Here is a 72,089-nt window from a genome sequence, read left to right on the forward strand (position 1 = left end):
AACCGTCTCTGTGGCGCTTGATCTCGTGATTGAGCTCCTCGCATTCCTGCTCAAGCTAGAGTCATGCTTCCTCGAGCTCTTGGTGTCGGGCCTTCAGCTGCTCCACCTATAGGTAGGGTGGGGCTCCTGCATACCCCTCAACCTCATTGTTGAGGTCATTCATTGGGGTAGCCTCCTCCTCATGGATGCTTTTGATGTGTCCCTTAGGGGTACGTGTCATGAAGCATTCATGAGAGGGGTGATGGCTCCCCCTATTAGAGTCAAAGCCAGAGTGCGACTCTAGCTCCTCTACAAGGAGGTCATGGAAAGACTCCATGACATGTTCTAACACCCCCACAAACTTATCGTTCATGAGGGATGGAATCATGTGTTGCCCCACAAGGTGGCCAACGGTCTCTACGGCATTATGGAGACCGAACAGGACCACTATCGGGGTGCTCCGGATGAGGTATTCTGGGGATAGTGGCTCTCCTCTAGTGAGCTGTGCCATGACCTTAGCAAATGAGAAGGTGAGGTGGCATAGGCCCTCCTAGGATGGTTGGGGTCCAAGGACGATGCCGAGCTGACGCTCCAACCTCCCATAGTCAAAGTTGAGGAGCTGGCCACTCCTAGAGATGCGGGCCTCCGGTGTGTGCAGCCGTAGCTCCTCAAACACCTCGGTGATCACATCAAGGGCGGTGAAGTGGAGGGGTTGAATGATGATAGGCACCCGCGCTAGCTCTCCCTCTGTCGTGATGATGAAATCTAGGTCACCAAAGCGCACGTGCGCACCTGGGACCCAGGTGATGTCGTGACTAGCCATCTGAGGCCTGGTGTTGATGTTGAAACATGCAAAAGGCCCCTACCTGGTGTGTCAACTGTTGGTGTTTTGAGTAAACACCAACGAGTAAATTTGTATATTGCGCGTTTGGCTCATATGGTGTGCTAAGAAGACCATATGTCCCTACGTCTAGTTCATTGTTGTTGCTCATGTTAGTAGCACGGGAAAGTTTGTAGTAGAGGTTACAAACAGGCGAGAGAGGGACTGGTCCCAAGTCCCTGGTGATGTGTTGTTCATGATGAGGTGCGGTGAACCGAGGCTCTTTGATGCACTTGTTCGATGTCCTTTTGTAGGACGCCCTGCTTTCCCTTTTATAGTCCAAGGGAAAGCAGGGGTTATAGCCCAAGGAAAGAGGAAAAAAGAAAGAGAAATAAGGCTCCCGAAGGTGTGTCGTGCTCCTCTTCGCATGGGTCCCACTGACCCTATAGATCATGCTGGTAGCGGCGCCGCACCAGGGTCCTATTGGCCGCTACAGCATACGTGTGGGAGTCGTCCACTGTTCTTGTCTTCCGTCCATCCAAGCGGATGAAATGGTCAAAGGGTCCCCTGATAGAGGCCATAAGGGGGGTTGGCGGTAAAGTGCTAGTCAACTAATGTTGGTTGACTGACGTTGGACGGTGGTCAAGCAGGGAGTTGGCTAGCACAATGCCAGCCTATTGACGCGGTGGGCGACATGAGTCTCCTAGCATGGCCTGATGCGACCGCTAGTCGCATTAGGATGCATCCGAGACATCCTCCTGGGCGTGCACCTCCATGCCATAGTGTTGAAGCGGTTTGGGTCCCACCCTAGGGCCACTGCTTTTATCCGATAGCAAATTTGACCCCTAGGGAATGGATGAGGTGGAAATCTCGCCTTGGGGCCGGGCGAGATGGAATCTGACCCTCAGGGGTCAGATGAGGCGAAGCCCTCCCCATGGGACTGAATGAGTCAGAGCCCATGCCTTGGGGTTGGATGAGGCAGAAACCTTGTCCTCGGAGTTTGGATGAGGCGTGGCCTGGCCCCTAGGGGTTGGACAAGGCAGAAACCTCATCCTTGGAGTTGGACAAGGCATGGCCTAGCCCCTAGGGTCGGACAAGGTGGAAACCTCATCCTCAGAGTTGGATGAGGCGTGGGCTGTCTCCTGGGGGTCGGACAAGGTGGAAACCTCATCCTTGGAGTCAGACAATGTCATAGTTGCATCCTTAACCATTAATGAGCCAACGTGACGCTCATTAATCCTTTGACTCAGATACCTAGGTATAGATATCCGACAGGGTATGTTAAGCCTCAGATCTAATGGTTTCCGAATGAAGAAGACCCCCCGATCGACCCCACTAGGATCGCCCGAGGGCTCAGGGGCTATACCCATCAGGTACACATGCACGCACCCTCTAGCGAAGAAGCCTAGCCGAGCCTAACTCCACCATGACTTCTGCTTGGAGCTCAGGGGCTTGCCTAAGCCCTAAGGCTCCCGATCTATGATAACGCATTAGCCTAGCCCTCGGCTCCTATCCTGCCAATGACGCCAGCCAAGGCCTGGGCACAAGAAGACAAGCCCTGAGCTACCGACGCTTGGGGGCTCCCCTGACGCTACCACTTGGGCACAGCATTGCCGGCCACTTTCCCAACAAGGTCATGCATGGGGCATGACACAAGAAGACAAAACATCCCAGCGGCTTCCAAAGGCTTGGAGGCTCCTAGGCCCACATGTCAGCCCCTGGAGTCGACCTCCTTCACCGCTAAGAAGACTCCAGAAGGTACACCTAGGGGAGGCTGGTCCAAGCCGACACAGCCAGACATGTAGAGTGTCATAACAGAGCAGCCAGACGACACCCAAGGCTTCTTCGGCTCCACGACACTACCATGGTCCATAGCGCATCGCTATAAGGCCCTCCTAGACTTCGGCGCATGGAGACCATAGATTAGTTCCCCCCAAACAGCCATGTACCCGAGCTATCTCATTATATAAGGGATAAGGTCGAACCTAGGTGGAGGACAAGAGGACAATCATTAGAAGACATATCATTCCATTCCATTCCATTCCTTGGCCTCTGCATAGCACTGAGAGCAAGGCAACCCATGGAGGGGCACGCAGAGCTCCTCCACCACACCCCGTCGTCTTCCACCTCTCCGATGAGGGAAAGGCACCACTGGTAGTGAGGCAACCTTAGGATTAGCACCGATCTAACCCCCTATGAAATCTCTATACAACCCTGTTGTAACCCTCTGATTTTGGGTGCTTTTCAGTATAAGGATCATCAGCTGCTGGACGTAGGGCACCGATTGGCCCGAACTAGGATAAACCATTGCGTCCTCTCTATGATTCTCATGTTCTTGAGTCCACCCAAGCCATTGGAGACCCATACTCTAACACTGACTCGAATAACAATGATGGCCATGGTTCTGACCCTGTGATAGCTGGCACGCTATGTAGGGGGCAGCGTCAAGTGCGATTCTAGCTCTATGGTGGCTGGAGCCACCTGACTCATCGCCGGAGCAAGCGGCATCGCCCTAGACGATGGTGTTTGCTTCCCTAGTGAGTTCTCTATCATGGCCGATGCCTTCGCTCTGGGCTAGGTCCTCAACTCTAGGAGCCTGGCCTACGTCATCGACTGCTATGGTGAGCTTTGTCCACTCCATGGGGCTACACTAGCGGGCAGCAAGCCCCCGACACCACCCACTCCACCAGGACTTTTGGAAGCAGATCTCAAGGTCCTGGCCCGATAGATCCCACGTAGTTTGGCCCCAAACCCCACTGTGTCAGACCACCACTAGATGTTTTACATGATGGCCAATGTCCACTACCAGATCTCCACCGGTGAGGTGCTCCCACCACCTGACCACTTCTGGTACTACCTCCTAGACCTGCCTTTTGGGATCTAGAACATGGCGGCATCCTTCTAGATGGAGCTATAGCACCTCATTAGTCGCGAGGCACCGTGACATGCCATCCTCTCTGACGCAGTGGGGACTGACATCCCGTCGTTGCCCACCTTCCTTGAGATCCTTTTGGGGAATGACTTGGAGTATGACTCTAACAACATTGACTACAATGCCCCTCCATCCATTTGTTACCACATCGATGATGAGGTTCTGCCTAAGGTGGCTCCCGGGCTCACATCGCCGGACCAGAGTCCCCACAGTCACGTGGCCTACCTTCAAGAAAAGGCGGACCGCTTATGAGCTCGATAGGTGGACTCTGAGGCCGTTAAGGCATAGCTCAAGTGCCAAAGGTAGGACTTTGCGTTGCAACAAGCCACGCACCCTCTTGGGGGTGATGACAACACCCGCATGGGGGCTCCCAGCAGCATCTCCTTCCCTCACGCGGTGTACAACATGGCAGCCGCCACCTATCACCTGGAAGACATCTCTTACATGCCGGACCCAAAGTCCAATGAGTGGCTGAACGAGGCGAAGCAGCTCCTCCACATCGCCCTCGAGTAGCAGGCTAAGAGCTCAGCATCTCGACGCTATGCCACGCTCTCCTGGCCATCCTAGATGATGACTACTCCCAACGGGGACCACTTCGACACTCATGCTCCATAGGCAGGAGGGAGCAGCGGCGACACCTCTGGAAATAGCTCTGACCGGCCATGGACTCAAGCCACAAAGCCCCGGTAGGAGTGAAGGCATGACCTTTCTCCTCGGTGTCCCCCCGTGCGCCACCGGATCAGTGATGACTATGACATCCATGACACCATCGAGGACACACGCCATGCTCAGGCATAGTCCCGTACTCCTAAGTGGCATGGCAGGGGCATCGCCCCAGATCAATTCAGCCCCCTAGCATTCGGGGCAGTGATCTAGGTGGCTCCCTACCCTAGGCATTTTTGGCCCCCGGCGCACATCACCAAGTACGACGGTGAGACCAACCTAGATCACTGGCTAGAGGATTACTACCTCACCATTAAGGCTAGGGGTTAGATGATGACTTCACCATTTAGTACCTTCCTCTGCTTCTGTCAAGTCTGACCTGAGCTTGGCTCGAGCAGCTCGAGCTTGGCAGCATCCACTGCTGGGGCGATCTTTGTTCGGTCTTCATCGGCCACTTCCAAGGTACGTACACTTGGCCCGAGAACTCTTGGGACCTTCGCAACTATAGGTAGAGGCCTGACAAGACCCTCCAAGAGTACATCCAGTGTTTCTCCAAGAAGCACAACGAGCTCCCCAACATCACCAAAGCCAATGTCATCAACGCATTCATCTATGGCATGACCTACGAGGTGCTCATCCACGTGCTCGACCGTGAGACCCCGCACATGACATGGGAGCTACTGGATGTCACCACCTAGTGTGCCACTAATGAGGAGGCAGTCCAGGCCAACTTCAACGGCAAAGCCAAAGTCATCGGTCAACTCAGCGGAGGCGATGGCGATGGCGGCGATGACCCCACCTCATCCCAGCGTCACCACGACAGGAGGAACAAGGACTGAAAGCGCCACAGGGAGAAGATGGTGGCTGTAGCCGACCACACTACCGGACCTCACCCCCGTAGGCAAGGTGCATGCCCAGAACACTTCAAGAAGGCACTCGAGGCCCCTTGCCCATTCCATGGGGACAAGCAAAGCATCCCCTCAAGGACTACGCTACCATGAAGGGCTACATTTGTGGCACCCTCAGCCAATAGGGCAAGGCCTAGAAGCCTACCCTAAAGGTCGGTGACTCGGTGGGAGGTGCCTAGGAGGAAGACAATGAGTTCCCAGAGGCCGAGCATTGCCTCATGATCTTCGGGGGCTCCTAGGCCTACGAATCCCGCCAGCAGCACAGCATCACCGAGCAAGAGGTGAATGACGTTCACACCCTTACCGCTCTAATGCTACTTTGATGGTCCTAGACGGCCATCACCTTTGACCAGGAAGACCACCCTAATAGTGTCCCTCATCTAGGGCGCTACCCGCTCGTGGTCAGCCCAATCATGGGCACCACGCACCTCACCAAGGTGCTAATGGACGGGGGCAGTGGCCTCAACATACTCTACGCTAGCACACTCGACAAGATGGGCATCCCCTGCAACAACCTGTGCCCCAGTAAGGCACCATTCTATGAGATCATGTTGGGGAAGGAAGCCATGCCCCTTAGGCACATATGGCTCAACGTCACCTTTGGCCAGCCAGACAACTTCCCTAAGGAGCCACTCACCTTTGACGTGTTTGACTTTCCTGATGTCTACCATGCCCTCCTTAGTCGACCATGCTTCGCTAAGTTCATGGCCATCCCCAACTATAGCTACCTAAAGCTCAAGATGCCCAGCCCGAAGGGGATCATCACTGTCGAGGGTAGCTTTGAGCAAGCTTACTACTACGAGCAAGACTGTGTCACCCAAGCAACCACACTCATCACCCCCTGTTATCCTGATGGCTTTGGCCACGATGCAGGAAGGGCGCTAGTGGAGGAAGCAGTTAAGGCAGCAGCAGCGCTTGATCGACTGAGCATTGATGAGATAGACAAGGTTACTGGCGGCAATGGTGGCTCAGGTTGCCCCTCCATCTAGGCGCTCGGCCCCCTAGAAGGGGTTGACCCGATCAAGGTGACTTCCGACCTTTCCCCATGAGGGAAGGCCAATGCCGAGCCATCTGCCCAGAAGCACCATCTCTTGAGCCATGACCCGCCTACCGACCTCCTTCACCGGCCTACCTCTCTAACAACAAAAACCAAGATAAGTCTCATCCTCTTGACCCTCTTGCTCCACTTATCTCTACAATTGTCTCCTTTATCCTGAGACACTCTAGCGATGGCTTAGCTGCACCAGAGGATCAACTGAGTTAACCATCTGCGGACCTTTTTGAAGGAGAACTACCGCAGAAGGCCACCGAGCGAGGCGAGGATAGGACGGACGGAGCGAGAGGATCGGGCGAGGGATCGGCAAGGTGCTAATAGAATGGCCCCGACTGCTGCATTAGCAGCTATGTCATCTTTCCCTTCTCTTGTGTTCACTCCATTTTCTTTGTAGGTACATGCCTATCTCCCGATCCTTCATTAGATCAGGCCACCCCACCGCACGATGGTCTAGGGGCCCCTAGAAGGGGAATCACTGAGGGTTCTAAGGCTAGCCCACCAGGCTTCAAGGCCACCTGAAGCACCTAAAGTATGAGGGACGTTTGGTAGATGAGCCCACGTGGCTATAGCCAGGGTGCCCAGAACCGTCCCGACCGTCTAGATGAACGATGTCTGAGTACTGACTCAAAGCCGCTTGTGGTGACCCAACGAGGGAGGCAGTGAGCCCCCCAAGCATCGACAAATGGGCTTGAGAACTATATGAGTGGCTCGGTCAAGAAGCCAAGGATCTCCCCTCTGGGGGACATGACCAGGGTACAGAACGACCATAAACCTACGGTCCTCATGGACTTAACCGCTAGTAGCATGGGCGCAACAATCTTGGCCACCGAGGCCATCATCGTAATAGCCCATCCCAACAAGGGGCAAAGCCTCTGAGCATGACTCAAGAGCAAATGGGATTACAAACAAAAGTAATTTCATTTCATTAATTGGGAATGACCTGATTACAATATATGATGGCAAAAACCGCTACTGACCCATCGCCACGGCGATAAGATCCATGGTCCTTCAGTCAGAGCTCTCGATAGAGATTCTGTGGCACACTGATAGGCACAGTGAAGGCAGGGCCAACCCTGCCTTACCTATGCTCAGGAGCTTGTCGGGGAGGAAGATGTCTTCCCACCCACTGGTCTCCATCTAGAGCCAGTAGCACCGGACCAGGCTTCACCAATGTAGAGGCCCGGTGAACCCCTGAACCACTGGCTCTTCTGTTGATAAAGCGGAAGGACCCCGGTGACTCAAATCGTTGGGATCCTTCCCCTATCCAAGGAGGGACAATAGGATAGGGGATCGACGGACCTCGGCGCAGGGAAAGTGTTGATGCTGGTGGCATGTGAAGGGGATCTATGGTCGCTTGGGCCGCCGGCTGCATTGGAGGCACCAGACTCCCACCCAGTGTTGTGGTTTTGCATCCCCCTCCATGTTGCACCGTCAACTTCCCCTCACTAGGGTCCTTCCACCCTCGAAGAAGCAATCGCTCAGCGCACTAAGAATAGGCTCACCTAGAGGGAAGCATCGCACTTCATCATCACCATCGCCGATGAAGAAGATAGATCTAAGAAGAAGAAGAGAATGGGCCGGAGGAAGGGATTGAAGATGCCACGTCCCTAGGGCTCCCCTTTATAGCCTAGACGATGCGCTGTGAATGTCTCTAGGCCTTCCAATCAGCCATCGATGGCCTAAAGGGGCCTTGGGGAACTGGCCAGGCATCTCCTCAATCCCCATAGCTCTCCCCTAGGTGGTTGCGTAATGATGGCCATGTAGTAAAGGTGGAGTCAGGGATCCACTAACAATGAGTCAAGTCCCCACTCCACTTTCCACCACGTGCGCCGCCCACTCCATGCACACCTCCTTAGGGGACTTGAGGGGATTTGACTCCCCTCGGGCCCATCGACTACCATTGATGGCCTGGATTTGCACACACCAAGTGTCGTGGCTCCTCCTCCACCGGATCTGCTCCATGTGGCCCCAATGTCCTATCTCCCAGACAAAGTGGGATGGCATGGGGGTGCATGCCTTAAATCCTCCACCAGGCATGATGGCCTAGATGCCATCAACCACCTATGCAAGACATTAGCGGAAGGGACGTGCCCAGAAGCCACCACTCCCACTAGCAGGGAGGCCCCACAATGGCGTCGAGCATTGCGCCAGCTCCCTAGATGGAGCAACCTGACCCCCCCGATCAACGGGTGCTCAAGTGGAGCATCCCCTAAAACCAACCAACTCCCGGGAGTTGGGGTGAGAGCCGCTGAGTAGTGGGCCCAATGAGGGCTCCCGTCCAAGCCTTAATGAGCTCCCCGCACCCTGAGCTATGATCATTGAAGGTCAGCCCTAGAAGGCTGGCTCAAGAGGATCGAGACCTACTACCACAGCCCTTAGAAGGGCGTGGTGTTCTGGATGATCAGTTGGCCTTGAGCTAGAGCCCAGACGCTCTCGATCACCCGACCCATGGCAGGCTCTGATCAAAAAGGAGGGCGCCCTCAAGCCTAAGGTCGGCAACTCCTAGATGAGTTCACCGAGCCCTCACTCAAGTCAAAGACCTACGCAACATAGGCTCACAAAGGGATTAGCACTATCATCACTCAGGCTCGATAGCCGAGCAGCACCCATCACATTAGAGAAGAAGGCCCCAAGCAGGGCACAGCACCCTTATTAGTGGAAGCCATCCCCACCAAAGAGGGTTCGGTCACTAGAAGATCAAATTCAGCCCTTGGTCGCCATCATGCCAAGTGAGGCCATGAAGGGCTTAGGGGCTCCTGATGAGATCCTAACATATGAGTATGTTAAGCCTTGGGTCCAATGGTTCTTGAATGAAGAAGACCCCCAACTAACCCCTCTAGGATTGCCCGGGGGCTTGAGGGCTATACCCATTGGGTACGCTCGCGCGCACCCTCTGGAGAAGAAGCCCAGCAGAGCCTGACTCCACCACGACTTTCGCTTGGGGCTTGGGGGCTTGCCCGAGCCCCAAGGCTCCTAATCTACGACAACACATCAGCCAGGCCCTTGGCTCCTGCCTTGCCAACAACGCCAGCCAAGGCCCAGGCACAAGAAGACAAACCTCGAGCTACCGAGGCTTAGGGGCTCCCTCAATGCTGCCCCTTGGGCACGGCATTGCTAGCCACTTTCCCGATAAGGTCACGCATGGGGCATGACACAAGAAGACAAAACTTCCTAGGATCCTCTAGAGGCTCGAAGGCTCCTGGGCCTAGGCGTCAACCCCTAGAGCCGACCTCCTTCACCACCAAGAAAACTCTAGAAGGGCCACCTAGGGGAGGTCGGTCCAAGCCAACATAGCCTGACATGCAAAGTGTCATAACAGAGCAGCTGAATGATGCCCAAGGCTTCTTTGGCTCCATGATACCACCACGGTCCATAGCACGTTGTTGCTAGGGCCTCCTAGACTCTGGAGCATGTAGACCATAGACTAGTTCCCCCAAACCACCGTGTACCTAACCTATCTCATTATATAAGGGATAAGGTCGGACCTAGGGGGGAGGACAATAGGATGATCATTAGAAGATAGATATTCCATTCCATTCCTTGGCCTCTACTCAGCACCGAGAGCAAGGCAACCCATGGAGGGGCATTGAGGCCTCCTCCACCGCATCCCGTCATCTTCCTCCTCTCCGACGAGGGGAAGGCAACACCAGCAACAAGGCAACCTTAGGATTAGCATTGAGCTAACCCCCTACCAAATCTCTCTACAACCCTATTGTAACCCTCCAATTTTGGGTGCTTTTGAGTATAAGGATCATTAGTTGTTGGATGTAGGGCACCGATTGGCCCAAACCAGGATAAACCGTTGCGTCCTCTCTTTGATTCTTGTGTTCTTGAGTCCACCCGAGCCACCGGAGACCCATACTCTGACACCGACTTGAACAACAATTCTTGTCGTGGTTTTGACCCCACGATAGTCACGTATATCGACCTCGTGTGGGCCTGTTTGTGCCTTAGCTTATTAACCGAGGCGGCCTCCAAAAATGAAGGCATTTTTGGAGGTGGGTCGCTCGGTTAATAGATTTTAGAAGGCTATTATTTTTAACCGCCTCCATAAATCAAATTTTTAAGGCGGTTGATTGTGACCATCTCGGTTAATAAAAATGACCGCCTCGGTTAATCCTAGGAATTAACCGAGGCAGTTCAAATGTTCGCCCGCCTTGGAGGCCCTTTGTCAAATGCCTCGGTTAAGTTTTATTGTAGTAGTGAGAGTAGATGTTTGCTCATTATGTTTTTTTTAATTATAGTACAAATGCAAGACGCTCATATACATGTACACACTGATCTTTATGAAAAACGTGCACACACCACTACTATAAAAACACTTTTAGAAGACTGAGGATTTAATTCACATATGGGTATATTGACCACTGCCTCTAGAAACCATCAAAATAAAGGTCAACTAGACAAAGCCTGTCTCTAAAAATTTACAAAGACAAGCCAAAACCATCTAATAAATAATTAAAGGTCAAAGAGACAAAGCCTGCCTCTAAAAATTTACAAAGACAAGCCTATGAATAGGGATATCTCTAAAAATAAGGGATATGTTTAGCCTTAGAAAATAAGCCCAACACGTCATAATAAGAACCTTAAGACCCCCCCAATCCCCATCCGGCAAGTGTTCCCTACAATCCAAGGTCTATCTTTCAGTCTCTTTGCTCTATCTATATCTCTAGCATTGCCCCTTCTCCCCCACATAGACTCCTCCACGCGACTCCTCATGCCCTACCACCCTTCTCCAGCATCGCCGCCCCCTCACCAAAGTGAATGCTCCTGTCTGCTGTTAGCACATCCCTTCCCGAGCCTTGACCCATTCATCTATAACCATTGAGTAGATCCATAGTGGAGAAAGTACAGAGATGCTTGCGTGGGTGCTCATCAAGGTATCCTTTAGAAGAGTTTCTACTTGGGCTAAAGTGTTAGAGGGATTGATGGCAGACCATAGATACAAATTTATATGGCAAACAATTATGAAAAAACAATAATGTAATTCTAACATAAGTTATGGTATTGATTTGCTATCACCCTACAAAATTTGAACTTGAAACTTAACATATACACATTGAGAATCAAAAATGAAAAAAAGCTTATTAAGAGGTATATATGGACCACAGGAAGATTCGGAGGGGTAAGTTAAACACAAACTTAGTTTAGGGGGTCATCTAGATAACTTTCATATGCGTGGGCTTCTTTTCCTATTTTTAACATTATATAATATGCTTCTAGCAACTAGTGTTGTTCCAATCAAAAATAAAAGCAACGAGTGTTTGTTGACTTTTGACATGGGCTAGGAAATCACTACTATAGAATAGCACTTCACTGTCGATTCAAAACACCCCATCGCTGCCGGATTTTGAACTGGCACAACCATATCGGCAGTGATGAGGGTTCGCTATCACTGTCGGTTCCTACAAAATGGTAGTGTTCCTCAACTTCACTACCAGTCCTTTACACAACCCGGAAGAGTTCAGTTCTACCAACACTGCCAGTTCATGAGACCACCCAGCAGTGTAACCTCGAACATCACTATTGGTATGTGTTTTTAGCCAGCAGTGTTGTAACTAGCATTGCTGGTTTGTGACAAGACCCGGCAGTGATGGCTAAGCCAACGCTGCAGGTTTGTGGCTCAAGCCAGCAGTGCCATCTTGACCATCACTGTCGGTTTGTTGCTAACCAGCAGTGATGGCTTGTTCATATTTTATTGTTTTATAATTCATTTTAATTTATATTTTTCGTGGAATTGGGTTTCGTTTTATATACGCTACGTAGACGATAGGTCCATCAATATTAAACATTACAAATGCTACGGTTACAGTTCAAACGTTCTTATCAAGATCTCGATCCCTCAAAATAAAAAAGAAATTATTCGATAAGATGAAGCATGCTTCTCAGACTTCTTACAATAATCTAGCGAGCCGCTCTGGGCCATACTAGTCCTTGAACTTCATGGATTGTGCAATGGAATATACTCCATCTTTTTCCAATGCCTCGGCTAAGATGAATTTTGCCAGCTTCGATTGCAGTGCGATGATCTCCATGTCTAACAACCTTTCATGGTTATATTTCTTCCGTTGTCATTCAAAAAAGATGATATCCAAAGAGGAATTAGAAAATCATTTTGTTGAATTATTAACAGACATAAATGAAATGGGGATTATACACACCAACTTATCTGCTTCTTCCGATTTCTCACCGATGTAGCAAAGCATTGCCCACATTATATAAAACATGCATTCATTGTTTCCCGACGGCTGTTTTAGGTACTTTCCCTCCATTTCGACAACCTTGAATGGGACTTGCGCCCCACCAATATGTCTTCTTCGAACACTATGCAACATTAAAAGGAGAAACATTAGAAAGCGGTATATGTGATTAGAAAATAATATGTTATTAGGATCGCTTACTAATTCATTGTTTGATTGACCACATACAACAAAGTCCACCTACCATTCTATGAAACTAAGCCTACATCAACTTTCAAATAAGAAAAGCAATGACCATAGCCATAAATAAAAGCATGACATCTTTCTAAGACCAAGGAGCAATTCTCCTAATCTTCACATCTCTGGCGGGTGGCTTCTCTTCAATCTCCGGTGCTGGCGGATGGCCATGGTTTGCATTCATTGGACCATAGTAGGCAGATTGCCCATGGTTTGCAAGGTAGGTCGGATGACTATAGTAGGCCCTCAAAGCTTCAGCTTCTATGCTGTATTTTTTATGCAAATTACTAGGGTAGCGATTGACTTGAGCATAGCAATCTTCCTAGGTTCGATAAATCCTAGGCATGTGACCAACATGCACTACATACCATGCCATGGTTGCCTATACATTTAAGTAAATTAGGTTGTCATTCAAACATGATGTATCAGAATATTAAGTTCACATACAGCTAATGAACAAATATTATCTAGATAAAGAGGCATGGAGCAAGATACATTGTGAGAGGAGGTACTTGCAGCATCTAACAAATTAAATTGTTCTTCATGATTTTAGCATGAAAAAGCTTGTCCAACACTGGTTGAGATAGTTTGGACATGTCCAACTAAGACCTTTAGAGGCATCAGTGCATAGTGGAATCCTAAGCTAGGATAGTAATGTGAAGAGAGGCAGAGGAAGACCAAAGTTGACTTGGATAGAGACAATAAAAGGAGACTTGAAAGGATGTAATATACCCAAAGACTTAGCCTTAGATAAGAGTGCTTGGAAAACAGCTAGTCACATGCTTAGACCTTGATTGCTTCTGCTGGGTTTCAACTCTAGCCTACCCCAACTTGTTTGGGACTTAAAGGCTTTGTTGTTGTTGTTGTTCTTGTAACAAAGACTTTCTCATCTAAAAAGTTAAAACTGTTGTTTAAAATGCCAACATTCAACACAGAACATGATTCATGAACATAAGGGGCAACTGTCGTAGCAAGTTAGCAACCACTGAAACAAAATCGGACATCATATATGACCAGTAATGATTCACCCACCAATATGATTAAGTATGATTTCTAACAATGCAATCATGGCAGACTACTAAATGCAAGCATAAATGCAGATACCAACATCTGGTTAAGCTCATTCTAATTGCAAGCCTTTATAGGTTGTATACTGACGCACAATACTAAAATTATATAGGAACCATGGAGTGGACCATGCTACCATAGTTCCAGCAAATATCACACTAAAAGTGGAGTTACCAAATACCAAGGACATACCACTCAACATGGCCAATTTAAACAGTTGCTTCCTAAAGGCTAGATCATGCTATCAAGTAAAGTTGCCAAGCAAAAACTGACACTCTTAAACATTGCAATACCACAATAAGAACGGCATTTATGTGCAGAGTAATTGTGCCATCTTATTGAACCCTCATATCTGAATGATAAATTATACAACATGATTATAAATATATGACAGTGAATGTACAGAGTTTAACCACATTAGGTACTTTTGCTAGTACTCCCGCAATGGATTGGCCTAACATTTTTTCTTCGCTAAGTAACTGTAGTTCTTCTCATAAGTTGGCTCTCAAAAAAATTAATACTAGCAAAGTAGGCGTAAAGGTATTGATCAAGCTTCCAGATAATTTTATATAGGATTGGCATTCCCATACTTTATAGGACTTTCTAAGCATTTTTTGGCCCCTATAGTTCTAAACTCAAACTTTTCTAATGCATCCAAATTTACTTCAACTACAAACAGGTTACAGTCGCTACACCACTAGCTACAGCTGCAGTGCTTGTTCAGTAGCTCATTACTAACAAACTGAACAGAGCTAACAAAAAATAGCAATGAGAGTGACATTGCCAAAATTAGGACAATGTACACTGAGGTCAGCGGTATAGATAAACAGATCACACCGGCATGCTCAATTCCACACTAGTAAACCATGATACTATCATTTTGCCTTGAAAAACTCCCAATGCCCACCCCTAAAGTCCCATTGGACCCAACACGCCAAATGCCACACGGATCACGAGTCAATGCAGGAGAGGACCTACCAAATCATGGTCGCCGTCGCCACACACTCACCGTGGGGCATTTCATCAAAGACATAGCAGGCAGTGAGCCACGCACTCACCGTGGGGAGTGGGGAAGCAGATGTCTGTGCGCTCCTGAAGGCCTCGGTGGTGGGAGTGTAGGCGTGGAGGAGGAGGGGCATGGTTGGCGTCGTGGACCAAGAACGAGGGCATGGACGGCGTGGGGTGGTGGACGATGTCGCGGGCACTGGTGTGGGACTAACGTGGACGCATCGAGGGGATGCATGGGTGTCGACATCAAAGAAGAGGAGCATGGGGTTGGGAATGGCGATGCGGGGGCGGTGGATGGGTGCGCGGGAGGTGGTGGTGCCCATCGGCGCAAGTTGGTCCTCCGACGGCGTGGGGTTGAAATGACTTTGGAAAATTTCACCCTGCGCCTTGCTTTTATCCCAATGGTTCGTCACTGTCGGTTGCAAGGTCTAAACCGACAGTGATGAGGCAACATCACTGCCGGGCCATTCTCGGACCTGATAGTGATGGGGGTGTAGCGGTTATGGGTTAAGTACAATATATTTTCCCTTTCTTTCGAAATCCTCCGACTGGCTCAACGGTTAAGACCGCGCAATATAGCCCCCAAGACCCGTGTTTGAGTCCCAGGCGGCCCAATTTTTTTATTTAATTTTATAAATTATTAAGCGCTCTAAAAGGTCAAAAAGAAAAAATAAAATTAGCCTTGACATGCCTCCTATACTAGCGCAGCGGTTAAGACTCAGAACTCTGCTCCCAGAGACACGAGCTTGAACCTAAGGGCTAGCACAATTTTTTTAATTTTTTTATAAATCACTGCCAGTTTTCAAAATGAACCGACAGTGATAACCAGCATAACTATCGGTTTCGTCTCATCACTGCCAATTTTCTGAAACTAACAATGATGTTTATATATATATATATAAATTCCTTTTATATACTGAATAAATAGAAGCATGTGTATTCCTATGTCAAAATGGCTGAAAAAAATTTTAGCAAGCATGTACACCCAAATTAAGACTCCACATAGGATCTTAGGTTTTTCTGATTAGTTTTTTTATTTATTATATTTTTTTGTGTGCTGAATGAGATAAAAGAGGGTGAATTTCATCTTGGACCCAATAGATTTTTTCATCAACCTCCACAAAATTCTTATCCCTAGGGCACTTGAGAGCCTATGTAAAAGTGTGGCACCATTCCGGATCTTTTCGTGGGTAGACTCAGTTCAACCTATAATTAATTGGTGACGTCGCATGGAAATTCAATTAAACCTCAAAAAGTAGCAAACCATCTCCAGAAAATCCCAAACTTGGTGTTTCCTTCACCCGTGGCATGTGCAAGCCTAAGAAAAAGTTTGAGACCAATACGTCACCGGAATGCATATGAACCACAGAAACCTTGATAACCTATGTGTATAGTCATGGTTCGATGAAAGGGTTTATGTACCTCTGTGAAGCATGTATACTCCGCCTATGTCAAAATGGATTGAAATTTTTTGGCAAGCATGTATACCCAAATTAAGGCCCCACACAAGATCTTAGGTTTTTCTGATCATTTTTTATTAATATATTTTCTTTGTGCTGAATGAGACAAAAGAGGGTGAATTACATCTTGGACCCAATAGATTTTTTCATCGACCTCTATAAAATTCTTATCCTAGGGCACATGAGAGCCTATGTAAAAGTTTGGCACCATTCTAGATCTTTTCATGGGTAGACTCAGTTCAACCTATAATTAATCGGTGACGTCGTGTAGAAATTCAATTAAACCTTAGAAAGTAGCAAACCATCTCCGAAAAATCTCAAACTTGGTGTTTCCTTCACCCATGGCATGTGCAAGCCTAAGAAAAAGTTTGAGACCAATACGACACTGGAATGCATATAAACCACAGAAACCTTGATAACCTAAGTGTATAGTCATGGTTCGATGAAAGGGCTCATGTACCTCTGTGAAGCATGTATACTCCGCCTATGTCAAAATAGCTTGAAATTGTTTTGACAAGCATGTATACCCAAATTAAGGCCTCACACAAGATCTTAGGTTTTTCTGATCATTTTTTTATTAATATATTTTTCTCTCTGCTGAATGAGACAAAAAAGGGTGAATTACATCTTGGACCCAATAGATTTTTTCATTGACCTCCACAAAATTCTTATACCTAGGGTACATGAGAGCCTGTGTAAAAGTTTGGCACCATTTTGGATCTTTTCATGGGTAGACTCAGTTCAACCTATAATTAATCGGTGTCGTCGCGCGAAAATTCAATTAAACCTTAGAAAGTAGCAAACCATCTCCAAAAAATCTCAAACTTGGTGTTTCCTTCACCCATGTCATGTGAAAGCCTGAGAATAATTTTGAGACCAATGCGACACCGGAATGTATATTTCTAGTTGCCCAATAAATGTTACACGTATTACATGCATGACAATAATTAAACACACAAGCCGTACAAATTAAAATTAGAACCCAATTAAACTACAACCTTCAAACCTAGCTAAATAAATATTAATTACTATCGAAATCACTACCGGATCGATCGGGCCACGCACACTAACGTGCCTCTGTAGCCATATATGGTAATTGATGTCATGGATTGTGTATCCGCTTGTATCAATGAAGGTCAATGCCCGTATGAGTGCACTCTCTCATGCCTCACAATACCGAAAGAATGGTTGGCCATAAATGTAACCTACTGAATGATCACTGCCCCTGTTAGTAATCCTTATGAAGTACTGGCGTCCTTCTATAGTGAGCTAACTGAGATTTCCATTACAGAAGTCCCAATCATACCCTAGCTTGGTCTAAAACGGCCCCATAAGCCACATGCAGCATAGGTAAGGTCCTGGAGCACAATCTGCATGCGGAGAAAAAGAAAAAAAATAGAGAATGTTATTACAATAATAAACAACAAATAACCATGACTCAGGTATAAGTGATCATTTTACCACATCCGCACGGTTGTAGCTCGCAAACCATTCGCTTGCTTGCGGGACGAGGATATCACCAGCATTCAAAGCAAGTGCCTTGAAGTGCGAGAAATCAGGAAGATCATAGCAAACACGTCTAAGTGCCTCTAAATAGAAGCGCATGGCACTAAATTGGGAACTTATCATGTCCGGGCTCTGTCTTTCCATCTCGTGGATAAGGTTCCGATGATTTGCACCCCTCAAAGGGATGGAAAAACTGAGTTCACACGTCCATAGCCGACCACTTGCATATGCATTAGATGTCGTGTTCTCGACGATGTCCTAGATAAAAACCAGCTAAGTGTTGTTCATAGCCAATCTATTGGGGATATAGTCTGCGACATATATGTATGCAATAATGATATTAAACTAATTACACTTATTTGTTAGCATCAAAAAACAAAATATGTTGGAAAATATTTCATACAATAGCTGGAACAGGGAATCGCGGAATTGCCACAATAGGAGCGAATGGCTCATTGCCAAGGTGAAAACCTGGTTCTTGTGGTGGGGGAGGTCCATTGTTCATACCACCTGATCGATAAAATATAAAAAAATATGAACATAAAATATATGCACAAAAAATTCTTCCAAGTAAAATATGGCAACATAATTAAATATAGATCGAATGCAAGGAATAAGAATATATAGTACCATTTCTCAATAGTACCATTGAAATCTATGTTCCTATGGTAAGGGTGATCCTTAGGTAGGAACCTTTGGTGTCTCATATAAACTATCTTTGAGTTATTTAGTAGATTTACCATATTGGTGTCGTCCAAGCACTCGACACATCCAGTATAGCATTTTGTCTTCTCTCCGGACAACGAACCTCGACCTGGCAGGTCTATGATTGTAGCGATAAGTACTCCCTTGATCGTGACATGTTCCTTTTTTACTCATCCCAAACAACCGGCACACCCTTTTCAAATATCTCCACTAGTTTATCAAACACTAGTTCCAGAAACACATCGATGTCATTCCCAGGTTATCTTGGCCCTTGGATCAGTAGTGGCATCTAGATGTACGACCGCTTTATACAGACCCATGGTGGAAGGTTGTACATACAGAGCATCACTGGTAAGGTGTTATGATTGCTTCTAACCTGATCGAAAGGATTCATCCCATCTGTGCTCAAAGCAAACCAAAGGTGTCTTATCTCTCCACTGATATCCTTATAGAACATAGTATTGACAGTTCTCCAGTCATACCCATCAGTGGGGTGCCTCATCATTGTATCTTTCTTACGCTCTTCGCCATGCTAGCACAACAGCTTGCCTGACTTTGCACATGCAAACAGCCTATGTACCCGGGGAGCAATACGAAAATACCAAACGACCTTTACGAGACCTTCTCTGGTCTTGGTACCCTCATCTGATGGCCTTTCCTTATACCATGGAGCTTCATACATGGGGCACTTGTCCAAGTCTTTGTATTTTTCTCCATAGTACAATATGAATCATTGGAACACGTGTGGATTTTTTCAACCTCGAGGCCGATAGGGCAGATCATTTGCTTGGCCAAGTATGTCTTTTCTGGCAACTTGTTTTTTTTTCTAGGAGCATTTCCTTATTATACCTAACAACTGATCGAAGCCTTTATCGCTCAATCCATTTATCGATTTGAACTCTAACAGCATGATGTCGGCTTCCAGTTTGCCCATTAGACAATTCTTATACAATGGTGTTTTGCCATCTTATCTCATTTTCTCTAGCTTTCTCAGCTGTCTTTCACTAAGACATCCTACCTCTACATTACGTAGCAGCTGAGAAATGCCATCGTTATTATCCTCGGTGTCATCAGCTAGTGTGTTCCTAAACACATTATTAACTGTGGCCATAGGTTCCGTGTTGACACCGGGTCCCTCGTCAGCATCGTGGATGGCTACGTCAGGCATGTCCACATCATCATTGTTTTCCTGCGAAACATTCACACCAACCTCGCTATGCATAGTCCATATCGTATAGTTTGGCATGAACCCCCTGGTAATCAAGTACGATCATATAGACTCAATTTAATGAAAGTTCCTTTGATTCTTGCAATCTTTGCATAGGTAGAAGATAGGGTTCCCATTCCTACCATGGGCTTTGGCATCGATGATAAACTGGTTGACGCCATGCATATATCGTTTGTCCGTTCTGGACAGATGCATCCACTCTTGATCCATCTCTGCACAAAAAAAATATTAAGACAGTAATTACAAAGAATTAATAAGAAATCGAGCTTCATGAACAACAATTGTAGCTCGAAAGTACCATTTTTGGAAAACATTATTGTACACTAATTATTGGAAAATTGAAATTGATAGCCCTGGCCTTGTAAATTGAAAATCATAATAAAACAATTATTGCACAATAATGAAGAACAACTATTCTACTCCATGCCACGTAAAAATGGAGACACTTATTTTAAAAAAAAGACTAAAATTGGAGACATGATCATGAACAACAATGTAGCTCCAAACAATACCCATATAAATTGAAAAACGCAGCCCCATAAAAAAATATTGCACAATAATGAAGAACAATTATTCTACTCCATGCCACATAAAAATGGAGACACTAATTTTAAAAATAAGTCTAAAATTGGAGACATGATCATGAACAACAATGTAGCTCCAAACAATGCGTTGTTATGTGACACAGATTAATTTTCTCAACAAATTGTAAAAGAATCTACTCTACTTCTAAGAACTAATTATAGCATCACATACTAACAATGATGATCCTGACCACCATGGAATAATTAGCTAGGAATTTAAATATGTTCATAGACACCAACCTTTTGGATGATGGATTCACCATAATTTGAGCCTTGCACAAATGTCCAATTGAAAAAGTGCTCTCTAGAATGGAGAAAGAACTAGAATGAGAATCAAGCAATGTAGCCATCAAAACGAAGCTAATTAAGCAACAAAATCAAAAGAGTGGATGTGTGTTACTAACCTTAAAGAAAAAGATCAAGCCATTCTTCAAAATCCAAGCGCTAGCTTCATGGTGAAGAGCAGCCGCAACAATGGAGGGAATGGCCCAAACGCGTGCCTGTGTTCTCGGGATGGAAGAGAGGAGGAAGGAGAGGACGGCTGTAGCCTTTTTGTTCTGTAGGCTTATCACCGTCGGTTTATGGATAGAACCAACAGTGATAGAGCGAGCCCAATCACTGTCGGCTCTTGGCTTGAACTGACAGTGATATGTGGTCATCAAACCACTGCCGGTTAGAGACACAAACCGATAGTGATAGTTGTCATCACTGCCGGTTGGGTCATATCTCAAATCAATTTCTAGTTTTCATAGCAAATAACCGGCAGTGAAGCGTCAACACTGCCGGTTCTCCTAATTCCGACAATGATGAGGCCGGCAGTGAAGTGCTATTATGTAGTAGTGAATGGCATGGATCGCTTCTGATACCTCCACAATACATACATACATATATATCACTCCAAGGAATATACAGTACACAGATCTTCAATGATTATGTTGACATTGCTAGGCTAGCTACGTACTTTAAATTTGTGATAATGTGATGCTAGCAAAAATGGATCATTTTAAAAAAAATCTTCAAAAATCAAAATATACTGATTTCTAAATAATGGTTAATCATCCTTATCAAAATGTCACCAGTTAATTATAGAAAATAAAATGGTGACTGTGTTACTTAATTTTGGAGGGCTCTTTGAGAAAATAGCGGAAGAAAAGCGAACATAAAATACAAGGCAAAAATCTGGAACCTGTAGACATTACACATATTTGCTGAACTGTACCGGACACAAGCTGAGACAAAGCAGTACTCAAGTTAGCACACATCTGGGACCAACACGTTTGCTAGATGAGAAGTGCTCACTCCATTTCAAATTATAAGTCGTTCATAGCTCTTGCAATTTATATTATCCGGCACAAGTTTTTTTGTTAGACAAAAGATTAAATTCATAGAGCTAGATGACCCTTTCATCAGTACAAACTAATAATAATAAAGGGTGAGAATGGAGATGAACTATATATGCTAACGAAATGTTTAATTAGTGCGTAAGTTTAGTTATATATGTCATTTGCAACAATACTCAGTACAAAGTTTCATGTGTTCTGTATAAAACACTCTCTCTGTCCCAAATAACGAATAAGTATGCAATTATCATTTTCCGATGAGTTAAACAATTTCAAGTGTTCAACTAAATTCATGAAAAAAATATTAGCATCTATATAGCGATATTATTCTGTATCATTATATTAATTACAGAATATATTTTTATAATAAATATATTTGAAGACATAAATATCGATATTATTCTCTATATAAACTTGGTCAAACCTAAGAAAAATTGACTTGTTCCAAACATATAATTGCATTGTTTTTGTGAGGGTGAGAGGAGGGAGTAAATGAAAAGTAATAATGATCGATCAAATTGCATATGTGTATATAATATAAACTGCTAGAACTAAAACCAACGAGCAGCGGCAAATCTTAATTATGTGGCGACTCATATAGTCCACTTATGTCACTTTAATTATTAACACTTGCTCTAGGGTGCAAGTGCGCCTTTAAATAATCGCTACCTAGAAAGAACAATCTGATGGGGGAAAAAAGAAGCTGTTGCATTTAACTGACGGAGTACTGAAGGACAGCTGGATTAAGAAATCTGCAGCGTGATTGAGCATCGACACGAACGCGCACGTGTCAGGCACTGACATGACAGAAGTGGTAAGCCGTGCAGATTTTTGTTTATTGTCAATGGTGCAGTACTAATCAACAATTAGTGAATTAGGACGAGGCGTAGCTAGCTAGCTAGAGAAAGCAAAAACTAGGAAGGGCCTTCCAAACGCTTTGTACTTGTATATATATGCGTCTTTCCAGCTGGTCCTATAATACTTTCTTGGGGAAGCACAGGACAGGCATCTCAAAAGAGGATTGGGCAGTTGCAGGAGGATCATCCAGACTATCAGAGGGAGAAGAGAAGAGAGAGAGAGGGAGAGAAAGAGAGGGCTTCTCCCATCAGAGAGAAGAAAGAGACATAGTAGCTAGTACCACCGTTCAAAAGTTTCTGCAACAAGGTACTCGTATGTAGATAGTTAGGTCTCAGCTCTCTCTTTCTCTCTCTAGATCTGTGCTGTTGGGAAGAAGGAGATGGTGAGAGGGAAGATAGAGATCAAGAGGATCGACAACGCGACGAGCCGGCAGGTGACGTTCTCGAAGCGCCGGAGCGGGCTGTTCAAGAAGGCCAAGGAGCTCGCCATCCTTTGCGATGCCGAGGTCGGCCTCGTCGTCTTCTCTAGCACCGGTCGCCTCTATGACTTCGCTAGCACCAGGTTTGATTATTTGCTCCTCCTTGCTAGCTTAATTGATGACTATTTGTTAGATCTACTAACGACTAAGTACTTAATACATATATGAAACATACAGCCTATATACTCAAGCACCGATGAAGTATTTTTTTACTTCGGTTATTAGGGCAGGAGAGAGAGAGAGAGAGATGCAGGTGGCATAGAATTTTGATACCTCGTACCTAGTACCAACTTTTACGGGGAGTATGTTAATTTGCTAGTAATCTAGTATACCTCTTGGAAAGTAAAAAACAAAAACAAATGGATGGATTGCACTGTTTTATTTGTTACCTTATAGCTTTGTAAGATTTTACTTTCAAGCTTTGTGTGGTAAACTGAACCGACGGGTGGATTCAGGTTTTCCAAAACATTATAGTTGTGGTTGCACATATATATATTTGGCCAAATAACCTTCTCTATCAATATATGCCCGGCATGCTCTTGTCGATAGCTTTTTGAAAAAAAAAATTTGGCCAAATAAAGTTCAGTCATACGTTGAGTATTTGTAATTTTGCAACCAAATTTTTTTAATTAATTTGGGGATCAAATTAACATGACAGACTACAGAAGGGAATTATAATATGTAGCTATTGGATGTGTTCCATGTGTCACATGTCCACAATCTTACAACGAATGTTTCCTTTTTAAACGGGAAGTATTTGAATGATGTTCCAGACATGAATTTTTTGCTTTTCCTCCCTTTTCCTTTTTATTATTTTATAACTTCTCATAATTTTACAGTATTTTTATTCTTAACATAGAATGATGAGTTTCAACTCTAGTGAATTAGTTTTACATGGAGTAAAATGAGTAGATGTATATTTCTTTTTTTTCTTGAATTTCTATATATGTTGATATCGTGCCTAGCTATATAAACCAAAACTGAATGGACGATTACACCCGAGATATTACTTTCACTATGTCTCCCCAAGTGCAATATGATTATTCTTCGGTCCTTACTTGATAATGTGAAAATGATTTTAGTGCGCTAGCTAGCTCAGCGCATACCAACATATATAAAGAAAAGTCTGACCATACATGCATGGTACGGTACTTCATAAGTACGTTATTATACTAGAGAACTTATACATTGCTTGAAAATAATAATAGGCGTTCATTAGTCTAAACCTAATGGTTAAAAGTAGAGAGATACCTTCCTCCTGCACTCCATCGAGCACTAGGCGGATGGGTGCAGCGACCCACCCTTTCTATCTGTTCTCTTCTACACAAAGGGGATTAAGTTACATTATTTACTAGACTAACCTTTAATCACAATTAATTAGTTCATTTTAAGATCAACAATTGATAAAATTTCTATAGGGGTGGTTCCTCCCAGGCACCGTAACATATATCTCTTATACCTATATTATAGCCTTACATTAAAAATTATGCTTTTAGTGATATAAGAATTGGCATTTTAACAAGTAATAAATACTATTGGCGTATAACCCTTTTCTTATTTTTAGTACATTATATAGTACAAACACAAACTTACTGGTCAAATTTTCATGTAGCTTAATTTAAATGTTAATCAGGTGTGGCTAGAAATTAAACCGGCTTCCACTTTTTTTACTTCACTTGATATGACGTGTTAATTTATAATATACAAGGTATTCAGATTGCTCATATGTTAGAACGTACATGATAATATTTGCGAGCCCTAGCCATAAGATGATAGTTCGAGGGTCAAACTACCCAAAACCTAATTCTACATAAGATAAGCGAAAACCATTCATATTTCCACTACATGATTTTTGCACACAGTTCAAAGTTTTTCAAGAAAATGGAGTACAACACTCAACAGAAGTTTTGCTTCGTAGATGGCTATTTTCCACTATGAAGACGACCCAATATCAATGCAATAGTGACAATGAATCAAAACTTAAAAAGTTGGTGATTTGGAAAGAAATAAACTGATATTTTTGTCTATAGAAACGTAGCCACCTTTTGTGAGGTAAGTCTAAGACCTGGCACGTGCAGTACCAAGAGATTTGGGTTATGTATGACCTTTAAAAGCCAGAAATTAACTTCATCATCTAAAAACATAGAAAGACATTTCTTAATTTATTATGTTGTTTATCCAATATATATATGCCAGCTACACTTACACTAGTACAAAACTGATTTTTACACGGGCGCCTCCTATTTCTTTAAGGACGGATTACTTAGCAAACCATTTTTAACTATCGTCGAGGGTACTATAGCTTACAAACTGACACTGAAAATATATTTTTCATGGACAGTTTTGTTAACTTAACCATCACGGAAAATATATTTGTTTTTGGGGGTGACCGGCCAGATTAATAAATCTTATTTTTTGCAACTTCTAAATGATTTTAAAAAAAGTTTGAAAATCATTTTAGAGACAGTTGTAAACCAGCCCTGAAAATGACTTATTTTTTCGATCGATGGCATGGTTTAAAAAGCTAGCTCTAAAAATCGTTTTATATAGTGTTTTACAGCAGTTGCCGTAGTTGTGGCTACTTGATTTGTATCGTAGCCGCTGAGTAGTGCAGCTGTGACAAGCAGCATCCAGCGCTACAGAAGCACTTTCCATCACAGCCATAGAATTTGCATAGTGAAAGGATGCATTCAAATAACTACTCAAAGAAGTATTAAATAATATATTGATTGTTGAGCCATTAGATCCTTTTTGACACATATATATGGGAGATAATCGTTCTCTCCAATAGCCGAAAGTAGCTCAATTTCTTATTAGCCCCGTCTGTAGACCGCAGAAAATTACTGGGAAAATGCACAGTAATTTCGTATGAATCGGGAACCCACGATTTTCAAAAGGCCTTACCAAGTGGTAAAAGATCATGTGCACTGCCTTTTGCTCTCCCTATTGCATGAATATTAATATCATCTAAGAACTTCAAACTGCACGGCAGGCTCATGGATGATAAAAAAAGGTTAAGGGCCTGTTTGAGACAGGAGAATGTAAAACACAAAAATGAGATAAAACAGAGGAATATAAAAAGAATAGAGGTGTCAAACAGAGGATTGGAAAACTAGAAACGAGTGTTTGGAACACACGAACACTAATAGCATCAAAATCTATTGGTTTGTGCTAAACACAGTTGTCTAGATTAAACAGGAGCTAAATACACCTTTACAAAGCGAGATATATCAGTTAAAAAAATTTGAAGTGTCTTGGACGAGCCCACATGCATGGTTGTGCATGCAGGTAGGGAGTATGTAGATTAGTGCGTGAGTGCGCAAGAGCCACAGGAAATATTCCCATGAGCTCAGAGCTCATTTTTTTTCTTTTCTCCAAAACTGCAGGTTTCATTACCTTTCCTTTGGAACGGTTTAGGTCTCTTCCCTTATTCCAAACGTTGCTACATTGAAAAAATCCTATAGAAATTTGATTCCACTGTTCTTCCTACATCTTTCCAATGAACCAAACAGGGCCTAAAATGGTAGGAAAGAAACATATCATTCTTGTGTTGATAAACTTTGTAATAAGTTTGGTCTGATTCCTCTTTCGAGGGGATGAAACCGGATGTTTAATTTCATATCTAAAAAGACACATTCCTGCCTTATCTTTTTATTATTGGCCTACATTGATAAACTTTAGACAGGTACATTACTCCCACTACATAAGGGTGTCATTTTGTTATGTCCTACGGACAGCAGGCTCACAACTGTGTTATTTTCTGGGTCCTATATTAGTTGTTATCTCTATTTTATATTGCGGCAAATTTGTGATTGATGTGACTAATTCTAACAGAAAAAATTATTTTTATCGACCAGCATGAAATCTGTGATTGAAAGATACAGAGAGGCAAGAGAGGAGCACCATCAGACTATGAGCGCAAGTGCTGAGGCCAAGGTATGATATGAACTTAATTTGTATTCTCTTATCTTAGTACTATATATGAAGTAGCATTATAGACCTCCTAATGTACCATGTACGGCACACCCCATCAGGCAGTGATGATACTTCTAGAGTTTTTTGCGTGGAGAGATTCTTGGCCAATCCGCTTTTTCTCTTCCTTTTTTCCTTGAAACTGTGTCAATCCTAATTTCCTCTATAAACTGCAGTAGAAATCCGCGTGCAAGTTATTGGCTTGAATGTTAAGATTTTTTGCACTGTATGAAAACTTGCAAGAAAGGAAGGCCCATAATCCTAATAAAATACAAACCAACTTTAAAGTCACTGGGCCAGGCCATGATCTTTCTGATAACCAAGGCCCACTGAGCATTACCGAACCTTATGATTTTCCCACAGCGGTACCCTTGCATGGGGCTAGATGTGATATTACATTTGTATAATTATAATTAATATAAAAAGTCCAACCCACTTTCTAAAAAAAAAAGAATCCAGATTCATCAGCATTATTATGATGTCCAAGCACTTCTACGTCAGCCACTATCGATCGAGCATGCAACACAATAATTAAGATGCTTGCGTTGGGTAACTCCAATCCGATGTGCCCTGTGCGCAACATTTGGTACAATGTATATGGTACATTACTACAGAGAGTTTGGGATTGATGCAGGAATGGAACATATATTGTTTAGCAAGGCTAATTTGGAAAGGGGAAGGCACACCCAGGGATGGAAAACCCTTTATGAAAAACTAAATTGTTATTCAGATTATTTTCCCATGGATGTTCCACCCTAAAAAAAGTCGGGGATACCAAGAAGATTTGAGCTTCCAAATTAGCCCTCAGGGCTTGCTTTTACTACTACACAAACGATTTGTAGCAACAGCACCCTTTTTTTGTAGGGGTGGCTCCATCACCAGCCGCCCTTACAGTGGACGTGCTTGGGTCCCACTAAACCAGCCGCCTCTACAAATCGAACAGTAGGCCTTACAAATGGGACGATTTGTAGGAGTGGCTCACTCACCAACCGCCTCTACTGTTTGATTTGTAGGGGCGGCTCAATCACCAGCCGCCCCTACAAATTCCCGTTGTATAAAGGCTGCAACCCCTTCTTCTTCTTTGGGTCACTCACTCCAACCCGAGAAAAAAGGTTGAGAGACCTTGGGCACCTTCCAAAAATTGCTCTACTAAGCGGGAGGTTTTGGTCTCAAATCCTTTAGTGGAGAAGTTGTAGAAGGTAAGAAAATGCTATTCCAAATATTTTTTGAAGTTTTAATGGTTGGTTAGTGAGTAATTAGAGTTTTGTTTTTCTCTCTCTTCTATGGTGCTTGAGCCATGTAGGAGGCAAATTAGACCAAAGTTTTAAAGGTTCTAGGGTACATTAATTAGTGGAATAAGATTATACCTTTATTTAGTGGCTTTTGCTTGATTTTAGTAGACTATTAGTTAGTTTTATCCATGTTTCATGTAGATCTAGAGCTAGGGTTTTGTTTTTTTATTATTAATTATATTTTTGTGATTTTTTTTGATGAAATGGGATTAACTTTGCATTAAGGATGGTGGGTAAAATATTAATTGTTGCTAATTGTTGTTTTTAAAATTGTTTATTGTAACTAAGAAATATATATTTTTAATTAGTTATGGCTAAATAGGTCATTTAATCAAGGTTTTGGGAAAATATACTAAATAGAAACAAAAAACTGCAAATATAAATCGGTAAGACGGTTGAAACGTTTCAACAGTCTTACCAATTTGGGTTGGAAATTCCCCATGATATTACACTATTTTTGCCAATATTCCCACACATGGTCTTAGTATTTGAACCTATCATTTTACATGTGCATGAACTTGTATTAGCAGTAAAGCATATTTGTTAGTTTAAAGAAAAAAAGTGAAGTACGTTTAAAGACTTAGCTTATCATTCCTATTTATGGTACTGTAAAAACAAAACAAAAAATTACTATGCATCATCGAATTGCCTACTGATATCGACGTGCTGTAATATCAATGCCGTAATCGTTTCTGACTAAATTTCGTTTAAGTAAAAAAAGAAATGAAAACAGACCTCCTCCGACTGTACGTTTTCATCCCTGACTAGTCACAAACAAACTACTTTAATCACAGTATAAGGTGTCAAGTGTATGCAACCAAAGTTTTAACACTTTGAAACCACTTTTCATGATAAATCTAGAAGTTTTGTTTCCGTAAGTCCATTATTCAAAAGATCTATGATCAAACTAAAACATGTTGAATGCACGCAACAAAATGTCGTGTATGTTAAAATAACACCATCTAAACACAGTGCAACTAGCAATATTAGCTTGCACAGGGCACACCAACTTTCTTGGCTACTAGTGATAGTGGTGCGCCCCTGCACGAGTTAGCACCATAAATACTGTGACGTTTAATACTTGATAAAAGAAAGAAAACCAAATGCAAACGGATAAAAGCGGAGAACACTTGGGGGTGATAGTCCACCTTAACAGAAGAAGCCGTGTCATAAGTGGCATAATTTCCAAGCCACGATGGTTAAGTACACCATATTTTGCGCGCGCCCATGCACACACAGAGCCACTCAAACTTCTTTTGTTGTTTTGGTTCATAGTAGCAATTGCATGTGTAAATATCAATGTAAAGAAAATGATGGAATATGTATCAATATAATAAATAAAGAGAACAATGGAATATGCAGTATTAGGAGTGTGAATGACTAATCGTTCTGGATTCAACGCGCATGCTTCGGATAGATGTCATGTTTACCATTTTGGAAAAGGCACAGTCGATTTTGAATACTAATATTATATATCTAACAAACTAATTGTCACTCTCAATTTAAAATCCACTCAATCCAAATCAATAGAAGGTAGAGTTTCCCACGCAGTAATGTTGCACAAACATAGCCACACAACATACCAGTGTGATATGGGTATTATACAAAGCATATATTCTTAGAGGTGAAGATGCATTTATTTAGTAGGACAGGAGTAATGATTTAGGATAAGATACAATGTTAACGAAACAAGCGACATAGAACTACATATATAGAAGGGAGATACTGGCGCCCGGACGTCGGGCACAGCTTCAAATACTGGACACTCAGCTCGCACGGCCCACACACGGTCTAGTCGTGGTTGTGGGCGACGTCACTGCACCGGCCTCCCCTCCCTGTTCGCGCACGACCGCATGAGTCCTGACCCGCAGGCGCCAGTCGCAACCGAACCACTAGCGCGGGGCCTAGCATGGTCTGCATGTCACACCTCTGGGTCCCAGACACCTGTCCCGCCTCTGGATGCGTGCCGCAGATGCATCTGTTGGCCTCATGCCCTCGCACGGTCACCCACGGCGGTGCCTTAGCAGGTGCAGGCAACTGCGGCAGGTGGGTCCATTGCAACATGTATAACACTAGATCTATTTTTGCAACATCCAGATCAAACACTTGCAACGTACGTCCGAAACAGCTGATACACTTGTAACGTACATCTAAAACACTTGCAAACAGCTAAAAAATATTTGAAAACATGTGTGTAGCAATTGCAAAACATATGCAACATCCAGATGAAACACTTACAACATATGTATAAAACACCTGAAACATTCGCTTGCAACATGCATGTATATACAACATCCAGATCTACTTTTGCAACATCCAGATGAAACACTTGAAACATACGTCTGAAACACATAAAACATACACTTGAAGCATACGTATATAGCCATTGCAACATGTGCAACATCCCGATCTACTTTTACAACATCGATATAAAACGCTTGCAACATACTTTTGAAACACTTGAAACATACGGTTACAACATGCACTTTTATCGCAAAAACATCTCCTTGTTGCTTCAACAAATGGAGGCTCGTTGGCGCATGGAGGTCACCAGTTTGCTCGTCGGTGGCGACGACATGAAGCTGGGCAGCGGTGCACATAGGGCCGAGTGGGGGTGGCACAGGCGACGGTGGCATATAGGTCAGGTGGGCGACGCGTGGAGGTCGCCGGTGTGCTCACCGGCAACGTAGACCTCGATGGCATAAAGAGCGGGTGGGGAGCCGCAGGGTGCAGACTCGTCCATACATACGGAGGCCTTCCATGGGAGGAAACGGAGGTGGGTGGGTATCACCTGGGAGCAAAGCACGGATGCTAGAAGACATGTGGGTGGATGCAACGCAAGGAGCGAGCAAGGAAAGGAGGATATGCATGCGTCCGACGAGCAGGGAGTGAGGAGTTTTTTTTAACTCAGGAATAGGGAGTTAGCGGTGGATGAGGCGTCCGACAGAAAGATAACCGTCCGGACGCCATAATCCTAGCTTTCCGTATTATAGAAACTTCATGAGCTGAATGATTGTGTTGTGACAAGGGTAGTTTCTTCTACTTCCATGCTCTAGTTGTCATAGCTGCCGGCTGATTCTCAGTTATCGTAGACTGGGCATGAGCTTGAAGAAAAATAAAGTTTTAGCTGACAGAAAAAACGATCTGTAGATCGAGGCTGACTTTTTCTCAACATAGATACTTACGGTAAGTTAGCAAAGGACACTCATATTGATGGCAATGCAATTACGAAAACAAGAATCAGTCAAATAGAACTTTATTGGTTTACATGTATAGCTAGTACTATTGTATTAAGAACCCTAAAATTCCCATTGTCCATGGCATCAAGATATAAGAACCAGGAAGGTCATAGGACTGAATCATTTCACTGATAGGACATGAAATTAGTCCTTCAGCTACGATGAAGCAAAGCATGGGGAAGGAGCCTTGAGCAGCAGCAGCATTCAGTGGATCCATGCTTAGAAAACTACGGCTGCTTCTGTCTTTGTGTGCTTACCTTTCATTGATCACAGCCACAAATGGTGAGCTACAAAAAATGCTCCAACCTCTGCAACAGAACCACCTCTTTTTTCTTGTTATAAATGTAATGGAACAGAGCTTCACCTGCAACACAATCCGTCAGATGCCTTTCTTGTGGAAAAAATGGAGCATGCATGCAGCACCACAATAGTGGTAATAATGGTTGACAAACAAAAACTAAAACTTTCAGTTGAGAAACATATAAAAATACCGATGTAGGATGACTGTAATATGATACTGGTGTGAATAAGCATTATTGATTATACCTTAAGTTACATGGAAGCCTCCTGGAATGAGGAAATTTTCCATTTTTGGTAATTGTAAATTAAGGAAAATGAGTCTTGTAGGCTACATTACAGTTCATACACCTTTTTTCTTCGCTAATTTGCCTAATTGCATGTAATATGTGAATTTCCAGGCAACTACTACAGAATATACTATAGCTTAGGTAAGAAAACAGGCATACCATCTATGCATCTATTGTCCAACAGCTTCACATTTGGCAAGTTAGAACTGCTCAAAGAGCCATGCACTGTGTAGCAGTGGAAGCTGCCATAACCTTGGCTGAAAGCAAAGGGTTATAGATAGAAACAATTCAAACTCCAAAGAATGAAGAATTTCTTTTGTCTGTCATCTAGCATGCTTTGTTTAAAGAGAGGAGCCAACTGCCAACCCTTTTCTTTGAAAATCGTTAAGCACTGGAACTATAATTCAAGAAAAAAAAAGTAACTATATTGCCTCCAACTTGCAAGCGCTGCAGATTATGCACCATAAAAGAACAGTCAGTTCATTATAAAGCAATGATTGAAAAACCACAACGCTAGTAAAAATGAGAAAGCAGATATGAGCATCATTTAAGGATACAGAGTCAATAGGAAACACTTTTTACATAACCACTAATACCACAGGCAGAGCAAAGATGCAGTACCAGAATTTTTTACAATGTTGTTCGGAAAAGCATCCTAGCAATAGTGCAGTATGCCCAAGCAAACAACCATGATCTGAAGAAAGACCTCTGGATTTTCCAATGAGCTTGCTGTCCCAAGCGGAAAGAGCAATGAAGTCATCAACCCTCCAAAAAAAAAGTAAAACACAGAAATTGGCAAAAACATGTAAAGAAAACATGAAGCCGACGTCCCATTTTCTATTGTAAAAGAGCACACGTGCAAATGGGAAAAAATAGAGACACACATTAAGCAACCGCTAGATCGACGAATCGGGAAGCAGAAACTATAGCGCTAAAATTACCATCAGCCAACACCATGTCAGAGGTCTCTTTGGCAACCTAAAACACTAGAGATTTGTTTAAAAAACACTTCAAATTATAGCATGACAAAGTAAGAGTTTTGCAGATAAATCTTATGCGGGCACAACATATAAATTCATGTCTTGTAAAGTCAATGCTGTTAAGCAGTGTGTGTTGGCTACATGAAAAGCAGCAAACATAAGAAGCAGTCATTCTGTGGTGGCCTACACCACTTTCGATGAAAGCAGTCCTTGGAATTGAATTGTCTAAAAATAATAAGTGTACAGGCTTCCTCAAGCAGAAATGATACAGCGACTCATAAGGCCCATAGCTCTATGTCCAGGAAACTAAAAAGAAGTGATTTGAGGTGAACCTAATAAGATGGAAAACTAAGTATTTACCTCAGTCCAGCAATGCCCATAGCTATACAAATGAAACGCAGTTTAGCAGAAGGACACTAAGCACCGGCCACATCTCACATGGGCATTCCACCGAACACAAGCTACTCTGCTAGCCACTTTCCAAGGAGAGCACCCTATGCCTTGTAACTAAATATAAGACACATCAGTAAGAAGGAAGTCACCATATGTGAACCCTGTAATGTATTGTGGTATGTGAGAAAATTGTCACTCACTCAATGATCCAAACTCCACCAGCTACAAATGCCACAACTGGGCTGGATTTGTTGTTATCTCTGGGTATGTACAAATCCAACCTGCATATTATCTCTGTTACATATGCTCCAGCATGCTATACCATGTGACTTTCTTTAATCTTTACTTACCTATTTCTTAGTTGTTCTGCATAGACTACGCCTCCAAAAACCTGACTTGAAAAGAAACAGTAGTACCCAACTGGAAACAAAAAGGGGGTATAAATATTAGTTACTGGAATATGTTATGCTAACCATATTTCAGCGCCACATACCAACATAAGGAAAAAAAAATGTTTACGAAGCAAATGTTGAAAATGCCAAAAAAAAAAGGTGGCGGCAAAGAATATGTAAGCATGATATTTCAAGATATCCAAAAGCTAAATCTCTTATTGCACACCTTCTATGAAATCAGGCATGAGTAAAACTGCATATACAAGGAGTGCAATAAGCAGCGATATCCAGCAATACATCTATTTTACACAAATAAAAAACTATTTTGGAAACATTAAAATGCTGCAGATAAAAGATTTCATAAAGACATGAGCATATACATTTGCCCCTGCTATAACCTGAACTCTAGAACAATTTGTTTGTTCTCATCAGCACAGCCCAACATGGCAACAGTTAACCGTATCTCCTACAACTAAAAAGAACAAAGTGTGGACATTTTTTGGTGCGACATTTATTTTGGTTCGTCCGTCTGCCCACGCCTGCGATCCCACGACATCTTAATTACTGATTGATCGTGTCATTCTCCTTGATTGAATATTGCCTGTCATGTGATAGATGAATCACGGCAAAATAGGAAGTAGAAAATTATTGTGCTATCCATATACACATTGCATGTTTGCATGCACCAGCATACATGGCAACGAGCAAAAGTAAAGAGAATTAACACAGAAGGAAAGAGAATTAAGACAAAAGGAACCTCTTTGCATTTCTGAGAACCTTAGCCAAATCTGCCTACATTTAATTACTTCCCATCTTTGCATTTGCAAAAGGGACAGCTTTTTTCCTCCTTTCATTTGGTTTCACGCTCACGTGTTCCATCGCCCTCGCTTGCTGTTTCTTGCGTGAACCATAGTTGATGTCATCTGTCTTCCATGGCTCAGCCTCCCAATCCCAAGAGAAGGTCCCTACCTCTCCCTGACTGGAGATCCGGCCTGCCAGAGGATCTCCTCGAGTCCATCGGGCAGCGTCTCGCGTCAGGCCACTGACGCGGCGTCCTTCCGATCCGCTTGCTCCCCATGAGCGCCGCCGTCCCGTTCGTGACCTTCGGACCGCTCCTGCTGCTCCCGTTCGACCCCAGACTCGGACCGCGTCGGCTTCTACTGCGTCCCGAGAAGAAGGTCTTGTCCAAGACGTTGCCCGACGTGCGCGCCAAGGTGGCGTGCGGCTCCTCGTGTGGGTGGCTGGCGCTCATGGACGAGGCGGCGTCCGTGACACTGCTGAATCCATTCGCCGGTGCCCGTGCCCCCCGCGTTGAGCTCCCGCCAGCAGGCGAACACAGTCGCAGGCGGCGTCCTCATCGAAACGCGTGTCTAGGGTCCACGGCCGGTGGGTCCTCCATCCCACCAACGGACTATGGGGACGCGGATGCCGCAGGCAGAGCCATCAAGCTAGAAGACATGAGGGACGTGTTCTTCCGTGAGATCGTGTTCTCGGCGCCGCCTGACGCTGCCGGCCGCGAGTGCGTGGCCATGGCCATGCTTGGGTGCTCCACGGAGGTCGCGTTCTGCCGGGTTGGAGTCGACAACGCATAGGACGTTGCTCGACACCAAACTGGAGTTCCTCCGTGGGGTCCATCGTCACTGCAAGACAAGTTCTTGACGATCGACTGCACTGGAGAAATCTCCGTCTGCAGCAGCAACGCCGCCGGGCGCTACTCCAACCGCGACGCTGCTGCCATTGCTGTCGCCACCTGCGGGCTCTGCCACCGCAGCTACCTGGAATCAAACGGTGAGCTGCACATTGTGTGTGCCATGGTGAGCACGTTCCACGAGACATAGAGCTTCACCTACAGCAGCGCGATCTACAAGTGCAACCTCCACGACCGTACGCCGAAGTGGTCTAGGGTGAGGGACATCGGTGATCAGACACTTTTCGTGTCTAAACATTTCAATGAAAGCTTCAGTGGAACAAGTGTATCCAAGTACAAGGAGAACAAAATCTACATGTCTAAGCCATTGTATGAGGATCCATACGACTTGGTCCATCGACTGGAGATCGTTGATATTGCTACCGGCGCATCCGAAGTGAAGCCCGTCTAGGAAAAGATGCAGGGTTCCGAGGCTCTAGGTTGGATTCGACCCAATCTCTGGAAGCTTTAGAGTTTGTGAGCCTGCGACGCCGCGCACTCCGTGACTGTGTTAAATTCATAAACTTTGCTTTTTAGATTAAATGTCACTTTAACGTTGGTATTTAATTTAACAGTATTGTTATCTTATCGTGCGATTCGTGTGTTTTTAGTATAAATTGTTAGTTATCTCGTAGCAACGCACGGGAACGCTACCTAGTAAGGCTGAAAAGGCTAATAACCTAAACTGAAAGTTCATTGGCATTTTCTCTCGACACTACAAAGAAAAACAGTCTTGCAAACTCTGTTAGTCGCTGAATTCTCACTCTTGGTAGTAGGAGAATTCTTACTCTCATCGAGAGAGGATGACACTAGGAGTTGGGACAATTTTCTTGTCTATTTCTCACACAAACTCACACAAATGCCATACCAACCTGAGGGGTTGGGGTTACATATTTATAGGCTGCTAGCCAGCCAAGCATATGCCAAGATGCTAGTCTAAGATGCTAATATGCTGTCCTAGCTAAGGTGCTGTCCTCTAGTCTAAGATGCTGTCCTAAAAACAGAAAAACAGCCACAAGGACCATGACCATGTGAGCATCACAGCCCCACAAAGACCAGCCACACATAAGACTTATCCATCATTCTCCCCCTAAGTCTTGTGCGTCGTCTTGTGGGAGAGTTGAACCATCCTGGTCCTGGAGCAGAGCTCAAGGAACTTGATCCTCCCAAGGGGCTTGGTGAGCAGGTCCGCAAGCTGGTCCTTGGTGTTGATGTAGCTCGCCTTAATGCTCCATTCCTCCAAACAGCCTCGGATGAAGTGGTACCTCACCCGGATGTGCTTGCTGCGTTCGTGGAACACGGGGTTCTTTGCCAGGGCCAGAGCGGACTTGCTGTCCACCCTGAGCTCCACCGCTCTAGTGTCTCTGCCGAGGAGATCACCAAGCAGTCGAGCGAGCCAGAGCGCCTGAGTCGAAGCGGTGGAGGCCGCTATGTACTCGGCCTCGCAGCTGGACAGGGCCACCACCTGCTGCTTGACCGACTGCCAGCTAACGAGGCACTTGCCGAGGAAGAAGAGGATCCCGCTCGTGCTCTTGCTGGTGTCGATGTCGCCGGCGTGGTCGCTGTCGCTGTACCCGACGAAGTGTGCCGCCCCAGGGCACCTCGGGTAGTAGAGGCCGTGGTCGAGAGTCCCCGCAACGTAGCGGATGATCCTCTTCACAACCTGTTGGTGCTCCGTCGTCGGTCGCTGCATGAACCGACTAACGTAGCCGACGGAGAATGCCAAGTCCGGCCGTGTGTGGGCGAGGTAGCGAAGGCTCCCCACAAGACGCCGGTACTGCGTAGCGTCCACCTCCTCTGTCGTGCTGTCGCGGCTCAGCTTCAGCCTCTCCTCCATCGGAGTGAGAGCTGGGTTGCAGTCGGTGAGCCCAGCTAGCTCAACGACGCGCTTGGCGTAGGCGGTCTGTCGAAGCGTGATCCCAGAGTCATCCTGGTGCACCTCGATTCCCAGGTAGAAGGAGAGAGGCCCCAGGTTACTCATCTGGAAGGTGGCCTTCATCTTTTCCTTGAATGCCGCCACCTCCGCATCCTTGGTGCCGGTGATCACCAAGTCGTCGACGTAGACACCCACCAGCAGGGCATTTTCTCCATTGCCCCGTCGGTAGATGGCCGCCTCGTGCGGGCTTTGCTCGAAGCCCATCCCCTTTAGCGTGGAATCCAGCTTGGCATTCCACGCCCTCGGTGCCTGCCGCAAGCCATAGAGGGCCTTGCGCAGGCGGAGCACCTTGCCCTCCTTGCCCGGGATCGCAAATCCCGGCGGCTGGTGCACGTAGACCTCCTCCTTCAAGTCGCCGTTAAGGAACGCCGACTTGACGTCCATGTGATGAACACGCCAGCCCTCCTGGGCAGCTAGCGCAAGGAGTCGCACGGACTCCATCCGTGCCACGGGAGCAAAGGCGTCGTCGAAGTCGACCCCCTCCTGCTGCACGAAACCTCGTGCCACCAAGCGAGCCTTGTGCTTGACGATGGCACCGGCTTCATCCCTCTTCAGCTTGTACACCCACTTAAGGGTGATCACGCGATGACCACGAGGAAGGTCAGCAAGCTCCCAGGTGCGGTTCTTCTCAACCGCATCCATCTCCAACTGCATCGCGGCGCGCCATGCCGCGTGTCTCTCGGCCTCTGCGAACGACCGAGGCTCGCCGTCGTCACACGCAAGGTGCAACTGCGCCTCCAGGTCCTCCAGGTCGTGAGGCACCAGTCCCGGCACCAACTGGTCGCCGAGAAGGTTCTCCATCGTACGGTACCGCAATGGCTCGCCGTCGTGGTACGCGTCGATGCGCTCCTCGTCGTGAGAGAGCGGAGTAGCGAGCTCAACCGAGCTGTGCTCGACACGAGCTGGTGTTGGAGTAGACGTGCCCGGAGAGGTGCCTGTCGGTGCTGGAGTGCGTGGCGTTGCCGGCTGTGGTGAAGCCGGCGAAGAACTCATCGCAGCCGAGGTCCTGGCTGGAGAGCGTGGAGCTGTCGGAGTAGCAGGCGCCGGGGTCGGTAGAGGCTCGGGGACTGGGGTAGACGCGCTTGCCGAAGAAGAGCTGCCTACTCCCCCAGCTCCCTCGAAGTGGACGTACTCGACAGTGAAGTCGTCGTACGTCGGAGCCGAGCCATCGTCCACCGCCTTGTCCCACGCCCATCCTCGCCCTTCGTCGAACACAACGTCGCGCGCCGTGCGCACACGCTGTGTCTTCGGGTCGAGGATGCGGTAGGCCTTCAAGCCCTCCGCGTAGCCGATGAACACTCCCGGAGTGCTCCTGTCGTCGAGCTTGCTGATGTGGCCAAGCTCCTTGGCGAACGCGAGGCAGCCGAAGACCCGCAAGTGGGAGACCGCCGGCTTGCGCCCATGCCAAGCCTCGTACGGCATCCTGCCGTCGAGCGCCTTGGTAGGCGAGCGGTTGAGGATGTAGACGGCCGTCACCACCGCCTCTCCCCAGAAGACAGCCGGCATCCCCCTCTGCTTGAGGAGGGCCCGAGCCATCCCCACAACCGTCTGGTTGCGCCGCTCGACGACGCCGTTCTGCTGCGGGCTGTACGGCGCGGAGTAGTGGCGCTGAATGCCCTCGTCAGCGCAGTACGACGCGAATTCAGCCGCCGTGAATTCGCCGCCGTTGTCGGTGCGCAGCACGCGCAGCTTGCGGCCGCACTCCGCCTCCGCAGCAGCTTGCGCGCGTCTGATGGCGTCCGCAGCCTCTCCCTTGCTGCCGAGGACCATCACCCACATGTAGCGGGAGAGGTCGTCGACGAGCAGCAGGAAGTAGCGTCGTCCTCCCGGTGTGGCCGGTGTCACCGGGCCACACAAGTCCCCGTGCACGAGCTCGAGCCTCTCCTTGGCTCGAAAGCTCGCCTGCTGGGGAAAAGGGAGTCGCCTCTGCTTCGTCAACACGCAGATGTCGCAGAGCTGCTCCACATGGTCGAGGCACGGCAGGCCTCGCACCATCTCCGTGGCACTGAGCCGCTTCAGGGCCTCAAAGTGAAGGTGCCCGAAACGCTCGTGCCACTGCCACGCCTCGTCGTCCCGATGAGCAGCCAGACAGAGGGGTTGTGCCACCTGCACGTTAAGGACGTAGAGTCGATTTGCGCTTCTGGATACCTTGGCAAGAAGGCGACGACGACGATCCCAAATCCTCATGACTCCGTCCTCAACCACCACACGCGAACCGTTCTCATCCAGCTGTCCCAAGCTGATGATGGAGTTCCTCAACGCGGGGATGTAGTAGACTCCGGTGAGCAGCCTGTGCTCACCAGACACGGCGGTGAAGATGATGGAGCCGACGCCCTTGATCTCCACGCCGGAGGCATCCCCAAACTTGACGGAGCCTCGGACGCTAGAGTCAAGCTCGGTGAAGAACTCCCGTCGACCGGTCATGTGATGGGTGGCGCCGGTGTCGAGGCACCACCCGTCAGTCTTGTCGTTGCCGGAGCTGTCGCCGAGGAGGGCGTGTGCTTTTGGCTCGTCAAGGTGGAGGAGAGCCGCAGCGGCCGGTGCCGCTGGAGGTAGCTCGATGCTGGCATGTGCCATGAACAGAGCCGGCTCCTCCTCGGCCTGTGCGACGTAGGCCTGGCCGCGTCGTGGCTGTCGACAGTCCTTGGCCCAATGGCCAAGCTGGCCGCAGTTGCGGCAGGCGTCGTCTCGTGCCGGCTTGTGCCTGCCGGCGGCGCCGCCCTGGGCGCCTCCGCGGGCATCACCCTCGGCACGTCCTCGCGCCCCGGCCTGGGCGTCTCTGCGCGCCTTGCGTGGCCTGCCACGCTTGCGGCCGCCTGTCGCGGAAGAAGGCTCCCCCTTCCTCCGGTCACCTTGGCTGGCAAGCCACTGCTCCCGAGTGAGGAGCTTCCCGCCAGTGGTGATGGGCCCCGAGAGGGACTGTGGCTCATCGTTGTCGACGACCTTGAGGCGACCTATCGCCTCCTCGATCGACATCGTGGAGAGATCCAGCAGAGACTCGATCGAGCGAGCCATCTGCTTGTACTTCTCGGGGACGCAGCGGAAGAGCTTTTCGACAGCTCTCTCCTCGCCGTAAGTGTCATCGCCGAACTGCACCATCTTCTGCAACAGAGTGTTGAGACAGAGCAAAGTCATCAACGTCCTCACCTGGCTTGAAGGCCAGGTTCTCCCACTCCTTGCGAAGTGCTTGCAGTGTGGACTTGCGGGCGCGGTCGCTGCCGATGCGTGCCGCAGCGATGGCGTCCCAAGCCTCCTTGGCAGTCCGCTTGCTGGTAAGCGAGAACTGCATCTCGGGCGGGACTGCAGCGATGAGAGCATCCAGCGCCCGTCGATCTAGGTCGTAGTCGACGTCGCCATACCGGACTGCCTCCCACATGTGCCGCACCTGGAGCTTTACCCTCATCACCGCAGCCCACTCGACGTAGTTGGTCTTGGTGAGGGTAGGCCACCCACCGCCGGGACCGACGTCCCTGACAACAGCCTGGAGTTCGTGGTAAATTAGGTACCGATCCGGGGAGAGAGAGCCACGCTGCCTGTGAAGGCCGCGCTCTCCATCGACCCGTCGGTACCGATCCGGGGAGAGAGAGCCACGCTGCCTGTGAAGGCCGCGCTCTCCATCGACCCCGTCCGCCACTGTTGCCGTGCGCGCCTCCTCCAGGAGCGCCACCGGCGCGTCCGCGCCTGTCTGGGCTGCTGCCGCGCTCGTGGGCGTGCGCGGCTGCCCCAGGAGCGCCACCGCCGTGCGCGCCTCCTCCAGGAGCGCCGCCAGCGCGTCCGCGCCTGTCTGGGCTGCCGCCACGCTCGTGGACGTGCGCGGCTGCCCACTGCGCGCCCGCGCTCGCGCTTGCCTCCCTCTCTAGCAGCTCGAGGTCTGCGTCGGCGGTGTCGTCAGCGGAAATGGAGCTGCCGATGCTGCCGCGCAGAGCCTCGACCTCCGCCGCCGCCGCACGCGCTGCATTCACCGCCGCCGCTGCTTCCGCCTCCGCTCTGGCTGCTGCCAGCTCCGCCGCTGCCAGCCTCGACGCCCTTGCCGCCGCCGCAGCGGTCTCTGCCGCCGCTCGCTCGCGTTCCTCTGCTGCGGCAAGTTCGGCCTCCTGCCGACGCCGCGTGCTCGAGGCGACCGAGCACTGAGACTGCCCTGCGGACATGACGCGCTACCGGGGGCTGCTGCGTGGGGAGAGGGCTGCTTCATACGAGCTGGGAGAGGAGTGAACAGGAGCGGCCGGAGGAGCTGCTGCTGCCAACAGCTGGGGCTGTTGTGGAGCTGGGAGAGAAGATGAGCAAGAGATGCTCGGGCTACAGGATAATACGGCTCCGATACCAGTTGTTAGTCGCTGAATTCTCACTCTTGGTAGTAGGAGAATTCTTACTCTTATCAAGAGAGGATGACACTAGGAGTTGGAGCAATTTTCTTGTCTATTTCTCACACAAGCTCACACAAATGCCATACCAACCTGAGGGGTTGGGGTTACATATTTATAGGCTGCTAGCCAGCCAAGCATATGCCAAGATGCTAGTCTAAGATGCTAGTCTAAGATGCTAATATGCTGTCCTAGCTAAGGTGCTGTCCTCTAGTCTAAGATGTTGTCCTCTAAGATGTTGTCCTCTAGTCTAAGATGCTGTCCTAAAAACAGAAAAACAGCCACAAGGACCATGACCATGTGAGCATCACAGCCCCACAAAGACCAGCCACACATGAGACTTATCCATCAAACTCAAATGCAACAAAATGTTGTGAAAGAATAGTGTACCTAAAAGAACAATGTGTACAAATAGCTTGCCCCTGTATGCTCAAAGTTTTGAAGCAAGGGATGTGTACAGTTTTTACAAATATTAATATAAGGATGTGCACTCTTTTATTTGCATTCTCAGATGATTCAGTGACAAAAATTACATAGTTCATCATATATTCAGAAAGTTCTTTTATAGACTGGCTATCCATTTGCTTCTTTTGTGGTAATCACCAAATGACTGGACTGTAATTAACAAAAAAGGAGTGGCAGGATACTCTATTTGTGCTTTCAATTCTAGACCTTCTTAAACACCAGGCAACATAAATCTCAGATACCATACCAATGTCAAATTCACTTTCATACACCAAACTTATATATGATTTTACATTCCGAACAAAGAATCCATAAATCCATTCCTGCTTTGGCATCCTATTGGCAAAGAGACAAAGGGGAACACATACTTGAACCAGAGCTTGCATGTTGTGCACTCCCTGGCCACAGCCAGAGAAGCTCCCTTCCGCTCACCAGCACCTTAAAAAATGGACAACGCTGGCCAAAAAGTAACAGCAAGAGCATTGTCGACCATCCATGGGCTTTGCTAATTATTCAACGAAAGCATGCTACAAATGATAACCACTTCTGCATTCAAACATAGAGACTTACGGAGTAGTTGAAAGGTACTGAAAAATGAAGCTTTTGTCTGACTTTTTTTATCATATTGAAGTAGCTGAAATGCAGAACCAGACCAACTGGGAAAGGCCAACTAAACTACCAGTCCAATATCTTTCAAGCTAAGATGCGGCCCACCAGCCAGCCGACGCACGCAGCTAGCCATCTGCTCGACACAGTGAGCCCCACCTGCGAGGCCCGCTTGCCTGTGATGCTGCAACCCTGCGTGCTCCCTCACTCTAGCCGCCTGTGCCACCAATGCACCGGTTCCTGGGCCATGACGACCGGCATCCGCCACCGCGCAACCGGCCCCAGGGCCCCTGCGCTGCCACCCCAAAAAGTGATCCCAACCGGTCTACCCACACAACGCCAGCTGCCTCCGCCGTCGTTCGCCCGCCCAGAAGCCAACAGGCGCGCAAAAGAAGATAGACCCAAGCTAGAAGAAAGAGGAGCTAAGATGGAAGGCACACGCACCTGGAATCCGCCTGGACGAAAGCAAAGCGCGTTGGAGTTTCTGCTTCAGGTGGTGCACAGTTTTTTTGGCGACGTGGCCACGGTCATCACTCGTCGAGGCCGCCGGCTCTAAAGACAGTAGATGCTTTGCTTCTCAAGGCCACCCTTGCATAGCTTACGAAGAAAACATGTCACTTGGCTATCATCATTTCACAAATCACAAATAGGATAAAAATGCTATGCGTTGTGATCTGAAACTTGAAGAGCATGTTAATAGGCTGTTAAATTTGCTTATAGTGTCAATGATTATGTGGGCTAAGTTAAACAAACTAACACCTTTTACTACCGTAGCAGAATAAGCTAGCAAAATATCAAAAGCCTCAAGCCTGATTACGCATGAGCATGAACAATCAAATGCCCAAGAAACTAAACTAAGAAATCAGCCACCAATGAAGTATTATTTTCCAATGTAATGTGCATCTCAAGGTTGTTGAATGATGGCTGCAACTGACCGGAAAATGGATAGCAACATCCAAAATTTTGATCACAATTCATTAGATTACATGCATTTTCTGCTGGTATAAACAGATTGTTAACATGTTGATTCAGCCAAACTGAAACACAAACCATAATCAAATTCTCAATTGGATATACAGCTCCATTTTGAGGTGGTAGGCAAGCTCTTAATAAACTAATCAAGCAAAATCCAAACACAGGTCTTGACAGTTCTTAACTAAATGTTGCCTGGATCAGAACATGCTCTGGCCTCCAATATAGGCTTACAGTTACAGAGCTTATCTGCACTGACCCTGGTGGCAACAAGTGTTATCTAACGATATTTGGAGAAATGGAAAAGTAGCTTCTGGATGTTTGTTAATGAACAGATTGAAGCTGAAATTTGGCTTCTGAGAAATAGAGCACCACGTCATACCAATGAATAGCAAGAATGACATCCCTTGCCTTAATCAATTCATAAACAATAATCTGAAATGGTTAAACACTCTAATATCAGAACCAAACAATAATAACAAAGGCTGTCATATATGCAAAAGGGTCCATAGCCTAGTAGTTGACTCCAGCACCTAGATTCAACTCCCCATGGGAGCAAATTTAAGGGTAGTTAAAATAAAACTCCCTTGCTAGCAACCCATAAAATAGTCGCGGGGATTTTTCGGTCGGTTGGAAGACTGAGGTTTCTTATTCCAAACAATACCACAGTGGAAACAATACCCTGGGGGTGGTCTTCCCCATGCTAGCTGATTTTTTCTTCAAGGTTTTCATATATCATCATCGATGTGGCAAATGATTCTGATCACTGCAGCCACTAAGCGCAGTAGAGAAATTATCTAGAGGACATTTAAGTTGGTAAAGAAATATATTTATGTAATTATCAAACTGTCATTTGAAGACACAATTGTAGTCCCTCTTCGTAAAAGTCTAAAAATCATCTAACTTCAGTTGGATTGAAATCAGTACAGCAGAGGCAATTTGCTGATTTGTTTCCTTGACCAAAAGAACTGCATCCAAAACATTTTTGGTGGAGGATATGGTTTCGAGCATAACTTGACAATGTAACAATACAACAAAGAAGTAAAAAACTAGGGACACAGCTGCAACAGAAGAACCATCCAATAAAAAGTTCAGATCTTCTAACTAATAATATGAATCAAATATCTCAACTATTTTCTTTCCACATAAAGTTTCACTTAGACAATACCTGCAAATGTTACATTTGAAAATTTTCATATGCGTAACGCATAAGTGCAAAAAAGCACTTGGAATTAAAACTTGGGTGATTAATAAGTTAACAAGTTCAATGTTCAATATCACTATATATTTTGGTGGTAGCATGTACTACTGAATCAGAGTAAGAAAGATAGTGACTAAATTTACTGTGGTTTAGCTACCATATGTGGTCTGTCTGCCAATAGGTAGTAGCTAAAGACAGGTTTTCTAAGAGGCAGATATCTTGTAAATTGCCTTAAGAGTCATAGGTTTGTAAGGCAACCTATTACACCAATATTGATAGTGTGAGCGCCAAAAGCACATGAAAATTGACTGGCATGTCCTGTCTTTTGATTCTGATCTAGGGATTTAAGCAAAACAACAGGGCCATGAACATCATGGTAATAACTGCAAATGACTCCAACGCTGCATAATGTAGCCGCTATGAAGCATCACCTGCTATATTCATAGACTATGTTGACCCCCAAATAGAAATCACAAAACTGAAACAAACATTTCATAAACTGGTTACCTTTCATCCTCAAGAACTTCTGTTGGACACACACACTGTTGGCTCCAGGTTCTGATCATCTCAACCACAACCAGGATGAAGGTGGTTCTAAACTAGTCAGGTTTAAGTGAAACAAACATTAACCCACAAGCACCAAGCAATGTAACTTTTCCATATCTTTTTCCAAAATAGTACAGGATGGTGTAACTTTACAAAACCACCAATAAAATTAGTTTGAAAAGGTGCAAAATATTTATAACTTAGAACGATATATCTAATATCGCAGTGGCATCTTGGTTCCCTATTTGTTTGAGCTTTTGGCCACTTTTGGACTACTAGCTTTTGGACTTTCCAAAAGCCAAACAGCTCCTAGAAGCCAAAAGCCCAGAAGCTCACTTGCCTTCTCAGAGCTTTTTGGCTTTTGAAAAGTCCAAAAGCTCCTAGGAAGCCCAAACAAACAGGGCTGCATTTTAGACCAACTATTCTCAACTGTGCTGAGCAGTTACTCAAGATGTACAGCACAAATATCATGGGTGTACTAATTCCTATGCTACAGATAACATTTTCACAATTGTCTCATTTTATATGCCATAACATTTTCAGGATGCAACACTCCATTTGAGTTCATGTTAGATGGTAACATTTTCTCATGTTTATAAGTGAATAAACTTGAATAAAATGGTACCTACAACATGTTTAAAGGAGCAATGAAAGTTCAGATCAAGTTATCTTGTGAGCAAACATATTTTGATAAGATCAAGTTATCTTGTGAGCAAACATATTTTGATAAGTAAACAAGGATGATAAATACATTACCACAAACAAATTTGTGTTAGAGCATCTCCAGCAGGGCCCCTACTTGGGCCCCTATACTACTTTTGGGAGCTGGATGGCAAAAAACCCACTGTAGCAGGACCCTACTCAGGCTCCCAAAAGTAAAAGGCCCTCAAATTCTCCCCTCAACCCCCCTCATTCCTAGGGACTCTGGAGGTGGCCTCTACTTTTTTTTTCTTTCCCACCATTCCTCTCCTGCTTCAGTGCAGATCCCACCTGCGCCCGCAAGCAAAGAGCAAGACCCCGGTCCCCTATCCCTGCCAAGCCCCTCCCCACCACGGGTGCCCCTCCCTGCCACAGGCGCCTCTCCCAGTCACCGAGCCCCTCACCGCCGCCGAACGTCTCCCCACCAAGCCACTACCTGTACATCGATGGAAGGCGGGAGAAAAAGAAAAGAAAACACATGCCACAGATAGAAGGGTCCCAATTGTCATAGAAAAGTAGGGGCTCAAAATTGAGGGTTGTTGCTAGAGTTGGAGCAGAAATTTGAGGGCTGGAAAAGTAAGGGTGGCCCTCAAATTCAAAGTAGGGGCCAGGTTCGAGAAAAAAAGTTCGAGAGATTTAGGGGGCCAGTGCTGGATATGCTCTTACTGCATAAACACTTAAACAGTTACACAATATCCAAAGACCTAATTGTTCTTGAACCATATTTTTTCTAGTATGTGAAGGAGAGAATTTCTCTTGAACCATTAATAATTTCCAAACCAAAGATGCCTTCATACGAGCTTATAGCTCACAAAAATGATATTGTGTTTACATGTCCCTGTAGGATCTGATTGCTTGTTGCATTCTTATTTTCTTTCATATTTTGGCTCTTGTTTGGTACTTCGGTTTCAACTCTACTAAAACCCAACTTCCTTTGAAGCAAAAGGTTGTGCTCTTTTTGTTGTAGTTGTAATCCTATGCTAAAGTAGAGATCATTTGGTTGTCCAGTCACTCTCATTTATGTTAGTTGAAAGCTTTTCCATCTTACTAGCTCTGGCAAAGGGAGGCAGGAAGCTTGAGGCAGCAACTGCATAACTTGCAAGAGCACCATCGGTACGACCTCAACCAACCTACAATAAATATTTCAAATCATTATGAGAAAAAGACTGTTTCTACTGCAATTATTTTTTTCCTAGTATGCTAACAGTACTATCATAGCAGAGATATTGTACTTACATCAGAGGAAACAAACACTACTAGAAAGAGAAATTGTAATTTTATTTCATGCTCATACATAGAATCAATGGGAACAAGGTCCTAAAAAATAAAGATCGATACGAATTAAGAACAAATTCTCAGCACATGATGATGAATTGCAAGATGCAATTGGTTCAATGTTCTATGTGTATTTATTAATGCTATGCACAGGAAGTTTGAAGTCACCAACACAAAGTTAAACCTTATACAGTATGGCTCCAAAACTTTCAGAAACAGTAATAAGCAACAATCTGCTTCATTATTCTATTTGATTAAGTGCGTGTCCTTACTCCTCCCACAAAGGAAGTTATGTTATGTGTTGGTTAATTCAACTGACACTTTGGCTACAAAAATGGTACTTTATTTTAATGTTCTCTCTTAAACGTGAAATCGAATCATACATTAGTACAATAACATGTGCATTTTCAGAAAAGCACAAGCTAATGTTCTATACAATTTTTCACTGCAGGCAGTTGTTGGGTCAGCAGCTTTCTGGCCTGGACGTAAGAGATTTGCAGAATTTAGAGAATAAGCTGGAGTCGAGCCTAAGAAATATTCATCTGAAGAAGGTTGCATTACAGATTCTTTAGTCGCCATCACATACTTAACAACAAAGATACCAGTTGCTACTTTGTTTACTAACTTTCAATCTGCAGGACCAACTTATTTTTGATCAGATTCAAGAATTAAACAGGAAGGTTTGTACACACAACTTATTCAAAACTGCTAACATATTCTAGGGTCTCGCTTGACTACACAAACTTCTTATTTGAATTATAGGGAAGCCTCATGCACCAGGAAAACATAGAACTATACAACAAAGTCAACCTTCTTCATCAAGAGAACATTGAATTACGGAGAAAGGTATATGCATCTGGAAATAGTTAGCCAAAAAAGGGTGCAATTAGTAGAACTCATCTTTTATTCCACATGTCAAGTGTATGTGAATCACAAAACATCATTTCTTTTTCATTTTTCAGGTGTACGGACAAGGAGTAAATGAGCATCCAACAAGTACTACAGTTAGAGACAGTATTCTGAATACAGAGAATGAAGATGTTCCGATCAATCTTGAGCTGAGTGTGCAAAGGGACAAGTCAGAAACACCAAGTATAGGGTGAGATTTTTGTCCAAACTTCAGGACAATTCAGAGTCAGTAAACCAGATGATTTAAGAAAGATCACTGAAAGTGCCATAAGACTTCAATGCAGTGAGAGTTGGTTGAATTGCAAGACCTAACAACTAAAGTTTAAGCTGCTAGGTGCGATTCTTCTGTATGAAGAAAAATGTTGATTATAATTTAGCTTTTCATATAAGCTTGCCATGTATGCCCTTGTAAATTGTACTCTAAATTATAAGTTGTCTTGGCTTTTCTAGGTACATAGCTTTTGCTATGCACCTAGATATATGCTATCTCTTGATCCAAAACAACTTATAATTTGGAACGGAGGGAGTAACTTCAAAAGATGTTAACAAGTTAAATATTGGATGATCTTCTACCATTAGAACTTAATAGAAAACAATTCCTTTTGAACTCAAAATGAAAACGTGTATAGGTAGAGAATAATACAGAGAATTTTGGTAAAATGACAACTTTAAACTTCAAACCAGAGCAGACCAATGTCCACTGTCCTATGACAAAACAGATACATCCAAATGCACAGTTGGTCTCAAAACTGAGCTATTGAACAAATAAAATGCTTTGTACTCTAAGCACGAGACCTGCTTAGGGTGGAACCCCAAGTAAGCAGGCATTGCAACTATACCCTTTAACCACATTCATTGTAATTTGTAGTATTCTACGAAAAAATCAAACCTAGTACAATTATGACATCATAGTGCATATAATAACCAGTTAGGCCAACCAAGAACATTGATCCAATCTGTATCAATCTATCAATCGCTGTGGGAATAACAAAAGATAAATGATATTTCTCATAATACAGAAGAACACTTACAAGCTCTTGCAAGCTATGCAGTTGTTGTCTCGAGCTTGCTGCCCCCAAATGCATATCTAATTAAAATAATTGAAGGTTAGTAAAATCAACTTATGCAAGGTATAAACGTACTTATAGTGTATTTTTAATTTTTATTAAAACTTGAGGATCATCATAATATTGACAAATGACAATGTAAGAAGATTATATATCACTGCAGAGCCATGTGCATATATTAGAACTTTTGTTAGGCAAATTACTGGCAGACAACAGAAAAAGAAGCTCACAAGTCACAGGTGGCACAAAACGTGCATCCCGCATGGTGAATGGTGAAAATGCAGTGGAATTAAGTGGCACTGGCAGCAACATGCAGAAATGGGCATTGACATCAATGTGTGTAGTCAGACATGAGGCACAGATGAACTCACACTAGTTATGAGTCAAGGCAAAGCATCCAACAGATCAATTTACCAAACCTACCCACCCCACAGCCCACACTGCCCCACGCCCCCACCCAACCCCCACAACCCTCCAAACTAGTGACCATAAAGGCACTAAGCAAGAGACTGCTATTGTTATATCAGATTGGCAAAAAAAACATCAAGGTACCCCACCAATTCATGACTGAGAAGACAAGGTATAAGAGTCCATCTCATATTTCACATGATCTGATGCATGGCCAATATTTCCTGACATGGAAATTATACATGTGTTTAGGTTATACCAAGACCAAATTATGAAACAAATGTGCAAACTCTCTAATAATGAATATGCAATGCACTTCATATTATAATGTAAAATATTTACATTATGATATATACTTCAAAAGTACACTCCTAACCTTAATAATACTCTTTTAACTAAGTTAAAAAATGCGGCAAGTCCTTAATGAGAGTAGTCATCCGATATAGCATATGTTACCCAGTATCCCAGAACTCAAACTTGTGAATCGATGTAAACTGTCATAATTCATAAAGCTTGATCATAGTCATCAATAGTGTGTTCATACAAAACATCTACTTGTTTCTTGATGTTATTGGTGTTCAATAACATACTTTGACCAAAAAAAAAAAGGAATGCAATGTATTATGGTCTGAACAATTTATGTGATGATGAAGATTATTCCATCGTATGGGATATCATGATATTATTTTTGATCAAACGATCATAAACTAAACTTCAATTAACTTTGTAAAACATGCTGGGTGTAAATGCATGTATCTTATTGCAATGCATAGTATAAAAACAAGCAATCGATCTTCTTTAAGAAATGTGTTAGGTACAAATAAAAATGAGGGATGTATGTGCCAATATTCCTAGGTTCCAGAGTGATATGCTACATCCTTTATATTCCATGTACTTAAGATATTTTGATTGGAAACAAAAAAATCCTACTTAGAGAAAAATATACCTAGACGTAGAGGCCCAATACTGTAAGTGAAACAAGTACTGTAAGTGAAACAAGTATATTATCGCTTGAAAGAGTTTCTTCAGCCCATATTGCAACCTTCAGATTGTGCTGATAAAATTTGCCATTATAGTCTCACATTTCCCTACCTGGAGTCCCGAACACAAATTCTACAATCTTTGTGGGTAAGGGAACAGAAGCACAAAACTGTTGCGCAATTATCCAACTATATGTTGGCACCAGTAAAACCTTACAACAGCTTTTTGAGGATCCAAATATGTAGCATAAGCGCAGCAAGAGACCTCATGATTCTAACAAACACCTACACCCTAAAATTTTAGGGAAAAGGGATGAAATGAGGAGAGAATATATATGCAGAGCCACAGCCGACCAAATGAAGCAAAGTTTCCTCGCGACAAAATCGATGAATCACATACGCCCTGAGCAACATTTTCACTTCCCCAAGTCCCCACCTACGAGTTCCCTAGTTCCCTCCTATACGAACACCAAAACTGCAGAACTACATCCTGTTTTACCCGATCCATCGCACCGGATGACATCAAGCAAACTGCAATGCATCTATGGATCCAGTTCCAAGCTCCACACACTACTGATCCAGTTCCAAGCTCCGTACACTACAAGAACCACAAAAACCAAAACCACAGCGGGCACGAGGGGGGGCAGGCCGGTGTCACCAAGACACCAACCACACAAGACCGCTCGAACTGTAAGCGGAATTCAACCAATCGTAAATCGTAAGCAGAAGCGGAGTCAGTTGAGCTTACCTGGACGGATCGACTCCTTGCTTCATCGCGAGGGCACTCCGCTAAACCCTAGATCAGGTGAGCTCGGCAGTCGACAGGTGGGGTGGCGGACGGGGAGGCCTGCAGCCAGAGGATACAGCATAATTTGCCAGGATTAAATAAGCAGCGGTCGGGCGCACCGGCGCAGCCGCTGCGGCCTCCGCTGTTTACCGGATTCGACTTCGAGGCGCTGCTGATTCAGAACGGCAACTGCTGGGATTTCTTTTTTAACAAAAGGACCTGCCGACTTCTGGTTTCTTCAACAGGCAACAGCTTCTCCACGACCCGGCTAATTAGCTCAAAGAAACCAACTAATAGCTAATTACTTCCTCCATTCTGAATTATAAGATGTTTAGCTTTTCTAAATTTATGTTTTTTACTATACACTTAGATATACACTACGGCTACATACACGTATATCTAGAAAACTAAAACGTCTTGTAATTTGGAACGGATGAAGTATTAATTAAAACTAATAGCTAATTATTAGCTACCCTCCGTTCTAAATTATAAGTCGATTTGACTTATAAGCGACTTATAATTTAGAACAGAGGGAGTAGTAGGTAAGACGTCAGGTAGGCTTATTAGCTGAGCATCTAAACATGTTCTTAGGAAAGTTTTATTTGCATTTAATAAACTGTCACATAAGTATTTTTTATAATGTGGCAACATTTTTAATAAGAAATAGAAGATGTGAGTTTTATGGGATGAAACTCTCTTGGCACGATTATTAACTCTCTATGAGTCATGAAATTAAATGTCTATGAAACCGTAGAATTAAAAATTTCTATTGAGAGTGGGTATTTCAACCATGTTTTATTTTGTTCTATATGGCATGACAGTTTTGGAAACAAAGCTATGAAACTTCTCACTAAAATTGGCCTTAGCAAATTTTTAGCAGCTAAGAGCATCTCCAGCGGGACTATGGACGAATTTATTAGAATTCTGCCATTCTCACAACTAGATTCTGTTGGTTTACGATCCTACAAAAGAGACTCGCTATATTTTTGTTATAAAACGAGGCCATCACGTTAGGATACCTTTTCGTAATTTTTTATCTATTTAATGTTGCTACCCATGAAAACACTCTTTTCTATTTCGTAAATGCCCCTGCCTCTTTAGTTGACGGACAAAACAACACTCGAAGACTCCACTTTCTTCTTCGTCGCGGTGAGAGCGCATAACATGCTCCCATGGGCGCCATTAGTGCTGCTTACCCCTCGCCACCATTGCCTTCCACACACCATTGTCAGTTTGTCACCCCTATTATCTTCTTAGTCTTCCTCGGCGGCATGCATTGCTGCTACTAGGGTGGGATTTGGGGCTGACGTTGCAGATGGGAGGCAGCCGACAACGTGGAATTTGGGGCGATGAGGGTGGTAGGTGCAGCGGTGGTGACAACGACGATGGTGGCAGGCAAAGCTATGATGCGGAAGAAGTGCACTGGCCACTCACGTTTGATTCGTTTATGCGGATGAAATGACTTTTCACAGGAATTTTAGGCTAAAGGGGCAGGGGCGTTTATGGTGTAGAAAGACTATTCCATGGACATCAACATTAAACTTATAAAAATTGAGAAAATGCATTTTAGCATGATAGCCGCGTTTCATAATAGCAATCAAGCAAATCTCATTTGTAGGATGGCAAACAAGCGAAACCCAATTACACGAATGACAGAATTCCAATAAAGTCCTACCCAATAGGCCCCATACTCTATTTTTGAGTAGCGAAGCCAAAAAAACACCTTTAGCAAACTACCTACTAGGTCACCCAAATTTGTTGGCCCCGAAATCCTTCCTTCATTACCCATTCCTATTAGGCCAACAAGTGCCTACCCATTTTCTATATTGGTAGTTTTCCACCCACCTGCCTGACCCCCACACGCCGCTGCTAAAAGCCCTATGTTTGGTTTTGTTAATTGAGTGACAACCAGTGGACTAATGCTTTCAATTGAGTTGTGATTGAGGGTCCTTATCAGGATGGTGAGCAAGGCTAGGAGATGGTTGATAAGTGATCAAGCCACATGGAGCAAGCTCACTTGGAGAGAAGAAGAGATGAAAAAAGCCTGAAGGCAAAGGTATACGCTAAGGGATATCATTTCGCCTATCGAGACGCAATATAGTGTTTGGTTGGATTCAGAATAGATAGTCGCACTATTGAGAGGGGAACTCTAATGCAAAATAGTTATCTAAGTGCCACTAGGTGTGAACTAACTTTGCAAATGCATTGGATCTAGTGATGCGATGAGATGCAAGTGAAAATTGTTTTTAAAAAGCTAACTCGGTGTCTAAGGTAAAGATGTTCGTGTTTGAACATATTAGAGTTAGCAAATTTGTGACACTTGTGAAAATAGACTTGGTGCTGAAAATCGGCGCCACCAGAAAGGTCTTGTGCCCCCTTGGGGTGAGCACTAGAAGAAGCAGTGCGGTGTAGGCTATTAATAATGGCTAGGGTTTGCCATTAAATTTATCTAGTGGTACACTATGACAGAGCATCGGAACATGCGCTAGAACTGTTCATCGAACGAGAGTTTTAAACCGTGCACCGGAGTTTCACAGTAACCCCCTGGAGTTCTCTAGTGCATGACCTGAGAGTCAGCCTGGGCATTCAGCTAACCGAAACCGATCGGTTCGGTTCTTCAGTTTTTACTGAAATTTGGTTATCTGAGAAACAGGGACCGATCAGTTATTCTGAAAACTTGGAACCGAGCAAATTGGGTTTCGGTTCTTTCAGATCGGTTCTGGTTATAACCGAAAAAGCCGAGTACATATCAGCACAGAGAAAAAAAGAAAAAAAGGGGAAAAAGGAAAAATGGATGTGGTGAGGGGCGCTGCTGTCACCTCCGTGACCTCGTCTAGTGGAGCAACGAGCGACCATGGCCGCGCTGATAGTTGCTGCCGCTGGACCATGGAAGATTGGCCCACCGTCGTCAGATCTTACCGCCGCTGCTAGACCTTAGCTAGACGCGTCGCCGCTGGACTATGGAAGGACGCACCGCCGTTGTCGGATCTTGGAAGGACGCTCTGCCTCCGCTGGATCTTAGAAGTTGAGCCACCGCCGCTGGATCTTGGAAGGCCAAGCGGTCGTCGAGGGGACCACGGGGGGAGGGGGACAGGAGGACGACCATGGGGCATCGCGAACTCACGCTCAAGGATGCTAGGTGCAGCATCGCAAACTCGCCCTAATGCGGGGGAGGGGGTAGTGGCAATAGGAGAGGTGGGGAGAGGGCTGGCTAGGGTTTTGAGAGTAATATATACTACTAAGTCCAAGTGGGCTATGGGTTGTAATTCTGCTTCTTGGGCCTCTTTGAGTATCTCGATCAATACGGTTATTTTGGTTAACCGAGAGTCAGAACCGAATTAACCTAGTAAAATTTGGTTCCTAGAAACTAAGAACTGAACTAGTAACCGAATATTTCAGTTTCGGTTAGTTTGGTTTTGGTTCTAGTTGAAAGGTCATTGTTTGGTTTTGGTAATTGACTGATAACCTAGGTGGACTATTGTGTTTAAATGTGAGATACATAGGTGATTAGTCCATAGGTACACTTGTCTGAGCAACTCATGCCATGATGGTGAAGATGGCTTGGATTTGTTGCAAGGCTCACACTTGTGATGAAGGAGCTCATTGCATATGAGACATGACATTGAGTCATGTGACTAAGGTGGAGAAGATCAAGACAAGACTTGACTCGATGGATCGGTTGCAAGTGTGAAGGGCAAGTTGAGTGATGACTTAGCGCCGATGGACCGAAGCAATGGTGAAGAGCAAGTGAGGTCAAGATCAATGAACCAATACGGTCACGTGATGATATGAAGGGGATCATATCATTTTATGATTGGTTGGTGCATGTGTTGCATCAACACCGAAGGAGATGGAATGGAATGATGTTGGTATTTATTAACACACACAGATAAATCCGTAAGCGCACGGATACCGCTGTAGCTTTCACCTAGAGGTATTCCACATATTGTATCCATAGGGAAACATGTGAGACTAACTACAGTCCAACTTAACTAGGGGGAGCAACAAGATTAAGATAAATAGGAGCGTAGAGTGGATAACTAAGGTTCTCTAGTTCTGACTTGGGTAAGCTTATGTCTTCTACTATTCAACTAGGGACATTACTAGGGAAAGACACCAGCAGAGAATGCTTTCCTTCGCAACCGCGTCCTATGTGCGCCTACAGATGGGAGGTGGACTACAAAGGATCAACGAAGCTATATAGTACAGGCTATATAGAACTTATGTCACTCACGCGATTTACCACCTTCCGGAATGCAGGGTGCATCCATGATTAACCCAAGTCTAAGCACTACGCTTACACTTACGATTAATACTTTACTCCCCCTATGTAGAGAACAAAGCACTCAAAAGAGTTGCAAACCTGATAAACAATATAAACAAGATGCTTACTTGAATCAGAAGTTAATTACTAGAGAAATCTCGGAAGCAAGCTCAGGTAAAACTTGAATCCGCCAAGGTACAAGCCATAGAGAGAGCACCGATAGGCCGATACATCCACCAAACTCTTCCCTCACTCTCTATCTCACTATTTCTATTTATAAGACTAGATCCTATGTAGGACTAATCTTCTCTTGATAGCTGGCTCTGATCCTCATGATATGAATTAGGGTTTCAGGGATGCCTCTGGGAGGGGGGTACAAGGCCGTTTATATAGGCCAGAGCATCCATCATTAGCCCTTGGATCAAACCGACTTAAAGGACGATGTAGATACAACCTAGGAGGCGGTGGAGAACCAACTTAGCAACGAGGGGCTGACTGGTGGACCCCATTGGCTGGGCGGCCTACATGTGGGGCCGAGCGGCCCCACATGTCAGTGTCTCAGGCTTCACTTCGGTGGGGAACCTCCTAGAGTCTTCTAGAGTCTTCTCACGTCGGTTTCACTACGGAATTACGTGATTTCCTTTGACGAATAGGTCTCCCTTGGTGGTTTTCTAAATAAACCCTGCTGAAAACACAGATTCACCAAAACTCATAAAATTTATTAGTTTAGACCCATATACCTATGTTTGGTGATGGAATTAAGTATATATGCGGGTTATGTTAACGGTTTATAATTGATGTTAGTGACCATCAACTAGCTCCCCCAAGCTTAACCTTTGCCAATTCCTGAGCAAAGCTAAACTCAGTAATAGATCAAGAGTTGCTACAATGCTTTCACACCTCCAAAGTACACATGCATTCAATCAAAAATTCTCCTCTAGATAAACAGATCTGACTTTCAAACTTACCCATATTACCTTCAACCATGAGGCTTCTTAGCCTTCACTTAGATCTTGAGCAATTGAAAGACAGAACGATCAAGTCAAGCACTATGTCTCAAGCTCTTTGTTCCACCATTGTTTCAGAGTTTTTATAAGTTTTCAAAATAAAACTCAGAGATTCCATTATATGACATTCTCAAGTCTCTCAATATATGTGGTATTTATGGATCCTCACCAAGGCAATGAAAATGTCATGCCTTTTTCTCTTCCTACCACTAAGGCTTATGTGGAGTTCATAGGTAGAGAGAAAGCTAGAGCATACTTGCAATGCTTATATTGTAAAGTCAAACCTTAGATCCAAAGAGAGTTGAGTCATACAATCAAATCAAGATGTGCATGTGTGTGGATGTATGGTTGTTGACGGTAGTTAACAACCATTATAAACTGCCAAACAAACATGAATAAGGGCATAAATATGATCACCAACAAAGGTCTAGGGTTTTAAACTAATAAATTCTATGAGTTTTGGTGAATCTATATTTTCTGCAGGGTTTAACCAGAAAACTTTGAAGGTGGACCTATATGTCAGATTTAATTGCACTTATCCACCATGAAACAGACCCTAGAAGATTCTAGAGGACACCACGCCAAGCCAAAGAGGCAAAGACTGCCACCTACAGGCCACCCAGCCCCTAGGGCCCACTATCAGCCTCTGTGTTGCAATGTCGGTTCTCCACTGCCTCCTAGGTTGCATCTACGACGTTCCTTAAGTTGGTTTGATCCAAGGGCTCACATTTGATGCTCTGGTCTATATATACCAGCCCCTGCCACCCCTGAGGCATCAAGTCATTTGAGAAGACAGAAACCCTAATCATCCTTAGAGCTCCATCAATTCTAGGGCATAGCTAGTTAGGTTAGGTCTAGAGGGAGGCAAGCAGGCTTCGCTTGGATTCCCGATCGTGTCAAGAGCGTGGTTTGGTATAATCCTTGTACCCCCTCTCTTTTGTATCTCCATTATTTTTATATGCTTGCTACAATTGTTATGATAATATTAGTATTCATCTTATTCATGTTCTTTGTTATAGTGTTCATCGTCTACTTTGATTATATACTTAGTATAGCTAGTTTATCATTATGTTTATACATAAGTTTGCAAAGTGCTCGCTCCAAAGTACACGGGGTGAGTGGTCGACATTGTGTAAGCGTGGTGCTTATACATTGTTTACCTACGGATACACCCTATATTCCGGGCCATGTGGTAGATCACGGATGTTACACTCCCATTGAGTCCTTTGTAGTCCACTCCCCGAATATAGGTGCAAGGAAAATGGACCCTAGGCCCATTTACTTTGGATTTTAGTGTTTGATGACCAACACAATCAAATTGGACTAATGAATTTACAAGTAATTGTTTTATAGTTCAATAGGGTGCAAGACGTGACTTGGATGAATGTGACATGATGATCCGATGATCAACACCTTAAGCAAGACCCAAAAAGCACAAGAGAAGACCCAAGATATCAAGCATAGTCCAAGCATAAAGATAGGAACCAAGCCGAACGCAAGATCACGAAGAAACGAGCTTCACAGAGGTGACCGGACGTGGTCCTTATAGCGATCGGACACGTCCGATCAAGATGCTCGGCAATGGCAGGCATCAACAGCAGCGACTGGACGCTGAGGATTCAAGTGATCGAACACGATGATGACACTATTCATTGTCACGATAATAGCTCAGCATTGATCGAACGCTGGAGGGTGATCGACCAGACACAGGAACTGTAGCGTCCGATCGAGTCTAGAGAGGTTCTAGAGCGGTGACAGTGCGACCAGATGCGTCCAATCAACAATGACTAGACTCGGCAGTGCGTTTGATCAACGCGCGCGCATCAATGGTCAGGACGACCAGATGCGTCCGGTTAGGACGACAGCAGCGTCCGGTCAGTAGTAGAAAGGTGGGTTTCATTCCCAACGGCTACTTTCTCAGTGGGACTTATAAATAGCCCCCCCAACCGGCCATTTAAGAAGTGTGGAGCTGAGGAACATACCAAGGGTGTTAATACACCATTTTAGTGATCTCCACTTGCATAGTGCTTAGTGATTCATTTGGTGATTAGCGTAGATGCTTTACGAAGTGCTTAGGTTGATTAGACCACCGCTTATGTGCTTGCTCTAGGTTTAGGCCTAGTGTTTAGTGAGGTTTGCATACCTCTTATCACTCGGTGCTTACGCGCACCATTGTTGTACATCGAAGGAGCTTGTAGTCTTGTGAGATCACACCAACCACATTTGTGGTATGGCCGCCACCATGTACCGAAGGGAATAAAGCCCGTGGTGGTTTGGCCGGAAGCTTGATAGTAAAGATGGCGGGGAGCGGTCCAGGAGAGGCTTGCCGAAAGGCACACCGGAGACCTACTAGCGCATGGGGAAGGCCCAGGGGTATCCACGGAGTTACCCGACCAGGAGCTTGGCCCTTGCGAGGGGCTCCAACGAGGACTAGGGGGAAGCTTGCGTACTTCTCGATACCTCGGTAAAAATACCGGAGTCATCGACGAAAGTTTGCATATCTATACCTTACTCTTTAGCTTTCACATTTACATTGTTTACATAACTCCTTTTGCGGTAGAGATAGCAACACACTAGCAAAATCGTAGTTGCACATTTAGATAGGTGATCTTTTGTATAGGTTTTGCTAGGAATAGAAAAAGAAGTCATAGTTTAGAGTTAGATTTTTAAGTTGCCTAATTCACCCCCACCCCTCTTAGGTGTCACGGTCCCTTTCAATTGGTATTGGAGCCGGTTGGCTCAATTTGGACCCTTGGCTTCATCGCCGTTGAGTCGATGCTATTTAGAGTGGTTGGGATGGATACCTCTAGGCCTCCACACTTTGATGGCACTAACTTCCCTTACTATAAAGCTAGAATGGCTTGCCACTTTGAGGCGATAGATTTGGATGTTTGGAGAGTCACTCATGACAGGATGAAACCCATTAAGAATCCCGATAAACCCACAAAGAGTGAAGAAAAAGAAATTCATTTCAACGCTAGAGCTACAAATTACTTGTTTGAATCTTTTAGCTTGGATGTGTTTAACCAAGTTTTCACTTTAAATATGGCACACGAAATTTGGTTAAAACTCCAAGAGCTCCATGATGGCACAACTACTGTCCACGAGCAAAAACATTGTCTAGCTAAACAAAATTATGATTCCTTTAAAATGAATGATGATGAGCTTGTTCGTGATATATATTCTTGTTTGAATCTAATTATCAATGAGCTCCTTTCAATAGGATTAACGAAGCTAGATGATGCATACATCATGAGGAAGATTATTTCCATGCTACCACAAAAGAAATACACAAGCATTATCACCATCCTTCACAACATGGAGGACTTGAGCACCATGACCCCGGCCATAGTCATTGGCAAGATAGTGGCATTTGAAATGTCACGCAAGATGGGTCAAGAAGAAGCCTCTTCATCAAGCAAAGGCAAAGCTCTCGTATGTAGTGAGAAAAAGAAGATGAAGGGCAAGCAAGTTGAGACAAGCTCAAGCTCAAGCTCCTCAAGTGAAGAAGAAGATGAGGATGATGATGATCAATCTTCCTCCTCCACCTCCGACCTTGATGAAGAATCAATCAAACTTACCAACAAGGTAGAGAGGATGATCCAAAGGCTCAATGTCAAGGGTGTGCCCATCCAAATTTAAGATTTTATTTTCACAAATCAAAGAAATGAGCAAAGGAAGAAAGGATGCTATGGATGTGGTGAGTTGGAGCACTTTGTGGAAGTTTGTCCAAACAAGCCCACACCCAAGACAAAGAAGAAGACATGCAAGTACAAAGCCCTCACATCAATAAGGTCATGGGATGATTCTTCAAGTAAAGAATAAGACCACCACAAGAGGCACGGGCATAAGCACTTCACGTGTGTGCCTTATGGCACGAGGTAACAAAAAGCCTATCTCTAGTGATAGTGACAATGATAGTAATAGTGATGATGTGCTACCTTCTTATGATGAAATTGTGCAACAAAATCTTAACTTTGCTAAAGTTTGCACTAGTCAACAAAAGAAGCTTGAAAAATTAAAAGGAAAACTAGATAGCTCACAACAAGCTTATGCTACTTTGCTTGAACAATATGAAACTTTTGCCAATCTTAATATGGAGCTATCTATTAAAATTGAGCAACTTGAGACTAGTGCAAACACAAATAATTGCACAATCAACGATGATCAACTTATAAAGAAAAATGAAAAATTAAAGAAAAAGTTAGCTAGCTCACAAGATGCTTATAAAAGTTTGCTTGCTAAAATGGAAACTTTGTGCAAACATTGTGATGAGCTAACTAATAAAGTTGCTAATCTTGAAGCCATCAGTACAACCCCCACCGAGGCACCTAAAAAGAAAGGTTCAATTTTTGACATGAAGTGTGAGATGGTTTAACATGAAAGGAAAGTTAGCACCAAGGTATATTGGGCCTTTTAAAATTAAAGAGAGATGTGGTGAAGTAGCTTATCAGTTAGAATTGCCTGAGAGTTTATCAGGAGTACATGATGTGTTCCATGTATCTCAATTAAAGAAGTATTTGCGTGTACCAGAGTTGCAGATACCGTTAGAGGAGCTTACAATTAAGGAAGATCTCACCAATGAGGAATTTCCGGTAAAGATTTTGGAGATGGCAGAAAGGATTACGAGGAGCCGAGTTATAAAGATGTGTAAGGTTTAGTAGAATCGGTATACTAAAGATGAGGCTACATGGGAAAGATAAGAGGATCTGAGAAAAACTTACCTGCAGCTTTTTGAGTAAGCATCATCCAAATCTCGAGGACAAGATTCATTTTAAGGAGGTACAATTGTAACACCCTAAAATTTGCAAGATTTTAAAATAGGAGAAATGATTTAATTATACATTTTGTGAGCATTTAAATTTAGAAAAATGATAACTTTGTTAAAACTAAAATCAAATATAAGGTTTACATACATGTATGTGCATACATGCTGTTACATATTTTATTTGTGATGCTTTGGTTTGATCAAAATTTGCAAAAGAATTTAAATTTGGATTTAAATTGGATTTGAAATTGTGTTGAGAAAATTAGAAAAGGAATTTTATTTTCTCTTCTCCCTCTCTTGGATTTGGCCTTGCTCGGCTTGGTTCTCCCCACGCGGCCTAGTTTCCTCCTGCTTCCTTGCTACATCCCAAGTCTCCATAGGTGGCACATTCCCTCTGCAGTAGGCTAGCCCAACAGCATCCCCCGCGCCGCGCCGTTCTCTTCCCCGCGTGAGTCACTGACCAACTAGCCCCACACGTCAGTGGCGCACTATTCTTCTTCCTCACGCGTGATCGAGCCGGATTCTCCACCGCTACCGACTCTGACTCTACCAGCGCCACACCTCGCTTTGCTGTGCCACCCAAGACTCCTCGGCCTTAAATAGCAGCTGACCCCGCCGCCTCTCTATTCCATCTTAGAACTAGCAGCAACCCTCGCTAAATCGTTAAGACGCAGCACCACCAAACCCTAGCCGCCTATGAGTCACCCACTACACCATGCACTGCACCGCCCTCCATCGCTCCATGCCTTGGTAAGCTACCTAGCCGAGCTCTCTGTTCCTTCTTCTATCTTCTGGTGCCTTTGGTTCGTCTCGCCAAATTCTGTAGGCTAAGTTCTGTGCGCACCGCCGTACCCGGCCATGTCGCCGTCGCCGCTCTGCTCGTCGCTGGTGGCCATCCCCTCCTGATCTGTTTTGGGATGTTCGATCTTAATCCAACGGTCTAGATTTCATGATACCAATTCGGCCGACAAAATTGTAAAAAAAACCCACAAGATTCTAAGTTCAAACCCGCGGTCCTTGATGTATTCCCTAGAATACATTTTCTATTTTTGAAAACATATTTTCTTTCGGATTAGATTCAAAATACGCTTTATTCTTCTGAAAACATAGTTTTATCGGTTAGATCTAAAATATGTTTTCATCTATTTACAGTTTTGCCACTAATCTTATTTTAGCCCTAAAATCTTCGTTTTAACTCTATTTTAATCCGTTCAAGTTGCGTTAGATTCGTAATTGCGTAATCTACCTGTTCATACTACTATTAGATATGTTTTCAACTTTTGAAATTTGAGGTTAGATTTATAATCTATTATTTCACTAAAGGAAATCTTGTTTAATTCATAACTTCTTCGTTATAGCTTCGATTTTTGTGATCTTCGCGTCTGTGTGTTCGTAGCGAGACGTAGATTCATTTTATAAACTTTTCATCTTGATTTTATGCTATTGGTGTACTGTTCTAATCTATAGTCTTTGTTTGCTATGCATGATTGCTCTGGATGCTTGTATGTTTATGTGATTATCGAGTATAGACGGTGAGCAATTTGTGGGTGATTAAGAGTACTACTTTGACGAGTAGGATCAGCAGGAACACTTTGTTCAAGGCAAGTATAGCATGGGATTATCCTTGTTACCTATTCACTTTAATAATCAATCCATATTTGCATGTGTCACCTTGATAAGGATTTCCTAGAATTGTACTTATGCCTTGACTCCTATGGGATATGCATTGGGTAGCTTTGCTAGTGCTCAACTAAACCATGATCTTGTAACTTGACTAATGATATATGCATTAAACATTAAAACATGACATTTTAGCAACTTGGAAACAAGGGGCTGGAGTGTTTAGCTACTTTATAAATGCTTCAGATTCCTGTCCCTAAGGACTTATCTATAAGCGAACATCTGATACTTACAGTACAGCTGTGAGGGCTACATGGCTCTAGCTTTAGCTCAGTATGAGGACCTTTTCTAGCTTGTTAGAGGTTACCTTTATGGCGTAAGAATGGCTTGCCGAATCGGGTATAGGACAACCTCTACTCTTGTGTGTATAGCCGTGATGGAATTGTGCCATTCGACAGGGGGGTTCCTATATCTGTATTGCCGAGTGAATCTAATGGCCCTAACTTGTTAGATGAACCTTTGAAAGGCTTCATAGTAAACCCTACCTGCTCACCTTGGAAGTGTTTTAGGAGTTATAAACTCGGGCATATGGGTATCATGACTCACAGTAAAAGTATACAACATCTGCAGAGTGTAAAACTGTTATAATAGTAGTGCTCAAGGTCACGCGCGGCCTTGGACCCTTATGGAATAGATGATCACTAATAATTATTCATTTATGCTATTCATTATTCATGTTTACAGTGATCATGTGTTTTACTTTGGGATTAAAATAACTTGTTGCTACTCTTATGCTAAAATTATGACAACTAAAAGCTAAATGCTATTAAACCTATGTCAAGCCTTTTGAGCCTCATGAACCCCATGTTACACTTGTTGAGTACGACATGTACTTACGCTTGTTTCTTTTCATTATTTGGATAAAAATCCTGGATGGGTAACAGATTGCAATAGTAATGATGACTTTCCTAAGGATTACTAGACTTGTGGTCAACCAGTTGACGTCCCTGTGCTATGGAGCTTCCGCGAGAGAGCTATCTTTATACTTCCGCTGTATTTATGTGAAGACTATGTCTTATTATTCATGATGTAATAAACACTTGTGATGATACTATCTATAATTTGTCGACTTATGTGTGTGACTAATATCTAGGCACACATAAGATTATGCATCACATTTTATCCTTAAAATTGGGTGTGACATCAAGTGATCAATTGCGACATATGACTAACTCTTGTGATGTAGGGAAGAAGCATGTATCCACCTCTTGTGATGATTTATTAGATATACCATGTTCTTTAAGTATATATGCTTGTTGTACTTCTATGTCTTGTGAGACTAACCTTTTGAAGGAGAACAATGAGCTCAAAAGGGAAGTGAAGAAATTGAGCAACAAGCTAGAGAGGTGCTACAACTCAAAAGTCACCTTTGAGCATATGTTGAAGACTCAAAGAAACTTTGGTGACAAGAGTGGCCTTGGCTTCAACAAGAAGATGACAAAGGGCAAAAGAAAAAGAGAAACAAAGATGAAGTAAGAACAAAAGAGACTATCTCATTTCATGTGCTTCAAATGCCATGAAGTGGGACATCTTGCAAATGGTTGTCCTAATAAAGAGAAGCTCAAGTTGAAGAAAAGAAGAAGAGAGGCTAAAGCATGTCAAGTACTTCAAGTGCCGCACTTGGGGTCTTCTCACCTCAATGTGCCCAACCAAGCAATTAGTGAAGCAAAAAGAAGAGCCTCAACCAAAGCCACAAGTTGAATAAGAAAAGACACCCCAAGAGCAAGTCATGATCAATCATGAAGATGGTGGTGACTTGATGAAGAAGAAGAAGAAAACAAGAAGGGGTGGAAGAGCAGTGCATCCAATGCTTGATCAAGATGCTAAGATGATGAGCAAGACTCAAGATGAGAAGAAGGTGCATGCTCACTGAAAGCATTTAGGCCCCTAGTTGGGTTTCGGTGATTAATGACAATACGTGATTACTGTGACTAACGTGTGTTTTGCAGAAACAATTGAGTTAGGTCACAGTAATGGAGATCGATTAGGCAATCATGGTTGTCATGCCCCTATGATGGAAATCGTTTTGGTTTTCAAATGATAGATGATAAGGTTAAGGATGGACTAGTTCTAAGTGTTGATTGGAGTTGGAGAGGCACTTAGAGTAGTTTAGGACTTTGTTTTTCCTTTGGCCATACTATTAAGGGGGGTATAAACAGGTAGCTTGACCTAGGTGAGTCTAGTGAGTTAGGTGTGGTGCACACTTGTTAAAACTAGCAATAGGTAGCTCCAAAACAGCCCTATGATCTAATGGAGCAAACTTCATTCACATATGTTCGAGAGTTGGAAGTGAATGGAGGGTCAAATACTGACCAGACGCTGGCTCCGGTGTGACTAGACGCTAGCTTAGGGTCCGGTCAGTTCATTTGACCAAGGTGATTGCGTCTGGTTTGACCAGACGCTATGAGGTCATGCCACTAGACACTGAGGGCCAGAGTCTGGTCGACTCCAGTAAGGTTCTAGAGAGGGAAAATCATGACCGGACGCGTTCGGTCAGTGCTGACCGGATGTTGGCTAGCGTCCGGTCACACTATAAACACTGGAGTTCAGGGTATACTGATCGGAGCGTCCGGTCAACATGACCGGAGCATCTGGTCACCCCACAGAGGCACATAACGGTTCGTTTTTCAGCCGGTGTTATAAATACCACCTCCACTTGTGTGTGGGGTACTTTTGCTCATTCCAACAGCTGAGAAACACCTTAGAGAGTGCTAAGAAGAGCAAGGTCCTAGTGAGGTGATTGAGATTTGAGAATCCAAAAGAGAGCCCTCATTAGTGAAGATCAAGAGTAGCAAAGTGTGCATCCACCTTCTCATTAGGCTTGTCGTGGTCAAGTGAGAGTTCGTGCTTGTTACTCTTGGTGATCGCCATCACCTAGACGGCTTGGTGGTGATTGGGAGTTCGATGATCACCCGGCGAAGCTTGTGGGTGACCCAACTCAAGTTGTGAGCGGTTGTGGGTGATTCACCGTGACAGAGTGTCAAAGAATCAACCCGTAGAGAGCACTTGATCCTTGTGTGGATCAAGGGGGAGCTACACCCTTGCACGGGTGCTCCAACGAGGACTAGTGGGGAGTGGCGACTCTCTGATACCTTGGCAAAACATCGCCGTGTTCATTCCTCTCTATTTACTTTGAGCATTTACTTTGAGAAATTCAATTCATGTCTTTACATTCTTAGAATTGCCATGCTAGAGTAGGATTAGAACTTAGGTTGCAAGTCTTTTGTGTGGTAGAACAATTAGGAACACTTTCCAGGCACAAGGGGTTAATTGGGCTAACCATAGGATTTAATTATTGCGAAGAAATTTAGAATTAGCCCAATTCACCCTCCTCTTGGGCATCTTGATCCTTTCAATTAGTATCAGAGCCTCATGCTCACGTTTTTAGGCTTAACCGCCTAGAGCAAGATGTCTCACAGGGATGGACCTCCTCCTATCTTTGAGGGAGATGACTTTCTTTATTGGAAAATTCGCATGGAGGCGTATCTTGAGGCTCTAGATGTTGGTATACTTAGAGCCGCCTCACAAGGCTTCCCAAAACCTCGGGATGCTACTAACCTACAAGGCGATGAAGTAAATTACGAGAAGTGGAATGCAAAGGCTCGAAACACCATCTTTAGAGGCCTTTGCAAAGATGTATTCAATCGGGTGAGGAACCACAAAGACGCCCATGCACTATGGTTGGATGTTTGTGCGCTCCATGAGGGAACTAAGAGTGAGCGTGAGGAACGCTATCATCTTGTCATGAAAAAGCTCAACTCTTTTGAAATGCTTCCTAAAGAATGTGCTAATGAAATGTATTCACGATTGAATGTTCTTGTAGAGGAAGTCAATGGGCTTGGACTCACTCAAATGCAACCATCCGATGTTGTAAGAAGATCTTGAGTGTCCTCCCCATTGACAAATATGGGCATATTGTGACCGTGCTACATCAAGGTGATCTTTCCACCGCTACACCGACACAAATCTTGGGAAAGATCAATGCTTATGAGATGTATATGTACATCACACCTCAAGATAGCTCATCCTCTACAAAGAAGAAAGAAAAAGATTTAGCATTCAAGGCTAGCCAAGAGAAGGGCAAAGCAAGACTTGAGTATGAGAGCTCAAGTGAAGATGAAGTTGATGATGAAAGTCTTGCCCTCATGGTAAAGAAGACCGCCAAGATGCTAAAGAAGCTCAACAAGAGTGGCATCAAGTTTGATGGCAAGAAGAAGAAGTTCTTCACAAGCTCTAGAAGGAAGCCAATCTCCGAGATAGATTGCTACAATTGTGGAGAGCTTGGTCATCTAGCTCATCAATGCACAAAGCCCAAGAAAGACAAGTTCAAGAACAAGAACAAGGGCAAGAAAGATGACTCAAGCAATGAAGATGAAGATGAGAAGAAAAAGAATAAGCCATACAATAAGAGAGATGGCAAGAAGGACTTCCACAAGAAGAAGAAGAGTAGAAAGGCTTATATCATCGGTGATTGGCTCACGGACATTGATTCATCTAGTGGATCATCCGATGATGAAAGTGACAATGAGAAGGTGGCCGCCATTGTTATTGACTCATCATCTTCACCGCCACCACCGCCATCATCCTCTACACACCTATGCCTTATGGCTAAGGGTGAACGCAAGGTATCACATGATGATGATAGTAGTGCTGATGATCATGCTCATAATGATGATAGTGATAGTGATAGCGATGATGAATATGAGTCACCTACTTATGATGATCTTGCTAAATTACTAAAGAAATACACTAAGATCATTATAAAGACTAGAGCTAAAAATGAAAAGCTTGAGATTAAGAATGATTCTCTTTTAGCTAAATGTGAGATAGCTGAAAAGGCTAGTGTTGAGCTTAGAGAAGAAAATGATGCTATGTCATCCAAACTCAAGGAGCTCAAATCTTCTAAGAGCTTAAAGATAAACATGATAAACTTGAGTGGGTGCACAAAGAGCTCATCACTAGCCATAACAAGCTAAAAGATGAATACACTACTCTTAAGGTTAATCATGATACCCTTGTTATTGCTCAAGAATTCTTATCCAATGAGACACATGATGCTACTAATGATGTTGTTAAGATTGATATAGCTACATCATGTGATGATTTAATTGATGAGAGCATTGAGCAAAGATCTAGTGGCAAAGGCAAGCAAGTGGTTGAGTGCAATGACTATGATGAGTATGTCAAGCTCAAGTATGACAATGAAAAGCTCAAGAAAGAGTTTGAAGAGTTCAAAATCCACAACACCATTGTGCTAGAAAATCTTGATCATGATGGTGACTTGATTCTTGAGAATGAGAAGCTAAAAGAAGAAAACAAGAAACTCAAGGAAGAAAGAAACAAGGTTGCACTCTAGGAAGATAAAAGTAGTGATGCACTCAAGGAAGAGAACAAGAAGCTCAAGTTGGAAAAAGAGCATCTCAAGATTGGATTGAGCAAGTTCACTAGAGGCAAATATCTTCAAAGTGAGCTTCTAATGAACACCGTCATGAAGATGGATAGAAGTGGCATTGGGTACATGGCAAACAAAGAGAAGAAGGCTCAAGCTCAACAACAACAATCAAAGCCAAAGCCAAAGCCAAAGAGATGCTTTGAGTGTGGACAAGAAGGCTATTTTGCTCATGAGTGCCAAACTCCACCACCACAACCCTTGCCCAAGCATGCTAGACCCTTTGCCTTCAATGCTCACTATATGCTTAGGAAGGATTCTAGTGGAAAGATGAAAGTGATGTTCTTAGGACCTCCAAATAAGAATAGGCCTAAGAAAATTTAGGTTGCAAAGTCACTTGTTGAGAAGGTAAAGGGCCCTCAACAAGTTTGGGTTCCTAAAGCTTGATCTCTTGTGTGTAGGTGAACTACAAGACCGGTGGAAGTCATTGGGTTATTGATAGTGATTGCACACAATATATGACCGGTGATCCTCATATGTTCACCTCACTAGATGAAGAAGTAGATGGGCAAGAAAGAATCACATTTGGAGATAACTCAAAGGGCAAGGTCAAAGGATTGGGCAAAGTGGCAATATCAAATGATCATTCCATCTCCAATGTGCTATATGTTGCTTCATTGAGTTTCAACTTGCTATTCGTTGGACAATTATGTAATCTTGGCTTCCAATGCTTGTTTACCAAGAAGGAGGTTGTTGTATCCAAGAAGGATGATGATCATGTGATATTCAAAGGATTTAGATATAACAACCTATATCTAGTGGACTTCACCTCCAAAGATGCAAACTTGAAGATATGCCTATTCACCAAAACAACACTTGGGTGGCTATGGCATATAAGACTTACTCATGTTGGGATGAGCTCACTCAAGAAGCTTATGAAGAATGATTTGATGAGAGGGTTGAAGGATGTGAAGTTTGAGAAGGACAAGCTTTGTAGTGCATGTCAAGCAGGCAAGCAAGTTGCAAATACCCATCCAACAAAAGCTTTCATGTCAACCGCAAGAGTGCTAGAACTCCTTCACATAGATTTATTTGGACCAACAACATACAAGAGTTTGGGGGGGGGGGAAATCTTTATTGTCTTGTGATTATTGATGATTATTCAAGATATACATGGGTATTCTTCCTTCATGACAAATCCGAAGTTGCATCTTGCTTCAAGAAGTTTGCCAAGAGAGCACAAAATGAATTTGAAGTGAAGCTCAAGAAGATAAGAAGTGACAATGGGAAAGAATTTGACAACACAAACATATAAGCTTATTGTGATGAAGTTGGAATCAAATATGAAGTCTCCGCAACATATACTCCTCAACAAAATGGTTTAGTTGAGAGGAAGAACCGGATATTGATCACTCTTGCTAGAATAATGCTTGATGAGTACAACACCCCCAAAGCTCTATGGGCGGAAGCAATCAACACCGCATGCTATGCATCCAACTGCCTATTCCTTCAAAAGTTCCTTGGCAAGACACCTTATGAGTTGCTCAATGGGAAGAAGATGAACGTCTCCTTCTTTAGGGTGTTTGGTGTAGGTGATCCAATCTTGATGATGTAGGTGATAAACCATTAAGGGAGGCTATGAAGAACATTCCGGTTGGAGACATCAAGCCTAAAGATGATGAAGATGATGTACAAGTGATTGATCCACCTTCTTCATCAAGTGTGCCACAAGATGATGAAAAGATGGGAGAGTAGAAAATGAAGATACCCATGTCTCCCATGAACAAATGGTGGTACAAGCACAAGATGTTGATGCTCCACAACCTCCCCCTCAAGTGGTCAATAGAAGAAATACACCCCTACTGTAACACCCTAGGTGTTTGGCTTCCGCTAAATTGCATTTCATTTCATAAACATGTGCATCATCTATCTCATCATGCCATTGTTACTGAAACATGCATATGCAACATTTTCAACTGTGTGTGTTTCATACTTGATTGTTGTGAATAGTAATGGTGTAACCTGTGAATGCAACATGAATTTCTCATACCTTGAAACATGGCAATATGGTAGTAATGAGACAAGTGTAAAATAACAACAAAGTCATGAAACATGTGAAACATTGCATTGCAACATTTGGGTGAATTACTTGTTTTGTTGTTTCATTGCATGTGATCATTTGACATGGGAATAGCACTTGTGTAAAGTGGTTGATTATGGTCTAATACACCTTAACTACACTTAGGGTAATTGTTTGGACATTGTTCATGTGGATCAAAATGACAAAATTGCCCTTTAGTGGAGGTTTGACTGGAATTGACCCTTAGAGTGCCACAGTTTGACTGATTCAAAAGTCCAACTTAGGGATCTTGCATGGCTGTGCACCCTTTACCAAAGTTGTAGCTAATTTATCAAGGAACAAAAGTTGTTTTATGATCATCTCATGAAAATGGCTAGAACAAGCTCAAACATGGCCCACAAGTCAGAATTTCATGCTGATTTCATACTTAGAAATTTTCTAAGTCCTTAAGTGTTTTATAGTTTCGGTTACCAATGTTTGGGGGCTTGTATCTCCCTAACCAGGCCGAACCAACTCGAGCTCCAATTGAAGAAGTTGTAGTATTCACTTAGGTCTTCAATTTTGTTAACTAGACCATGAACCAGATCGCCACCGTTTAGGAGTTATGCATCGTTGAAATCACGCTGTCAGTCATAGTCATCGAACTCTGAATCGAAATTTCAGAAAATCGTCAGAGCTCGCCGTGGCCGACTAGCACAGGAGCTGCTCGCCACATGGCGTGCATGCTTTGCCGATGCCACCACGTCGCGCATTCGTGCTCCAGAAGAAGGCCATCACCTGCCCGACGCACTCGCCAGCTCCATTTGCTTCCCTCTCGCCTTCCCCATGTGCAGCGTCGAGCCACAGCCATCCGCCATTGCCGGCTGAGCCTTCGCTCTCACCTAGCTCACGCCCCTTTGCAAAAACACGTTGCCCAGTTTGCCCAGAGCCTCGTCGTGATCCCCTCTACCACCTCCACCGTTCAATCGAGTCAATTGAGTCTTGGTAAGCGTGAATTCATCGTTTCTTCCACCGCCGCCATGGCTGACCTTGCCGGAATTGGTGCTCCACGCAACCAACCGCCATCGCAGCCTTACCATCCCTTCTATCCCTTGCACTAGCTACTATGAGCGCTGCTGA

At 44.4% G+C, this 72,089-nt stretch overlaps 2 protein-coding genes across 17 annotated transcripts; one reads left to right on the forward strand and one right to left on the reverse strand.

Annotated features, from left to right (window-relative positions):
- The first annotated feature begins 22,929 nt into the window (after positions 1-22,929).
- LOC136477175 (MADS-box transcription factor 23-like) lies at positions 22,930-49,283 on the forward strand. Its single transcript, XM_066475238.1, has 7 exons — positions 22,930-23,111; positions 26,886-26,964; positions 47,408-47,469; positions 48,083-48,182; positions 48,270-48,311; positions 48,394-48,477; positions 48,594-49,283. Exons 1-7 carry the CDS (start codon positions 22,930-22,932, stop codon positions 48,732-48,734), a joined length of 690 nt encoding a protein of 229 aa, XP_066331335.1. The 3' UTR covers positions 48,735-49,283.
- Positions 30,660-51,984, reverse strand: LOC136477176 (uncharacterized). 16 transcript variants are annotated; one of them, XR_010763899.1, is made up of 9 exons: positions 51,744-51,984; positions 49,572-49,627; positions 45,619-47,486; positions 44,293-44,345; positions 42,701-43,535; positions 33,842-33,911; positions 33,692-33,772; positions 32,278-33,605; positions 31,493-31,895 (listed from the first exon to the last, which is right to left on the reverse strand). XR_010763899.1 is itself a non-coding variant. In XM_066475240.1 (9 exons), exons 6-9 carry the CDS (start codon positions 33,476-33,478, stop codon positions 31,819-31,821), a joined length of 303 nt encoding a protein of 100 aa, XP_066331337.1. In that variant the 5' UTR covers positions 33,479-33,605; positions 33,692-33,772; positions 33,842-33,911; positions 42,701-47,486; positions 49,572-49,627; positions 51,744-51,984; the 3' UTR covers positions 31,493-31,818. The 16 variants fall into 16 exon arrangements, 2 of the variants coding, with proteins under 2 accessions (XP_066331337.1, XP_066331336.1); XM_066475240.1 differs by having other exon boundaries at positions 32,278-32,375; positions 32,740-32,847; positions 33,459-33,605; positions 42,701-47,486; XM_066475239.1 differs by having other exon boundaries at positions 32,278-32,375; positions 32,740-32,883; positions 33,459-33,605; positions 42,701-47,486.
- Positions 51,985-72,089: the final 20,105 nt, after the last annotated feature.

This window comes from Miscanthus floridulus, chromosome 8 (genome assembly GCF_019320115.1).
Source record: "Miscanthus floridulus cultivar M001 chromosome 8, ASM1932011v1, whole genome shotgun sequence".
Classification (NCBI taxonomy): domain Eukaryota; kingdom Viridiplantae; phylum Streptophyta; class Magnoliopsida; order Poales; family Poaceae; genus Miscanthus; species Miscanthus floridulus.

Bases quoted from the DNA above. Each gene is read 5' to 3' on its own strand.
- LOC136477175 (XM_066475238.1), top strand. From the start codon at position 22,930: ATGGTGAGAGGGAAGATAGAGATCAAGAGGATCGACAACGCGACGAGC. The intron at 23,112-26,885 runs GTTTGATTATTT...TTTATCGACCAG, and splicing joins TATGACTTCGCTAGCACCAG to CATGAAATCTGTGATTGAAA. The intron at 47,470-48,082 runs GTACGACCTCAA...TTTTCACTGCAG, and splicing joins AACTTGCAAGAGCACCATCG to GCAGTTGTTGGGTCAGCAGC.
- LOC136477176 (XM_066475239.1), bottom strand. From the start codon at position 33,478: ATGGGCATTGCTGGACTGAG. The intron at 32,884-33,458 runs GTAAATACTTAG...TTTTTTTTGGAG, and splicing joins ATGGGCATTGCTGGACTGAG to GGTTGATGACTTCATTGCTC. The intron at 31,896-32,277 runs GTATGCCTGTTT...ATTGTGTTGCAG, and splicing joins GGACAATAGATGCATAGATG to GTGAAGCTCTGTTCCATTAC.